General features: G+C 43.4%; 1 pseudogene; it reads left to right on the top strand.

Moving 5' to 3' along the window:
* The first annotated feature begins 44,473 nt into the window (after positions 1–44,473).
* LOC123428895 lies at positions 44,474–59,072 on the top strand (annotated as a pseudogene).
* The last annotated feature ends 13,017 nt before the right edge of the window (positions 59,073–72,089 follow it).

The raw sequence follows: 72,089 nt of genomic DNA, 5'->3' as shown, positions 1-72,089 counted from the left end.
TCCACTGCTGTCTGTTTCATCATCATTTGTTTCTTCCTGTTCAAATTATTCTAATGTAAGCCCTCTTCCCTCATTTGCTTTTGGCCTATACTCCCCCATGAAGTAAGGATCATGTTCAATATCTATTGGACCCTCTGAATCAAATGAAGATGTATCAGTACTATCTTCTTCCACTACTTGTTTAAGCTTCAGCTTTCCCTTCTGCTCTCTCTCCTCATTTCTGCTCTCTTGTCTTCCAATCACAATTTGGCTCTCTTGTGTCACAAGCACATCTTCAAAGACAGGTGCACTCCCCTATACACAGACAAATTCAGCAACTTGGCATCCTTGTGCTGCCTCTTTAGTTGTTGCAACTTAGCATTGCTATCTATTTTATCCAAACCATCAACTCCTATGCCTTTATCAAAATACACTGAGTCAGTGCTTCCATAGCCTTGTGTCTCCATCAGTGCTATCACACTAGGAAGGACAACATCATCACTGCACAGTTTCAACTCTAAACTATCCAGATCTTGAAAATGAATGGCAACATCCCAAATTTCTGGATATAAACTGCAATTTCAGAAAAAATGTCAATTGTCAGTGATAAATTCACATCACATGACAATGTAACACTAAATTTCACAAACAAGAGAACTGGAACTAATTAAATCTAACACCCTAATCCCCATTATTATAAATTTCAAAAATATGGCACTTGTCAGTGATGATGTTGCGAGTGAATATGGTTAATATACAGTGCCTTATTGTGCTATCAGGTAATAATTTTTACTGAGCAGCAGGAGACAGCAGCAGGACACAACAAGAGGAGATTTTGGGCATATTCAGAAACTGGACTAGGAACCTAATCCTAAATCTCCATTTCATTCAATCCCCAATACTATAAATTGATGAAGAAAACTTACTCAACGCCGCCGATCCCAGACGTCCAATGATGGCTTGTGCTTGGATTCACCACCCAAATCTGTGCTAGCCTCAACATCCCCGCCTTGGACACAACAGGCTCGGAGAAATTGCAGGAGCTCTCGTCATCGGACGAATAAGAGTCGCTGTCGTCGTCGCCATCAACGTAGCCGTCGCCGCCAGCACGAACTATGCTTCCAGGGGCCGCCGCCGCCATGGCTGGGATAGAGGAGAGGGAGTAGGGTTGGGAACAGATGCTAGAGGAAGGAGAGATGGATAGAGCCAGTTTTCTCCGGAGCCGATCCGATACGAGAGGAAGCAGAGAGCCGGTTTTCCCCCCAGCCGCAGCGGTCCGGGCGTTTTTTTTTCTTTAAGAGGCTGATAGGTGGGCCATGTATGTCAGAAAGAGCATCTATACGTATAAATACGCGATCTGCAAAATACGGCATGTATCTTGGTACGTATTTGCAAAAAATTTGAAAGATGGCACCAACTTGTGAATACGGCCCGAATTGTGGCACTCTTTTGCAATTAACTCTCCTTTTCGTGACACCGTCATAATATCGTATCTCGACTGTCCGAGCACCGACACACGCCGCCGTCTCCCCTACATACCTGTGTTCTTTCTTGACATATGTTACATCATGTATCTACCCACATACCACGCTAATGCTATTGGTCTTAGTAGTAGCGCTTTTCTTGGGCCGTGCTACTACTAAGTGGGGCTACTTCTATTATGCTTAACCGTTGCTCTGATTCCCGTGAAGCGCTACTGCTATTCTACTTAGCAGTAGTGTTTTTTACAAGGGCGCGCTAGTACTGCTGCTACCGTCGGTGGGCTCGTCGGGTCCCGTTTAGCAGTAGCGCGTTTTACAATTCCAGCGCTGCTGTTAAGTCTTTAGCAGTAGCGCGTGACTGAGCCAACACTACTGCTAAGTAGCAACATCGTGGCTGAGCCAGCACTACTGCTAAGTAACAGCAGCGCGTGTTATAATCCATCGCTACTAATAGGGTCCTACCTATAAGGTTTCTCCTACTAGAAAAAGTTTGATGACTGAAAACATAGTTTGCTAGTTTCCAAGAAACTTCATTGTCTACATTTTAACATGTGATTAGCTTGTTACTTGATCACGAGAAGTTCTATGAAAAAAGAGTTGTTGTTTTATGATGCTAGAAAAAGTGATTGGAAGTAACACTGGTCAAACTTAAATACTATACTAGCATTCACACTTCATAAATTATTTCTTTTATCATTTACCTATCGAGGATGAGCAGGAATTAAGCTTGGGGATGCTGATACGTTTTCAATGTATCGATAATTTATGAAGTATTCATACCAATATTCTACAACTTTCATATACTTTTGTCAACATTTTATATTATTTTCTAGGACTAACTTACTTATCCAGTGTCAAGTGCTAGTTCCTGTTTTTTTTTCGCGGAAAATCAATATCAAACGGACTCCAAAGACGATAAAATTTTACCAAGATTGTTTTTTAGAATATATGTGGTGTTTGGGAAGAAGAATCAATGCCACACGATGCTCGGGGCTCTCACAAGCCAACATGGCACGACCAGGGGGTGGCCGCGCCCTGATGGTTTGTGGCCACCCCTTAAGTTGGATGTGTTGGAATTATGCCCTAGAGGCAATAATAAATGTATAGTTATTATTATAATTCCTGTATCAAGATAATAGTTTATTATCCATGCTATAATTGTATTGAATGAAGACTCATTTACATGTGTGGATACATAGACAAAACACCGTCCCTAGCATGCCTCTAGTTGGCTAGCCAGTTGATCGATGATAGTCAGTGTCTTCTGATTATGAACAAGGTGTTGTTGCTTGATAACTGGATCACGTCATTAGGAGAATCACGTGATGGACTAGACCCAAACTAATAGACGTAGCATGTTGATCGTGTCATTTTGTTGCTACTGTTTTCTGCGTGTCAAGTATTTATTCCTATAACCATGAGATCATATAACTCACTGACACCGGAGGAATGCTTTGTGTGTATCAAACGTCGCAACGTAACTGGGTGACTATAAAGATGCTCTACAGGTATCTCCGAAGGTGTTAGTTGAGTTAGTATGTATCAAGACTGGGATTTGTCACTCCGTGTGACGGAGAGGTATCTCGGGGGCCCACTCGGTAATACAACATCACACACAAGCCTTGCAAGCAATGTGACTTAGTGTAAGTTGCGGGATCTTGTATTACGGAACGAGTAAAGAGACTTGCCGGTAAACGAGATTGAAATATGTATGCGGATACTGACGATCGAATCTCGGGCAAGTAACATACCGAAGGACAAAGGGAATGACATACGGGATCATACGAATCCTTGGCACTGAGGTTCAAATGATAAGATCTTCGTAGAATATGTAGGATCCAATATGGGCATCCAGGTCCCGCTATTGGATATTGACCGAGGAGTCTCTCGGGTCATGTCTACATAGTTCTCGAACCCGCAGGGTTTGCACACTTAAGGTTCGACGTTGTTTTATGCGTATTTGAGTTATATGGTTGGTTACCGAATGTTGTTCGGAGTCCCGAATGAGATCACGGACGTCACGAGGGTTTCCGGAATGGTCCGGAAACGAAGATTGATATATAGAATGACCTCATTTGATTACCGGAAGGTTTTCGGAGTTACCGGGAATGTACCGGGAATGACGAATGGGTTCCGGGAGTTCACCGGAGGGGGGCAACCCACTCCGGGGAAGCCCATAGGCATTTGGGGGGGTCACACCAGCCCTTAGTGGGCTGGTGGGACAGCCCACCAATCCCCTATGCGCCAAGAGAGAAAAGTCAAAGGAAAGAAAAAAAAAGGGGAAGAAGTGGGAAGGGGGAAGGACTCCCTCCCACCAAACCAAGTAGGACTCGGTTTGGGGGGGGGGGGGAGAGTCCTCCCCCCTGGCTCGGCCGACCCCTTGGGGATCCCTTGGACCCCAAGGCAAGGTCCCCCTCCCTCCTCCTATATATATGGGGCTTTTAGGGCAGATTTGAGACGACTTTCTCACGGCTGCCCGACCACATACCTCCATAGTTTTTCCTCTAGATCGTGTTTCTGCGGAGCTCGGGCGGAGCCCTGCTGAGACAAGATCATCACCAACCTCCGGAGCGCCGTCACGCTGCCGGAGAACTCTTCTACCTCTCCGTCTCTCTTGCTGGATCAAGAAGGCCGAGATCATCGTCGAGCTGTACGTGTGCTGAACGCGGAGGTGCCGTCAGTTCGGTACTAGATCGTGGGACTGCTCGCGGGATTGTTCGCGGGGCGGATCGAGGGACGTGAGGACGTTCCACTACATCAACCGCGTTCTCTAACGCTTCTGCTGTACGATCTACAAGGGTACGTAGATCACTCATCCCCTCTCGTAGATGGACATCACCATGATAGGTCTTCGTGCGCGTAGGAAAATTTTTGTTTCCCATGCGACGTTCCCCAACAGTGGCATCATGAGCTAGGTTCATGCGTAGATGTCTTCTCGAGTAGAACATAAAAGGTTTTGTGGGCGGTGATGTGCGTTTTTCTGCCCTCCTTAGTCTTTTCTTGATTCCGCGGTATTGTTGGATTGAAGCGGCTTGGACCGACATTACTCGTACGCTTACGAGAGACTGGTTTCATCGTTACGAGTAACCCCCTTTGCTCAAAGATGACTGGCAAGTGACGGTTTCTCCAACTTTAGTTGAATCGGATTTGACCGAGGAGGTCCTTGGATGAGGTTAAATAGCAACTCATATATCTCCGTTGTGGTGTTTGCGTAAGTAAGATGCGATCCTACTAGATACCCTTGGTCACCACGTAAAACTTGCAACAACAAAATTAGAGGACGTCTAACTTGTTTTTGCAGGGTATGATTGTGATATGATATGGCCAATGATGTGATGTGATATATCGGATGTATGAGATGATCATGTTGTAATAGAAATATCGACTTGCACGTCGATGGTACGGCAACCGGCAGGAGCCATAGGGTTGTCATTACACTAACATATTTGTGCTTGCAGATGCGTTTACTATTTTGCTAGGATGTAGTTTTAGTAGTAATAGCATAAGTAGCACGACAACCCCGATGGCAACACGTTGATGGATGATCATGGTGTGGCGCCGGTGACAAGAAGATCGTGCCGGTGCTTTGGTGATGGAGATCAAGAAGCACGTGATGATGGCCATATCATGTCACTTATGAATTGCATGTGATGTTAATCCTTTTATGCACCTTGTTTTGCTTAGAACGACGGTAGCATTATGAGGTGATCTCTCACTAAAATTTCAAGACGAAATTGTGTTCTCCCCGACTGTGCACCGTTGCTACAGTTCGTCGTTTCGAGACACCACGTGATGATCGGGTGTGATAGACTCAACGTTCACATACAACGGGTGCAAAACAGTTGCGCACGCGGAACACTCGGGTTAAGCTTGACGAGCCTAGCATGTGCAGACATGGCCTCGGAACACATGAGACCGAAAGGTCGATCATGAATCATATAGTTGATATGATTAGCATAGGGATGCTTACCACTGAAACTACTCTCGACTCACGTGATGATCGGACTTGGGATAGTGTAAGTGGATCATGAACCACTCAAATGACTAGAGAGATGTACTTTTTGAGTGGGAGTTTAGCATATAATTTGATTAAGTTGAACTCTAATTATCTTGAACATAGTCTAAGTCCACTTTGAATATATTTGTGTTGTAGATCATGGCTCACGCAAGTGTCATCCTGAATTTTAATACGTTCCTAGAGAAAGCTAAGTTGAAAGATGATGGAAGCAACTTTGTAGACTGGGCTCGTAATCTTAAGCTGATCTTACAAGCTGGAAAGAAGGATTATGTCCTTAATGCTGCGCTAGGAGATGAACCACCCGCTACGGCTGATCAGGATGTTAAGAACGCTTGGTTAGCACGTAAGGAGGACTACTCAATAGTTCAATGTGCAGTCTTGTATGGCTTAGAGCCGGGACTTCAACGTCGCTTTGAGCGTCATGGAGCATTTGAGATGTTCCAGGAGTTGAAGTTTATCTTTCAGAAGAACGCCCGGATCGAGAGGTATGAGACCTCCGATAAATTCTATGCTTGCAAGATGGAGGAAAACTCATCTGTTAGTGAACATGTGCTCAAAATGTCTGGGTACTCAAACCGTCTAGCTGAACTGGGGATTGAACTCCCGCAAGAAGCTATCACTGACAGAATCCTCCAATCACTGCCGCCAAGCTATAAAGGCTTTGTGTTGAACTACAACATGCAAGGGATGAACAAGTCTCCCGGCGAGTTGTTTGCGATGCTGAAAGTCGCAGAGTCTGAACTCCGTAAAGAGCATCAAGTGTTGATGGTGAGCAAGACCACTAGTTTCAAGAGAAACGGCAAAGGCAAGAAGGGAAATTCGAAGAAGAGCGGCAAGCCTGTTGCCAATCCGCCGAAGAAACCCAAGGCTGGACCTAAGCCTGAAACAGAGTGCTTCTATTGCAAGGGTATGGGTCACTGGAAGCGCAATTGCCCCAAGTATCTGGCAGATAAGAAGGCGGGCAAAGAAAAATCAGGTATATTTGATATACATGTTATTGATGTGTACTTAACCGGCTCTCGTAGTAGTGCCTGGGTATTCGATACCGGTTCTGTTGCTCACATTTGCAACTCGAAGCAGGAACTGCGGAATAGACGAAGGCTGGCGAAAGACGAAGTGACGATGCGCGTAGGAAACGGTTCCAAGGTTGATGCAATAGCCGTCGGCACCGTGTCACTTCAACTACCGTCGGGATTAGTGATGAACTTAAATCATTGTTATTTAGTGCCTGCGTTGAGCATGAACATTATATCTGGATCTTGTTTATTGCGAGACAGTTACTCTTTTAAGTCTGAGAATAATGGTTGTTCTATTTCTATGAGTAACATCTTTTATGGTCATGCACCGAATGTGAGAGGATTGTTCATATTGAATCTCGATAGCGATACGCATATACATAACATTGAGACCAAAAGAGTTAGAGTAAACAATGATAGCGCCATATTTTTGTGGCACTGCCGCTTGGGTCATATTGGTGTAAAGCGCATGAAGAAACTCCATGCTGATGGACTTTTGGAGTCACTTGACTTTGATTCACTTGACACGTGCGAACGATGCCTCATGGGCAAGATGACTAAAACTCCGTTCTCCGGAACAATGGAGCGTGCAAGTGACTTATTGGAAATCATACATACCGATGTGTGTGGTCCGATGAGCGTAGAGGCACGTGGCGGATATCGTTATTTTCTCACCTTCACTGACGATTTAAGTAGATATGGTTATGTCTACTTGATGAAGCACAAGTCTGAAACATTTGAAAAGTTCAAACAATTTCAGAGTGAAGTAGAAAATCATCGTAACAAGAAGATCAAATTCCTACGGTCTGATCGTGGGGGTGAATATCTGAGTTTCGAGTTTGGTACTCACTTAAGACAATGTGGAATTGTTTCACAGTTAACACCGCCTGGAACACCACAGCGTAATGGTGTGTCCGAACGTCTTAATCGTACTTTGTTAGAAATGGTGCGATCTATGATGTCTCTTACTGATTTGCCGTTATCATTTTGGGGTTGTGCATTAGAAACAACTGCATTCACTTTAAATAGGGCACCATCAAAATCCGTTGAGACGACACCATACGAACTGTGGTATGGCAAAAGACCAAAGTTGTCGTTTCTTAAAGTTTGGGGATGTGATGCTTATGTCAAAAAGCTTCAGCCTGAAAAGCTGGAACCCAAAGCGGAAAAATGCGTCTTCATAGGTTACCCAAAAGAGACAGTTGGGTACACCTTCTATCTCAAATCCGAGGGCAAAGTGTTTGTTGCTAAAAACGGAACTTTTCTCGAGAAGGAGTTTCTCTCGAGAGAATTGAGTGGGAGGAAGATAGAACTTGACGAGGTTGTCGAACCTCTCATCCCTCTGGATGGTGGCGCAGGGCAAGGGGAAACCTCTGTCGTTGCGACGCCGGTTGAGGATGAAGTTAATGATGATGATCATGAAACTCCAGTTCAAGTTTCTGTTGAACCACGCAGGTCGACGAGATCACGCGCTGCTCCAGAGTGGTACGGTAATCCCGTCTTATCAATCATGTTGTTGGACAACAATGAACCTGCGAATTATGAGGAAGCAATGGTGGGCCCAGATTCCAACAAATGGCTAGAAGCCATGAAATCCGAGATAGGATCCATGTATGAGAACAAAGTGTGGACTTTGGAGATACTGCCTGAGGGCCGCATGGCTATTCAGAACAAATGGATCTTTAAGAAGAAGACGGACGCTGACGGTAATGTGACCGTTTATAAAGCTCGACTTGTGGCAAAGGGTTTTTCACAAGTTCCAGGAGTTGACTACGATGAGACTTTCTCACCCGTAGCGATGCTTAAGTCCGTCAGAATCATGTTAGCAATAGCTGCATTTTTCGATTATGAAATCTGGCAGATGGATGTCAAAACGGCGTTCCTTAACGGTTTCCTTAAGGAAGAGTTGTATATGATGCAACCCGAAGGTTTTGTCGATCCTAAAAATGCTAACAAGGTGTGCAAGCTCCAGCGATCCATTTATGGACTGGTGCAAGCATCTCGGAGTTGGAACAAACGCTTTGATGAGGTGATCAAAGCATTTGGGTTTCTACAAGTGGTTGGAGAATCTTGTATTTACAAGAAAGTGAGTGGGAGCTCTGTGGCGTTTCTAATATTATATGTGGATGACATATTACTGATTGGAAACAACGTGGAGCTTTTGGAGAGCATAAAAGGTTACTTGAATAAAAGTTTCTCTATGAAGGACCTAGGAGAAGCTGCTTACATTCTAGGCATTAAGATCTATAGGGATAAATCAAAACGCCTGATAGGACTTTCACAAAGCACATACCTTGATAAAGTTTTGAAGAGGTTCAAAATGGAACAGTCCAAGAAAGGGTTCTTGCCAGTGTTACAAGGTACGAGATTGAGTAAGACTCAGTGCCCAGCAACTGATGAAGATAGAGAGCATATGCGCTCCGTCCCCTATGCTTCAGCCGTAGGCTCTATCATGTATGCAATGCTGTGCACTAGACCGGATGTTAGCCTGGCCATAAGTATGGCAGGCAGGTTCCAGAGTAATCCAGGAGTGGATCACTGGACGGCGGTCAAGAATATCCTGAAGTACCTGAAAAGGACTAAGGAGATGTTTCTCGTGTATGGAGGTGACGAAGAGCTCGCCGTAAAAGGTTACGTTGATGCAAGCTTTGACACAGATCCGGACGACTCTAAGTCGCAAACCGGGTACGTATTTATTCTTAATGGGGGTGCAGTAAGCTGGTGTAGTTCCAAGCAAAGCGTCGTAGCAGATTCTACATGTGAAGCGGAGTACATGGCTGCCTCGGAGGCGGCTAAGGAGGGTGTCTGGATGAAGCAGTTCATGACGGATCTTGGAGTGGTGCCAAGTGCACTGGATCCAATAACCTTGTTCTGTGACAACACTGGTGCCATTGCCTTAGCAAAGGAACCAAGGTTTCACAAGAAGACCAGACACATCAAACGACGCTTTAACCTCATCCGCGACTACGTCGAGGAGGAGGACGTAAATATATGCAAAGTGCACACGGATCTGAATGTTGCAGACCCGCTGACTAAACCTCTTCCACGGCCAAAACATGATCGACACCAGAACTGTATGGGTGTTAGATTTATTACAATGTAATTCACATGATGATGTGAGGGCTAGATTATTGACTCTAGTGCAAGTGGGAGACTGTTGGAATTATGCCCTAGAGGCAATAATAAATGTATAGTTATTATTATAATTCCTGTATCAAGATAATAGTTTATTATCCATGCTATAATTGTATTGAATGAAGACTCATTTACATGTGTGGATACATAGACAAAACACCGTCCCTAGCATGCCTCTAGTTGGCTAGCCAGTTGATCGATGATAGTCAGTGTCTTCTGATTATGAACAAGGTGTTGTTGCTTGATAACTGGATCACGTCATTAGGAGAATCACGTGATGGACTAGACCCAAACTAATAGACGTAGCATGTTGATCGTGTCATTTTGTTGCTACTGTTTTTTGCGTGTCAAGTATTTATTCCTATAACCATGAGATCATATAACTCACTGACACCGGAGGAATGCTTTGTGTGTATCAAACGTCGCAACGTAACTGGGTGACTATAAAGATGCTCTACAGGTATCTCCGAAGGTGTTAGTTGAGTTAGTATGTATCAAGACTGGGATTTGTCACTCCGTGTGACGGAGAGGTATCTTGGGGGCCCACTCGGTAATACAACATCACACACAAGCCTTGCAAGCAATGTGACTTAGTGTAAGTTGCGGGATATTGTATTATGGAACGAGTAAAGAGACTTGCCGGTAAACGAGATTGAAATAGGTATGCGGATACTGACGATCGAATCTCGGGCAAGTAACATACCGAAGGACAAAGGGAATGACATACGGGATCATACGAATCCTTGGCACTGAGGTTCAAACGATAAGATCTTCGTAGAATATGTAGGATCCAATATGGGCATCCAGGTCCCGCTATTGGATATTGACCGAGGAGTCTCTCGGGTCATGTCTACATAGTTCTCGAACCCGCAGGGTCTGCACACTTAAGGTTCGACGTTGTTTTATGCGTATTTGAGTTATATGGTTGGTTACCGAATGTTGTTCGGAGTCCCGGATGAGATCACGGACGTCACGAGGGTTTCCGGAATGGTCCGGAAACGAAGATTGATATATAGGATGACCTCATTTGATTACCGGAAGGTTTTTGGAGTTACCGGGAATGTACCGGGAATGACGAATGGGTTCCGGGAGTTCACCGGAGGGGGGCAACCCACTCCGGGGAAGCCCATAGGCATTTGGGGGGGTCACACCAGCCCTTAGTGGGCTGGTGGGACAGCCCACCAATCCCCTATGCGCCAAGAGAGAAAAATCAAAGGAAAGAAAAAAAAGGGGAAGAAGTGGGAAGGGGGAAGGACTCCCTCCCACCAAACCAAGTAGGACTCGGTTTGGGGGGGGGGAGTCCTCCCCCCTGGCTCGGCCGACCCCTTGGGGATCCCTTGGACCCCAAGGCAAGGTCCCCCTCCCTCCTCCTATATATATGGGGCTTTTAGGGCAGATTTGAGACGACTTTCTCACGGCTGCCCGACCACATACCTCCATAGTTTTTCCTCTAGATCGTGTTTCTGCGGAGCTCGGGCGGAGCCCTGCTGAGAAAAGATCATCACCAACCTCCGGAGCGCCGTCACGCTGCCGGAGAACTCTTCTACCTCTCCGTCTCTCTTGCTGGATCAAGAAGGCCGAGATCATCGTCGAGCTGTACGTGTGCTGAACGCGGAGGTGCCGTCCGTTCGGTACTAGATCGTGGGACTGCTCGCGGGATTGTTCGCGGGGCGGATCGAGGGACGTGAGGACGTTCCACTACATCAACCGCGTTCTCTAATGGTTTTGCTGTATGATCTACAAGGGTACGTAGATCACTCATCCCCTCTCGTAGATGGACATCACCATGATAGGTCTTCGTGCGCGTAGGAAAATTTTTGTTTCCCATGCGACGTTCCCCAACAGGATGATCCCTTATTTCACCAAAAGAAAGATATTTTCCTGATAAAAATCCATTTAAAATAACAGCCCGATCGGAGTTACGGATCTCCGGATATTTAAGAAACGGTTAAGGGTCAGAAAACAGCACCAAAAGCAGGAGAGAAACACAGAAATAGATCCAATCTCGGAGGGTCTCTTGCCCTCCGGGAGCCATGGCGACCAAGGACCAGAGGGAGAACCTCTCCATAGATGGGAAGATGCCATGAAGTAATAATACTAAGGGGGGAGACTCTCTCCCCATATCTTCCGGTGGCGTCGGAGTGCCGCCGAGGGAGCCATCGTCGCGGTGATCGTCTTCATCAACATCACCGTCTTCAACACCTTATTCATTTGTTTTCAACGTTCACTCTCCCGCACCCCCGCTGTAATCCCCAACTTGAACATGATGTTTCATGTCACATATTATTAATCAATGATGTATTGCCATCCTATGATGTCTGAGTAGATCTACGTTGTCCTTTGGGTTGATTGATGACCTTGATTGGTTTGAGTGTATGTTTTATTTTGGTGATGTCCTAAGGTGCCTTACATGAGGCGCACACGTGAAGGATTCATGTTGGAGGGTGTTGCAATATGTTCATGATTCGCTTATAGTGGGTGGCTAGACTGACAGAAGCTTACACCCGAGTAAGGGGGTTGTTTACGTATGGGAGTAAAGGGGACTTGATGTTTAATGCTATGGTTGGGTTTACCTTAATGATTTCTAGTAGTTGCGGATGCTTGCTAGAGGTCCAACCATAAGTTCATATGATCCAAGTACGGAAAGTATGTTAGCTCATGCCTCTCCTGATATGAAATTGTAAGAATGATTACCGATCATGTTATCACATTAGTAGAAAACATGGCTTTGGTTTGAAGCATTAGTCCCGGTTTGCTTTTGAACCGGGACTAATGCTTCCACTAGTCCTTGTTCGTGAGGCTAGGCTTTAGTCCTGGTTTATTAGGAACCTCTAGTCCCAGTTGGTGTTACCAACCGGGACTAAAGAGGTGGTGGCACGGTTTTGTCATGCCAAGGCCCCTACGAGGGCCATTAGTGTCGGTTGGTAATGCAAACCGGGACTAGAGGTAGATCTTTAGTCCCGTTTGTATCACCAACCGAGACTATAAGTATCATTATAAATAGTGCTTCGTTCAGCCCGAGCCCAAGCTCTCTGTTTTCTCCTTTCCCTCCTCTGTTCTTTTCCCTTGCTCGAGTTCATCCTCAATTTCTTTCTAGATTTGTCAAGATTTGAGGCATCCCATCCATCCAAGTGGTCACAAAGGTTAGCAACTTTGTTCTTTCATCTCTCATTGCTAGATTAGCTTGTGCAATGCTCTATAATTATAGTGATTTATGGGTTTTAGTTTGGGAGTAATTATTTGGGAGTTTATTTAATTTATATGCAATTTTTGCTCAAATTAACTTCTTGGTTTGCATATGTGTAGGTGTGGTTTACTTAGTCTCTTCCCGTCCCCGTCCTAACCACCGTCGATCGTCCGCACCGTCCCCTCGCCGGCACCACCTTGGTGATCATCTTGTTCTTATCTTTTTTATTCCACAAAAATCTTATTTGTATAATTTAGATAGTTTTCTTACGTGTATGATTGTTTTTTATACATAGTGTCATCGTCTTGATATCCGTCTTCGTCGGCCCTCGTCCGGTTTATGTTCAGAATATCTTTCCATCCTCAAAGTTCAGAAATTTATTTTTTTATGCACGTCACATTTAGATATATTTTATCCTAAACTTTTAAAAACATATACATTTCATCCTTATATATTTGCATATTTTGTTTTATTTCTTTTTAAAGTTGAAAATTTTAAATTTTAAATTTAAAAAAATAAAAGGTTTCATAAAGCTCGGTCACCAAAACAATCGGACACAGGTACATGGCATCTCGTGTTGATTTCCAACAAACTTCACGCTGAAGCGTGGTCGTAATAGTAATTGTCAAACTGGACAAGAAAGTAGTACTCCACGGTTATTTACGGGGTAGAGAGGGAGCAGTAAGATTCAGCGTGGATCAGAGGCGTTAGAAAAGCAGAAGCATGTATTCTTGGACGGAGCAAGGGAAGACTCACCGGTAGACTGTCATTTTATTCTTGGACGGAGCAGGGACGGATCCAGCATGCATGCATAAGAGGGGTAAGTTTCTTCATGAAGCGGGCAAAGTTAATATGAAGTGAAATTTTTTGGTTACAACAACCACTATCATATTAGTAAAATTAATTTGTTAGGGGGTCAAGCCCCCTTCATCCCCCCTAGATTCGTTCCCGGGACAGAGCAAGGGAAGGCTAACGAGTTAATTGCATGAAACCATCACATTAAATACTTCGTTTGTGAAAAACGATGTGGTCCCTAATAATTTGCAAAAAGCATCGTGGATTCGATAAACTTTTTGCAAGTAGCACTGACCGATTGATCGATTCACAGCGTTTGAGTGCATTTCCCATAGGTGAGGCCCAAAATAGATGATGTGTCCTAACGACCGAGTGGACGACGTCGTTTGCTCAAAACGACTCGGTCGGCTTGCGTCGGACAACCCGACCGTGTCAACCACTCTTTCTCTCTCTCTCTCTCTTCTCTCTGGCGCTCGCAAGCTCCCTCTTGATCCTGACCTCTCCGCTCACTGTCGACCACCATGATGTCGTGGAGCGACAACGAGAGGAGTGAGTCATTCGCCGTGCAGTACATCTTGTCCTCCAACTTTCCTATCAAAGTTGGTGTGTTGGACTCCTGCTCGATTTAGGGTTACCATTTGGGAATTTGGGATTTAGAGTTTGTGTGGTTTTGGCTCGATTTGAACACATTTATTTGAGTTTCCCAGATCCCAGCTACAATGGATGACCCATACTTCGTTCGTGTCGCCGAATATTTGACGGTGATTGCTACGTCTCAAACAACAGCGCGAGAAATTGACACGTTGATGGAGATTTGACTTGCGTTGGGTTTTCCCTTGAAGAGGAAAGGATGATGCAGCACAGGAGCAGTAAGTATTTCCCTCAGTTTGAGAACCAAGGTATCAATCCAGTAGGAGAATCTTGTCAAGTCCAGAGTACCTGCGCAAACACAAAAGAGCTTGCACCCAACGCTATAAAAGGGTTGTCAATCCCTTCAAGATTGATTGCAAAGTGAAATCTGAAGGCGGAAAATGCAACGAAGTAAAAGAGTAAGGCTGAAAATATGTTGTGAAGTAGACCCGTGGGCCATAGTGTTCACTAGAGGCTTCTCTCAAAGTAGAAAATATTACGGTGGGTGAACAAATTACTGTCGAGCAATTGATAGAACCGCGCAAAGTCATGACGATATCTAAGGCAATGATCATACATATAGGCATCATGTCCGAGACAAGTAGACCGATACTTTCTGCATCTACTACTATTACTCCACACATCGACCGCTATCCAGCATGCATCTAGTGTATTGAGTTCATGACAAACAGAGTAACGCCTTAAGCAAGATGACATGATGTAGAGGGATAAACTCAAACCAATGATGAAAACCTCATCTTTCCACCCTTGATGGCAACAACATGAGACGTGCCTCGCTACTCCTTCTGTCACTGGGTGAGGTCACCGCACGGTATGAATCCAAAACCAAGCACTTTTCCCATTGCAAGAATCATAGATCAAGTTGGTCAAACAAAACCCACAACTCGAAGAGAATTACAAGGATATGAAATCATGCATAAGAGAGACTAGAAGAAACTCAAATAAGATTCATAGATACTCTGATCATAAATCCATAATTCATCGGATCTCGAGAAACACACCGCAAAAGAAGATTACATCGGATAGATCTCCATGAAGATCATGGAGAATTTTGTATTGAAGATCCAAGAGAGAGAAGAAGCCATCTAGCTACTAGCTATGGACCCGTAGGTCTATGGTGAACTACTCACGCATCATCGGAGAGGTCATGGTGTTGATAAAGGAGCCCTCTGTATCCGAATCTCCCATTCGGCAGGGCACCAGAACGTGCCCTAGATGGGATCTTGCGGAGACAGAAGCTTGCGGCGGCGAAAAAGTATTTTCGTTGATCTCCTGATATTTTCTGGGATTTTAGGGAATTTATAGGCGAAGGAGCTTGGGCGGGGGAGGCCCAGGGAGCCCACAAGCCTGGGATGCGCGGGCCCCCTGGCCGCGCCTAGGGGGCTTGTGGGGTCCCCTGCTGGCCCCTACCCTGGTTCTCAAGTTTGACGCGTATCTTCTGTTCCAGAAAAAATCTTTTCGGAAGTTTTATTCCGTTTGGACTCCGTTTAAAATCCTCCTCTGAAAGGGGTCAAAAACATGGAAAAAACAGGAACTGGCACTTGGCATTGAGCTAATAAGTTAGTCCCAAAAATGATATAAAAGGCATACAAAACATCCAAAGTTTGATAATATAATAGCATGAAACCATCAAAAATTATATTGTCAAACTTTGGATGTTTTGTATGCCTTTTATATCTTTTTTGGGACTAACTTATTAACTCAGTGCCAAGTGCCAGTTCCTATTTTTCCATGTTTTTGACCCCTTTCAGAGGAGGATTTTAAACGGAGTCCAAACGGAACGAAACTGCCAAAAAGATTTTTTCCGAAACAGGAAAAGATCGGGAAGCCTGAGAATCAGGGCAGGAGGTCTCCAGGGACCCCACAAGCCCCCTAGCCGTGACCAGGGGGGCCCGCGACTCCTAGGCTTGTGGGCTCCCTAGGCCTCCTCTGCCCTAGGTCTTTCGCGTGTAAATTTCCTAAAATCCCACAGAAAATCAGGAGATCATCTAAAGTACTTTTCCGCCGCCGCAAGCTTCTGTCTCCGCAAGATCCCATCTGGGGCACGTTCTGGTGCCCTGCCGGAGGGGGGATTTGAATACGGAGGGCTTCTTCGTCAACACCATGACCTCTCCGATGATGCGTGAGTAGTTCACCATAGACCTACTGTTGGGTAACGTAGCATAAATTCAAAATTTTCCTACGCATGTTCAGATCTTCCTATGGAGAGACCAGCAACGAGAGAGGGGTAAGAGCATCTTCATACCTTTGAAGATCGCTAAGCGGAAGCGTTTGCTAGAACGCGGTTGATGGAGTCGTACTCGCAGCGATTCCGATCTAGTGCCGAACAACGGCACCTCCGCGTTCAACACACGTGCAGCCCGGTGACGTCTCCCGCACCTTGATCCAGCAAGGAGGAGGGAGAGGTTGGGGAAGAAGACCAGCAACACGACGGCGTGGTGTTGGTGGAGAGACGAGGTCTCCCGGCAGGGCTTCGCCAAGCGCCGGCAGAGAGGAGGAGGAAGAAGTGCAGGGCTGCGCCGAGGGAGAGGGAAAACTGTGTCCTCCAAAGGCCAAAAGTGCCCACTATATATAGGGGAAGGGGAGAGGGGGTGCCACCCCTAGGGTTCCCACCCTAGGGGGTGCGGCAGCCCTCCCAGATGAGGGGTGTGGCGGCCAGATGGGGAGGAGGGGGTGGCGCACCCCTCTGGTGGGCCTAAGGCCCACCTAAGTTAGGGTTCCCCCCCTCTTTTTCATTCCCCTGCGCCATGGGCTGAGTGGGGAGGCGCACCAGCCCAACTAGGGGCTGGTTCCCACCCCCACTTAGCCCATCTTACCTCTTGGGGTCGCAGCCCCCCTTCGGTGGTCCCCCGGGACCACCTCCGGTGGTCCCGGTGGTCCCGGTACGTTACCGGTGATGCCCGAAACACTTCCGGTGTCCGAAACCATCTGTCCTATATATCAATCTTTACCTCCGGACCATTCCGGAGCTCCTCGTGACGTCCGGGATCTCATCCGGGACTCCGAACAACTTTCGGTAATCTCGTATAACACTTCCCTATAACCCTAGCGTCATCGAACCTTAAGTGTGTAGACCCTACGGGTTCGGGAGACATGCAGACATGACCGAGACACCTCTCTGGCCAATAACCATCAGCGGGGTCTGGATACCCATGGTGGCTCCCACTAGCTCCACGATGATCTCATCGGATGAACCACGATGTCAAGGATTCAATCAATCCCGTATACGATTCCCTTTGTCTGTCGGTATAGAACTTGCCCGAGATTCGATCGTCGGTATACCTATACCTTGTTCAATCTCGTTACCGGTAAGTCTCTTTACTCGTTCCGTAGCACGTCATCGTGTGACTAACTCCTTAGTCACATTGAGCTCATGATGATGTTCTACCGAGTGGGCCCAGAGATACCTCTCCGTCACACGGAGTGACAAATCCCGATCTCGATTCGTGCCAACCCAACAGACACTTTCGGAGGTACCCGTAGTGCACCTTTATAGTCACCCAATTACGTTGTGACGTTTGATACACCCAAAGCACTCCTACGGTATCCAGGAGTTGCACAATCTCACGGTCGAAGGAAAAGATACTTGACATTAGAAAAGCATTAGCATACGAACAATACGATCTAGTGCTAGGCTTAGGATTGGGTCTTGTCCACCACATCATTCTCCCAATGATGTGATCCCGTTATCAATGACATCCAATGTCCATGATCAGGAAACCATGATCATCTATTGACTAACGAGCTAGCTAACTAGAGGCTTGCTAGGGACACATTGTGATCTATTCATTCACACATGTATTACTGTTTCCTGTTAATACAATTATAGCATGAACGATAGACGATTATCATGAACAAGGAAATATGATAATAACCATTTTATTATTGCCTCTAGGGCATATTTCCAACAGTCTCCCACTTGCACTAGAGTCAATAATCTAGTCACATTGTGATGTATCAAACACCCATAGCATCATGGTGTTGATCATGTTTTGCTCGTGGAAGAGGTTTAGTCAACGGGTCTGCAATATTCAGATCCGTGTGTACTTTACAAATATCTATCACTCCAGTTTGGACATGGTCCTGGATGGAGTTGTAGCGGCGCTTGATGTGCTTCGTCTTCCGGTGAAACCTGGGCTCCTTGGCTATGGCAATGGCTCCAGTGTTGTCACAGAAGAGTGTCATAGGACCCGACGCGCTTGGAACCACTCCAAGGTCGGTGATGAGATCCTTCATCCAAATTCCTTCATGAGCCGCTTCTGAAGCAGCTATGTACTCCGCTTCACATGTAGATGCTGCCACGACTTCTTGCTTGCTGCTGCACCAGCTCACTGCCCCACCATTCAACACATATACGTATCCGGTTTGTGACTTAGAGTCATCCGGATCTGTGTCGAAGCTAGCGTCGACGTAACCCTTTACGACGAGCTCTTCGTCACCTCCATAAACGAGAAACATTTCCTTAGTCCTTTTCAGGTACTTAAGGATATTCTTGACCGCTGTCCAGTGTTCCGCACCGGGATTGCTTTGGTACCTCCCTACCAAGCTTATGGCAAGGTTTATATCGGGTCTGGTACACAGCATGGCATACATTAGAGAGCCCACGGCTGAAGCGTAGGGGACAGAACTCATCTTCTCTCTATCTGTTGCCGTGGTCGGCGACTGAGTCTTACTCAATCTCATACCTTGCAAAACTGGCAAGAACCCTTTCTTTGAGTTTTCCATATTGAACTTCTTCAGTATCTTGTCAAGGTATGTACTTTGCGAAAGACCTATGAGGCGTCTCGATCTATCTCTATAGATCTTGATGCCTAATATGTATGCAGCTTCTCCAAGGTCCTTCATTGAAAAACTCTTGTTCAAATAGGCCTTTATGCTCTCCAACATCTCTATATCATTCCCCATCAATAATATGTCATCCACATATAGTACGAGGAAAGCTACAGAGCTCCCACTCACTTTCTTGTACAGACAGGCTTCTCCGTAAACCTGTATGAACCCAAACGCTTTAATCACCTCATTAAAGCGAATGTTCCAACTCCGAGATGCTTGCACCAGCCCATAGATGGAGCGCTGGAGCTTGCATACTTTGTTAGCACCTTTAGGATCGACAAAACCTTCTGGTTGCATCATATACAACTCTTCCTTAAGATTCCCGTTAAGGAACGCTGTTTTGACGTCCATTTGCCAAATTTCATAATCATAAAAGGCGGCAATTGCTAACATGATTCGGACTGATTTTAGCTTCGCTACGGGAGAGAAAGTCTCTTCGTAGTCAACTCCTTGAATTTGTCGAAAACCCTTTGCGACAAGTCGAGCTTTGTAAACGGTTACATTACCGTTTGCATCAGTCTTCTTCTTGAAGATCCATTTATTTTCTATGGCTCGCCGTTCATCGGGCAAGTCCACCAAAGTCCATACTTTGTTCTCATACATGGATCCTATCTCGGATTTCATGGCCTCAAGCCATTTGTTGGAATCCGGGCCCGCCATCGCTTCTTCATAGTTCGAAGGTTCACCGTTGTCTAACAACATGATTTCCATCACTGTGTTGCCGTACCACTCTGGTGCGGAGCGTACCCTTGTGGACCTTCGTGGTTCAGTAGTAACTTGATCCGAAGCTTCATGATCATCATCATTAACTTCCTCTTCAGTCGGTGTAGGCACCACAGGAACAACTTCTTGCGCTGCGCTACTTTCCTGTTCGAGAGGGGGTGTAATTACCTCATCAAGTTCTACCTTCCTCCCACTTACTTCTTTCGAGAGAAACTCTTTCTCTAGAAAGGATCCGTTCTTGGCAACAAAGGTTTTACCTTCGGATCTAAGATAGAAGGTATACCCAATAGTTTCCTTAGGGTATCCTATGAATACGCATTTCTCCGCTTTGGGTTCGAGCTTTTCTGGTTGAAGTTTCTTCACATAAGCATCGCAGCCCCAAACTTTAAGAAACGACAACTTAGGTTTCTTGCCAAACCACAGTTCATACGGTGTCGTCTCAACGGATTTAGACGGTGCCCTATTTAAAGTGAATGCTGCAGTTTCTAATGCGTAACCCCAAAATGATAGCTGTAAGTCGGTGAGAGACATCATAGATCGTACCATATCTAATAAAGTACGATTACGACGTTCAGACACTCCGTTGCACTGCGGTGTGCCAGGCGGCGTCAGTTCTGAAACGATTCCACACTTCCTTAGGTGTGTGCCAAATTCGTGACTCAAATATTCTCCTCCACGATCAGATCGTAGACATTTAATTTTTCTGTCACGTTGATTCTCAACCTCACTCTGAAATTCCTTGAACTTTTCAAACGTCTCAGATTTGTGCTTCATCAAGTAGATATACCCATACCTACTCAAATCATCGGTGAGAGTGAGAACATAACGATAACCACCGCGAGCTTCAACGTTCATTGGACCACACACATCAGTATGTATTATTTCCAATAAGTCGGTGGCTCTCTCCATTATTCCTGAGAATGGAGTCTTAGTCATCTTGCCCATGAGGCACGGTTCGCATGTGTCAAATGATTCAAAGTCAAGAGACTCTAGCAGTCCATCAGTATGGAGCTTCTTCATGCGCTTAACGCCGATATGACCAAGGCGGCAGTGCCACAAGTATGTGGGACTATCATTATCAACTTTGCATCTTTTGGTACTCACACTATGAATATGTGTAACATCACGATCGAGATTCATCAAGAATAAACCATTCACCAGCGGAGCATGACCATAAAACATATCACTCATATAAATAGAACAACCATTATTCTCTGACTTAAATGAGTAGCCGTCTCGCATTAAGCAAGACCCTGATACAATGTTCATGCTTAAAGCTGGTACTAAATAACAATTATTGAGGTTCAAAACTAATCCCGACGGTAGATGTAGAGGTAGCGTGCCGACGGCGATCACATCGACCTTTGAACCATTCCCGACGCGCATCGTCACCTCGTCCTTGGCCAGTCTCCGCTTATTCCGCAGTTCCTTCTTTGAGTTGCAAATGTGAGCAACAGCACCGGTATCAAATACCCAGGAGCTACTACGAGCGCTGGTAAGGTACACATCAATAACATGTATATCACATATACCTTTAACGTTGCCGGCCTTCTTGTCCGCTAAGTATTTGGGGCAGTTCCGCTTCCAGTGACCTTTTCCCTTGCAGTAGAAGCACTCAGTCTTAGGCTTGGGTCCGTTCTTTTTCTTCTTCCCGGCATCTGGCTTACCGGGCGCGGCAACAACTTTGCCGTCTTTCTTGAAGTTCTTCTTACCCTTGCCTTTCTTGAAACTAGTGGTCTTGTTGACCATCAACACTTGATGCTCCTTCTTGATTTCTACTTCTGCAGACTTGAGCATCGAGTACAACTCGGGAATGGTTTTCTCCATCCCTTGCATGTTGTAGTTAAGCACAAAGCCTTTGTAGCTTGGTGGGAGAGACTGGAGGATTCTGTCAATGATAGCATCATCCGGAAGTTCGACTCCAAGTGAAGTCAGACGACCGTGTAACCCAGACATTTTGAGTATGTGCTCACTGACAGAACTGTTCTCCTCCATCTTACAGCTGAAGAACTTGTCGGAGACTTCATACCTCTCGACACGGGCATGAGCTTGAAAAACTAGCTTCAGCTCTTGGAACATCTCATATGCCCCGTGTTGCTCAAAACGTCTTTGGAGCCCCGTTTCTAGACTGTATAACATGCCACACCTGACCAGAGAGTAGTCATCACTTCACGCTTGCCAGACGTTTAGAACGTCCTGGGCTGCTGCGGGAGCGGGAGGGTCACCTAGCGGCGCATTAAGGACATAAGCCTTTTTAGCTGCTTCAAGGATGAGCTTCAGGTTGCGAACCCAGTCCGCATAGTTGCTACCATCATATTTCAGCTTGTTTTTCTCTAGGAATGCGTTGAAGTTGAGGTTGACGTTGGACATCTACAATATTTATAAAGACAACTTTTAGACTAAGTTCATGACAATTAAGTTCATTTAATCAAATTAAGTATGAACTCCCACTTAAATCGACATCCCTCTAGTCATCTAAGTGATACATGATCCATGTTGACTAACTCGTGTCCGATCATCACGTGAGACGGACTAGTCACCATGGTGAGCAACTTCATGCTGATCGTATTCAACCATACGACTCATGTTCGACCTTTCGGTCTCTTGTATTCGAGGTCATGTCTGTACATGCTAAGCTCGTCGAGTCAACCTAAGTGTTTCGCGTGTGTAAATCTGGCTTACACCCGTTGTATGCGAACGTTAGAATCTATCACACCCGATCATCACGTGGTGCTTCGAGACAACGAACCTTCGCAACGGTGCACACTTAGGGGAATACCTTCTCGAAATTTTAAGAGGGATCATCTTATTATGCTACCGTCGTTCTAAGCAATAAGATGTAAAACATGATAAACATCACAATGCAATCATATAGTGACATGATATGGCCATTATCATCTTTGCTCATTCGATCTTCATCTTCAGGCATCGCATGATCATCATCGTCACCGGCGTGACACCATGATCTTCATCATCATGATCTCCATCATCGTGTCTCCGTGAAGTCGTCACGCCAACTACTACTATCACTACTACTATGGCTAACCGTTAGCAATGAAGTAAAAGTAGCAAGCACATGGCGTTGCATCTCATACAATAAATTAAGACAACTCCTATGGCTCCTGCCGGTTGTCATACTCATCGACATGCAAGTCGTGAAACCTATTACAATAACATGATCATCTCATACATCATACATGCAACATCACAACTTTGGCCATATCATATCACATGTCAAACCCTGCAAAAACAAGTTAGACGTCCTCTTATTGTTGTTGCAAGTTTTACGTGGCTGATTTGGGTTTCTAGCAAGAACGCCTTCTTACCTACGTGACAGCCACAACGATGATATGCCAAAGCTATTTACCCTTCATAAGGACCCTTTTCATCAAATCCAATCCGACTAGAGTAGGAGAGACAGACACCCGCTAGCCACCTTTATGCACGATGTGCATGTCTGTCGGTGGAACCAGTCTCACGTAAGCGTACGTGTAAGGTCGGTCCGGGCCGCTTCATCCCATTTACCAAACGATGATATGCCAAAGCGTCAGTTCTGAAACGATTCCACACCATATTTACCCACCGTGATATTTTCAGCCACGAGATTGTTTACCCACCGTGATATTTTCTATTTTGAGAGAAGCCTCTAGTGAACACTATGGCCCCCGGGTCTACTCCACACCATATTTTCAGCCTTACTCTTTTACTTCGTTGCACTTTCCGCCTTCAGATCTCACTTTGCAAACAATCTTCAAGGGATTGACAACCCCTTTATAGTGTTGGGTGCAAGCTCTTTGTGTTTGTGCAGGTACTCTGGACTTGACAAGATTCTCCTACTGGATTGATACCTTGGTTCTCAAACTGAGGGACATACTTACTGCTCCTGTGCTGCATCACCCTTTCCTCTTCAAGGGAAAAACCAACGCAAGCTCAAGAGACGATAGAAGATCTCTGTCGCCGTAGCAGATGGATTTCTGGCGTCGTTGCCGGGGATAGCAGAAGAATTTCTGGCGCCGTTGTCGGGGAGGATCAATTCAAGAACTCATACAAGTAAGTGTTCCAAACTCATCTCTTTCATTTACTTTGTTTGCCAGTTGCCTCTCGTTTTCCTCTCCCCCACTTCACCAATTTGCCATTTTCGTTCGCCTTTTCGTTCGCCCTTTTTCTCGCTTGCTTTCTATCCGCTTGTCTGCCTGCTAAACATGGCCCAACCAAGGGATTTTGATGCTCACTATGCAAGGTTGGAAGATATTGAAACTAGTGTTAAAGGCTTCATGTCTAAATAATTTGAATACAAAGTTTACTTTCGTAGAGAACTGAAGGAGCAAAATTCTTTTCTGGCTTTTATGAGTAGAGAAGTTGATGATATGGCCAAAGAATTCCTTGCGCTAGATTATCAGTTTGCTTGTCTTGAAAAGTTGGTAGGCCAGATCTCTGATAAACAGGCTACCTTAGTCAATAAAATGGCTGCTAAACCTGAAACTCGTGATGAGAATCACGAAGATCTTAAAGTGCTTGGTGTGACTCCCATTGAATCTTTGTTTTCTTGTGTCAAACATAATGATGATGGGGCTGGATATGAATCCACCTTGGTTGAAAAATGCCCCAATGATTTGGAGTCCATCTATCTTGATGCTAAAAGCATTAAAAGTGGAGTAGAGGATATTAAAACTTTGAGTAGTAATGAAATTACTACTTTGGATTTCAAGGAATTCAATTATGATAATTGCTCCTTGATTGAATGCATTTCCTTGATGCAATCCATGCTAAACTCTCCACAAGCTTATAGCCAAAACAAGGCCTTTACCGATCATATCGTCGAAGCTATGATAAAATCTCTTGAAGAGAAACTTGAATTGGAAGTCTCTATCCCTAGAAAGCTTCATGATGAGTGGGAACCAACTATTAAAATCAAAATCAAAAACTATGAATGCAATGCTTTGTGTGATTTGGGTGCTAGTGTTTCCGCGATTCCAAAGTCTTTATGTGATGTTCTGGGTCTTAATGAGATTGAAGAGTGTTCTCTTAATTTTCATCTTGCAGATTCTACTGTCAAGAAACCCATGGGAAGGATTAATGATGTTCTTATTCTTGCAAATACGAACTATGTACCCGTGGATTTCATTGTGCTTGACATTGATTGCAATCCTACATGCCCTATTATTCTTGGTAGACCTTTCCTAAGGACTATCGGTGCCATCATCGATATGAAGGAAGGAAATATTAGATTTCAATTTCCTTTAAAGAAGGGCATGTAGCACTTTCCTAGAAAGAAAATAAGATTTCCTTATGAATCCATGATGAGGACCACTTATAGTTTGAGCACCAAAGACGACGATACGTGATTTTATCGCCTTATGCCTAGCTAGGGGCGTTAAACAATAGCGCTTGTTGGAAGGCAACCCAATAAATTTATTTATTTTTCTTTCTGTTTTGTTGTGTCCACACTATCATAATCTTTTTATGATTGTGTCTTTTGTGTTTGTTTTTGTGTTTGAGCCAAGCAAAACCTTTATGACTAGTCTTGGTAATGGTTGTTTGATCCTGCTGGAAAAAGACAGAAACTTTTCGCTCACGAGATGTTTTTTCATTTTTATTCAGAAATATCTTTTGAGTTGATTATTTTTGCTTCTGGTTGATATGCATTTTTCCCAGGCCTTTGTAATGTTTCACAATTTTTGAGGTACCAGAAGTATACGAAGTATACAGATTGCTACAGACTTGTCTGTTTTTGACAGATTCTGTTTTTGTTGTGTTGGTTGCTTGTTTTGATGAAACTATGGTTAGTATCGGGGGGTACTAGCCATGGAAAAGTGAGAATACAGTAGCCCAACACCAATATAAATAGAAATCAAGATTGCTACAGTACCTAAAGAGGTGGTAGTTTGTTTTTTTGTGCTAATGATATCACAATTTTCTGTTTAAGTTTTGTGTTGTGAAGTTTTCAAGTTTTGGGTGATGTTCTCACGGACAAAGAGATAAGGAGTGGAAAGAGCTCAAGCTTGGGGATGCCCAAGGCATCCCAAGCCAAATTCAAGGACACCAAAAAGCCTAAGCTTGGGGATGCCCCGGGAAGGCATCCCCTCTGTCGTCTTCAATCCATCGGTAACATTACTTGGAGCTACATTTTTATTCACCACATGTTATGTGTTTTGCTTGGAGCGTCTTGTATCGTAGGAGTCTTTTCTTTTTGTTGTGTCACAATCATCCTTGCTGCACACCTTTAGAGAGAGACATTCACTCATCATGATTTTGCTAGAATGCTATTGTGCTTCACTTATATCTTTTGAGCTAGATAATTTTGCTCTATGTGCTTCACTTAGATCTTTTAGAGCACAGCGGTGCGTGAATTGGTAGTTGGCTTATGCTATGAAAGTAGTCCCAAAGGTGATAGGTACCCAAAGAGGATACAAAAACCTCCAATCTTCATGTGCATTGAGTAGAAAGAGAAGTTTTGATTCCTCTCAATTAGTTTTGAGACGTGGATTTGGTAATACTAAGAGTTATGTTAGTAGGGTGTTGTGAATCTAGAAATACTCATGTTGAAGTTAGTGATTCCTGTAGCATGCACGTATGGTGAACAACTATGTTAGGAAGTCGGAGCATAATTGATCTATTGATTGTCATCCTTTGTGTTGAGGTCGGGATCGCGCGATGCTTAACACCTACCAACCCTTCCCCTAGGAGTATGCGTTTAGCACTTTGTTTCGATTACTAATAAAAACTTTCGCAACAAGTATGTGAGTTCTTCATGACTAATGTGAGTCCATGGTATAGATGCACTTTCACCTTGCACCATTTCTAGCCTCTCTAGTGCCGCGCAATTCTCGCCGGTACACAAACCCACCAAATGCCTCCCTCAAAACAGCCACCATATCTACCTACTATGGCATTTTCATAGCCATTCCGAGATATATTGCCATGCAATTCCCACCGTTCCATCTCATGACTTGAGCCGTCACTCTCATATTGGCATTGCATGATCGTAAGATAGCTAGCGAGATGTTTCAACGTCATACGCCAAGCTAGATCGTTGCACATCCCGGTACACTGCCGGAGGCATTTCCTATAGAGTCATTTCTAAGCTTTGAGCTGTGAGTAAATAAAAGTGTGATGATCATCATTATTAGAGCATTGTACCATGTGAGGAAAAAAGAGAGGCCAAAGATCCCAAATAAAAAAAGGAGAGAAAAAAGAGGCCTAAGAGCCCAAATAAAAAAAAGAGAGAGAAAAAAGAGAGAAGGGACAATGCTACTATCTTTTTCCACACTTGTGCTTCATAATAGCACCATGTTCTTCATGATTGAGAGCCTCTCGTTTCGTCACCACCATATGCTAGTGGGAATCTTTATTATATAACTTGGCTTGTATATTCCAATGATGGGCTTCCTCAAAATTGCCTTAAGTCTTCGTGAGCAAGCAAGTTGGATGCACACCCACTAGTTTACCTTTTGAGCTTCCACATACTTATAGCTCTAGTGCATCCTTTGTATGGCGATCCCTACACATTCACATTGATATCTATTAATGGGCATATCCATAGCCTTTTGATATGCCGAGTCAATGTGACCATCTCCTCTTTTTTGTCTCACAACCACCACCACACTCTATTCCACATACAGTGCTATATACATGGCTCACGCTCATGTATTGCATGATAGTTATAAAAAGTTTGAGAAAGTAAGAGTGCAAAAACAATTACTTGGCCAATACCGGGGTTGTGCATGATTTACATTAGTTGTGTGAGGATGATGGAGCATAGCCAGACTATATGATTTTGTAGGGATAACTTTCTTTGGCCTTGTTATTTTGAAAGTTCATGATTACCTTGCTAGTTTGCTTGAAGTATTATTGTTTTCATGTCAATAGCAAACTATTGTTTTGAATCTTACGGATCTGAATATTCATGTCACATGAAAGAAGTTGCAAAGGACAACTATGCTAGGTAGCATTCCACATCAAAAATTCATTCTTTATCACTTCCCTACTCGAGGACGAGCAGGAGTTAAGCTTGGGGATGCTTGATACGTCTCCAACGTATCTATAATTTTTGATGGTTTCATGCTATTATCTTGTCAAACTTTGGATGTTTTGTATGCCTTTTATATATTTTCTGGGACTAACTTATTAACTCAATGCCAAGTGCCAGTTCCTGTTTTTTCCATGTTTTTGACCCCTTTCAGAGGAGGATTTTAAACGGAGTCCAAACGGAATGAAACTGCCAAAAAGATTTCTTCCGAAACAGAAAAGATCGGGAAGCGTGAGAATCATGGCCGTGGCCAGGGGGGCCCGCACCTCCCAGGCTTGTGGGCTCCATGGGCCTCCTCTGCCCTAGGTCTTTCGCCTATAAATTCCCTAAAATCCCAGAAAAAAATCAGGAGATCATCAAAAGTACTTTTCCGCCGCCGCAAGCTTCTGTCTCCGCAAGATCCCATCTGGGGCACGTTCTGGTGCCCTGCCGGAGGGGGGATTTGAATACGGAGGGCTTCTTCATCAACACCATGACCTCTCCGATGATGCGTGAGTAGTTCACCATAGACCTACGGGTCCATAGCTAGTAGCTAGATGGCTTCTTCTCTCTCTTGGATCTTCAATACAAAGTTCTCCATGATCTTCATGGAGATCTATCCGATGTAATCTTCTTTTGCGGTGTGTTTGTCGAGATCCGATGAATTGTGGATTTATGATCAGATTATCTATGAATCTTATTTGAGTTTCTTCTGATCTCTCTTATGCATGATTTCATATCCTTGTAATTCTCTTCGAGTTGTGGGTTTTGTTTGGCCAACTAGATCTATGATTCTTGCAATGGGAGAAGTGCTTGGTTTTGGGTTCATACCGTGCGGTGACCTCACCAAGTGACAGAAGGGGTAGTGAGGCACGCATCATGTTGTTGCCATCAAGGGTAAAAAGATGGGGTTTTCATCATTGGTTTGAGATTATCCCTCTACATCATGTCATCTTGCTTAAAGCGTTACTCTGTTCGTCATGAACTCAATACACTAGATGCATGCTGGATAGCAGTCAATGTGTGGAGTAATAGTAGTAGATGCAGAAAGTATCGGTCTACTTGTCTCGGACGTGATGCATATATGTATGATCATTGCCTTAGACATCGTCATGACTTTGCGCGGTTCTATCAATTGCTCGACAGTAATTTGTTTACCCACCGTGATATTTCTATTTTGAGAGAAGCCTCTAGTGAACACTATGGCCCCGGGGTCTACTCCACACCATATTTTCAGCCTTACTCTTTTACTTCGTTGCACTTTCCGCCTTCAGATCTCACTTTGCAAACAATCTTGAAGGGATTGACAACCCCTTTATAGCGCTGGGTGCAAGCTCTTTGTGTTTGTGCAGGTACTCTGGACTTGACAAGATTCTCCTACTGGATTGATACCTTGGTTCTCAAACTGAGGGAAATACTTACTGCTCATGTGCTGCATCGCCCTTTCCTCTTCAAGGGAAAAACCAACGCAAGCTCAAGAGACGACAGAAGATATCTGTCACCGTAGCAGAAGGATTTCTGGCGCCGTTGCCGGGGATAGCGGAGACGTATCAAGCATCCCCAAGCTTAATTCCTGCTCGTCCTCGAGTAGGGAAGTGATAAAGACGGAATTTTTGATGTGGGATGCTACCTAGCATAGTTGTCCTTTGTAACTTCTTCCATGTGACATGAATGTTCAGATCCGTAAGATTCAAAACAATAGTTTGCTATTGACATGAAAACAATAATACTTCAAGCAAACTAGCAAGGTAATCATGAACTTTCGAAATAACAAGGCCAAATAAAGTTATCCCTACAAAATCATATAGTCTGGCTATGCTCCATCATCCTTACACAACTAATGTAAATCATGCACAACCCCGGTATTGGCCAAGTAATTGTTTTAGCACTCTTACTTTCTCAAACCTTTTTCAACTATCACGCAATACATGAGCGTGAGCCATGGATATAGCACTATAGGTGGAATAGAGTGTGGTGGTGGTTGTGAGACAAAAAAGGAGGAGATGGTCACATTGACTCGGCGTATTAAAGAGCTATGGATATGCCCATTAATAGATATCAACGTGAATGAGTAGGGATTGCTATACAAAGGATGCACTAGAGCTATAAGTATGTGAAAAGCTCAAAAGGAGAACTAGTGGGTGTGCATCCAACTTGCTTGCTCACGAAGACCTAGGGTAATTAGAGGAAGCCCATCATTGGAATATACAAGCCAAGTTATATAATAAAGATTCCCACTAGTATATGGTGGTGACAAAGCAAGGAGCTCTCAATCATGAAGAACATGGTGCTATTATGAAGCACAAGTGTGGAAAAAGATAGTAGCATTGTCCATTCTCTCTTTTTCCCTTTTTTTATTTGGGCTCTTTGGCCTTTTTTTTTATTTGGGCTCTTTGGCCTCTTTTTTTATTTCCTCACATGGGACAATTCTCTAATAATGATGATCATCACACTTTTATTTACTCACAGCTCAAATCTTAGAACGATGATGACTCTATAGGAAATGCCTCCGGCAGTGTACCGGGATGTGCAACGATCTAGCTTGGCGTATGACGTTGAAACATCTCATTAGCTATCTTACGATCATGCAATGGCAATATGAGAGTGACGACACAAGTCATGATACGGAATGGTGGGAGTTGCATGGCAATATATCTCGGAATGGCTATGAAAATGCCATAGTAGGTAGGTATGGTGGCTGTTTTCAGGAAGGCATATGGTGGGCTTGTGCACCGGCGAAAATTGCGCGGTACTAGAGAGGCTAGCAATGCTGGAAGGTGAAAATGCATCTATACCATGGACTCACATTAGTCATGAAGAACTCACATACTTGTTGCGAAAGTTTTTATTAGTAATCGAAACAAAGTGCTAAACGCATACTCCTAGGGGAAGGGTTGCTAGGTGTTAACCATCGCGCGATCTCGACCTCAACACAAAGGATGACAATCAATAGATCAATTATTCTCCGACTTCCTAACATAGCGGTTCACCATACGTGCATGTTATGGGAATCACTAACTTCAACACAAGTATTTCTAGATTCACAACACCCTACTAACATAACTCTTAATATTACCAAACCCACGTCTCACACTAATTGAGAGGAATCAACCTTCTGTTTCTACTCAATGCACATGAAGGTGGAAGTTTTTGTATCCTCTTTGGGTACCTATTGATACATCCATTTTGCATCATGCTTTCATGTTGATATTTATCGCTTCTTGGGTTGTTATTTCACTTCACGGTACAATAGTTATGCCTTTTCTCTCTTATTTTGCAAGGTTTACATGAAGAGGGAGAATGCCGACAGCTGGAATTCTGGCCTGAAAAAGGAGCAAAGTTGAGATACCTTATGCGCAACTCCAAACGCCGTAAAAATCAACGAGGATTTTTTTCCGGATTTATAAAAAATACTGGGCCGAAGAAGCGCCTGAGGGGCGCCAGCAGGTGGCCACAAGCCTGCTTGGCGCGGCCACCCCTGGCCTCGCCTAGGAGCTTGTGGGCAGCCTGCTGGCCCACTAGCCCCCCTCTTCTACTATATGAAGGGTTTCGTCCAGAAAAAAAATCAAGGAGGATCTTTTTCGTCGATTCGCCACCGCCACGAGGCGGAACTTGAGCAGAACAAATCTAGAGCTCCGACAGGACGATCCTGCCGGGGAAACTTCCCTCCCGGAGGGGGAAATCGTCTCCATCGTCATCACCAACACTCCTCTCATCGGAGGGGACTCGTCACCATCAACATCTTCATAAGCACCACCTCATCTCCAAACCCTAGTTCATCTCTTGTAACCAATCTCCGTCTCGTGACTCCGATTGGTACTTGTAAGGTTGCTAGTAGTGTTAATTACTCTTTGTAGTTGATGCTAATTGGATTACTTGGTGGAAGAGTTTATGTTCAGATCCTTGATGCTACTCATTACCTCTCTGATCATGAATATGATTATGCTTTGTGAGTAGTTACTTTTGTTCCTGAGGACATGGGATAAGTCATGCTAATAGTAGTCATGTGAATTTGGTATTCGTTCGATATTTTGATGTGTTGTATGTTGTTTTTCCTCTAGTGGTGTTATGTGAAGATCGACGACATAACACTTCACCTTTATTTGGGCCTAGAGGAAGGCATTGGGAAGTAGTAAGTAGATGATGGGTTGCTAGAGTGACAGAAGCTTAAACCCTAGTTTATGCGTTGCTTCGTAAGGGGCTGATTTGGATCCACTAGTTTAATGCTATGGTTAGACTTTGTCTTAATTCTTCTTTCGTAGTTGCGGATGCTTGCGAGAGGGGTTAATCATAAGTGGGATGCTTGTCGAAGTAAGGGCAGTACCCAAGCGCCGTTCCACCCACATATCAAACTATCAAAGTAACGAACGCAAATCATATGAACATGATGAAACTAGCATGACAGAAATTCCCATGTGTCCTCGGGAGCGTTTTTCCTCCTATAAGACTTTGTCCAGGCTTGTCCCTTGCTACAAAAGGGATTGGGCCACTTTTCTGCACCGTTGCTACTTTTGTTACTTGTTGCTTGCTACGAATCATCTCACCACACAATCACTTGTTACCAATAATTTCAGTGCGTGCAGATTTTACCTTGCTGAAAACCACTTGTCAGATCCTTCGGCTCCTCATTGGGTTCGACACTCTTACTTATCGAAAGGACTAAGATTGATCCCCTATACTTGTGGGTCATCAAGACTCTTTTCTGGCGCCGTTGCCGGGGAGTGAAGCGCCTTTGGTAAGTGGAACTTGGTAAGGAAACATTCATATAGTGTGCTGAAATTTATTGTCACTTGTCACTATGGATACTAATCCTTTGAGGGGCTTGTTCAGGGTATCTTCACCTCGAACGGAAGCACAAATAGTTGCTCCTCAACCCGTTGCACCTACTAAAAATATTTGCTTTGAATTTCCTTCGGGTATGCTTGAGAAACTGTTGGCTAATCCTTTTACAGGAGATGGAACATCACATCCAGACTTGCATCTAATCTATGTAGATGAAGTTTGTGGTTTATTTAAGCTTGCAGGTTTGCCCGAGGATGAGGTCAAGAAGAAGGTCTTTCCTTTATCTTTGAAGGATAAGGCGTTGACATGGTATAGGCTATGTGATGATACTGGATCATGGGACTACAATCGGTTGAAATTGGAATTTCATCAAAAGTTTTATCCTATGCATTTAGTACATCATGATCGGAATTATATTTATAATTTTTGGCCTCGTGACAAAGAAAGCATCGCTCAATCTTGGGGGAGGCTTAAATCAATGTTATATTCATGCCCCAACCATGAGCTCTCGAGAGAAATTATCGTTCAGAACTTCTATGCTCGGCTTTCTCATGATGATCGCACCATGCTTGACACTTTTTGTGCCGGTTCTTTTATGAAGAGAGATATTGACTTCAGATGGAATTTATTGGAGAGGATTAAACGCAACTCTAAAGATTGGGAGCTTGAAGAAGGTAAGGAGTCAGGTATGAATTTCAAGTTTGATTGCGTTAAATCCTTTGTTGAAACAAATACCTTTAGTGATTTTAGCACTAAGTATGGACTTGACTCTGAGATAGTAGCTTCATTGTGTGAATCTTTTGCTACTCATATTGATCTCCCCAAAGAGAAGTGGTTTAAATATCATCCTCCTTTAGAAGTCAATGTAGTTAAACCCAATCCAGTTGAAGAGAAAGTCATTGCCTATAATGATCCTATTGTTCCCAGTGCTTACATTGAGAAACCACCTTTCCCTGTTAGGATAAAGGATCATTCTAAAGCTTCAACTGTGATACGTAGAGGCTACATTAGAACACCTACACCCCCTGAGCAAATTAGAGTTGAACCTAGCATTGCTATTATCAAAGATCTTCTGTCCGACGATGTTGAGGGACATGATATTCACTTCTGTGAAGATGCTGCTAGAATTGCTAAACCTCACGCTAGAGACAAACATAGGCCTATTGTTGGCACGCGTGTTGTTTCTGTTAAGATAGGAGATCATTGTTATCATGGTTTATGTGACGTGGGTGCCAGTGTTTGTGCAATACCTCAATCCTTATATGATGAAATCAAAGATGAGATTGCACCTGTTGAGATAGAGCCCATTGATGTCACTATTCAGCTTGCCAATAGAGATACTCTCTGCCGTGTGGGAATTGTTAGGGATGTTGAAGTATTATGTGGTAAAACAAAGTATCTTGCTGATTTCCTCATTCTTGCTACCGCACAAGATAGCTTTCGTCCCATCATATTTGGTAGACCTTTTCTCAATACTGTCAATGCTCATATTGATTGTGAGAAGCAAACCGTCACTGTTGGCTTTGAAGGTGTGTCACATGAGTTCATTTTCTCTAAGTTTGGTAGACAACCTCATGAAAAGGAGTTGCCTAGTAGGGATGAAACTATTGCCTTAGCCTCTATTGCCGTACCTCCTACTGATCCCGTAGAGCAATACTTGCTTGAGCACGAAAATGATATGCATATGGATGAAAGGGATGAGATAGATAGAGTTGTCTTAGAACAATATCCTATCCTTAAGAATAACTTGCATGTTGAACTGCTTGGGGGTCCACCCCCACCAAAGGGTGATCCTGTGTTCGAGCTTAAACAGTTGCCTGATACTCTTAAGTATGCTTATCTTGATGAAAAAGAGATATATCCTATTATAATTAGTGCTAGCCTCTCAGAGCATGAAGAAAAGAAGTTACTAAAAACTCTGAGGAAGCACCGTGCTGCTATTGGATATACTCTTGATGATCTTAAGGGCATTAGTCCTGCTCTATGCCAGCACAAGATTAAAACTGATCCTGATTTCAAACCAGTTGTTGATCATCAAAGGAGATTAAATCCTAAGATGAGAGAAGTAGTAAGAAAAGAAATACTAAAGCTCCTGGAAGCAGGTATCATCTATCCTTTTGCTCATAGTGATTGGGTGAGTCCGGTGCATTGCGTCCCTAATAAGGGAGGCATTACCGTTGTCCCTAATGATAAGGATGAATTGATCCCACAGAGGATTATTACTGGCTATAGGATGGTGATCGATTTTAGGAAATTTAATAAAGACACTAGGAAAGATCATTACCCTTTGCCTTTTATCGACCAAATTCTAGAAAGACTGTCTAAACACACACACTTCTGCTTTCTAGACAGTTATTCTGGTTTCTCCCAAATACCAATTGCACAATCTGATCAGGAGAAAACCACTTTCACCTGCCCTTTCGGTACCTTTGCTTATAGACGTATGCCTTTTGGCTTATGTAATGCACCTGCCACCTTTCAAAGATGTATGATGGCTATATTCTCTGTGAAAAGATTGTTGAGGTTTTCATGGATGACTTCTCCGTTTACGGGTCTTCCTTTGATGATTGCCTCAGCAACCTTGATCGAGTCTTGTAGAGATGTAAAGACACCAATCTTGTCTTGAATTGGGAGAAGTGCCACTTTATGGTTAATGAAGGCATCGTATTAGGACATAAAATTTCTGAAAGAGGTATTGAAGTCGATAAGGCTAAGGTTGATGCAATCGAGAAAATGCCATACCCCACAGATATCAAAGGTATAAGAAGTTTCCTTGGTCATGCTGGTTTCTATAGAAGGTTCATTAAAGACTTCTCTAAGATTTCTAGGCCTCTTACCAATCTCTTGCAAAAGGATATTCCTTTTGTCTTTGACGATGATTGTGAGGAAGCCTTCGAAATACTTAAGAGGGCTTTGATAACTGCACCTATTGTTCAACCACCTGATTGGAACTTGCCGTTTGAAATCATGTGTGATGCTAGTGATTATGATGTTGGTGCTGTTCTAGGGCAAAGAGTTGACAAGAAGTTGAACGTTATTCACTATGCTAGTAAAACTCTAGACAGTGCCCAAAGAAACTATGCCACCTCGGAAAAGGAATTTTTAGCAGTCGTGTTTACATGTGAAAAGTTCAAGTCTTACATAGTTGATTCCAAAGTCACTATTCAGACTGATCACGCTGCTATTAAGTACCTCATGGAGAAGAAGGATGCTAAACCTAGACTTATCAAATGGGTTCTCTTGCTACAGGAATTTGATTTGCACGTTGTCGACAGAAAGGGTGCTGATAACCCCATAGCAGATAACTTGTCTAGGTTGGAGAACGTTCTTGATGACCCACAACCTATTGATGATAGCTTTCCCGGTGTGCAACTGAATGTCGTCAATGCTTCACGTAGTGCACCGTGGTATGCTAATTATGCAAACTATATCGTTGCCAAATATATACCACCTAGTTTCACATACCAGCAAAAGAAGAAATTCTTCTTTGACTTGAGACATTACTTTTGGGATGATCGCCACCTTTATAAGGAAGGAGTAGGTGGTGTTATTATACGTTGTGTACCTGAACATGAACAGGGACAGATCCTACAGAAGTGTCACTCGGAGGCCTACGGAGGACACCATGCGGGAGATAGAACTGCACACAAGGTATTGCAATCAGGTTTCTATTGTCCCACTCTCTTCAAGGATGCCCGTAAGTTTGTCTTGTCTTGTGACGAATGTCAAAGAGTAGGTAATATTAGTAAACGTCAGGAAATGCCTATGAACTATTCACTTGTCATTGAACCATTTGATGTTTGGGGCTTTGATTATATGGGACCTTTTCCAAAATCCAACGGGTATACTCACATCTTAGTTGCTGTTGATTACGTCACTAAGTGGGTAGAGGCTATCCCCACTAGTAGTGCTGATCACAACACATCTATTAGGATGCTTAAAGAAGTTATTTTCCCTAGATTTGGAGTCCCTAGATATCTAATGACCAACGGTGGTTCACATTTCATTCATGGTGCTTTCCGTAAAACGCTTGCTACGTACGATGTCAACCATAGAATTGCGTCTCCCTATCACCCCCAGTCCAGTGGTCAAGTAGAGCTAAGCAATAGAGAGATTAAACTAATTCTACAAAAGACTGTCAACAGGTCTAGAAAGAATTGGTCTAAGAAGCTCGATGATGCACTCTGGGCTTATAGAACTGCCTATAAGAATCCCATGGGCATGTCTCCATACAAAATGGTGTACGGTAAAGGATTGCATTTACCTCTTGAGCTAGAACATAAAGCTTATTGGGCAATCAAAGAGCTCAACTTTGATTTCAAACTTGCCGGTGAGAAGAGGTTATTTGACATTAGCTCGCTTGATGAATGGAGAACTCACGCATATGAGAATGCCAAGTTGTTCAAAGAGAAGGTTAAGAGGTGGCATGATAAGAGGATACAAAAGCCTGAGTTCAATGTAGGTGATTATGTCTTGCTATATAACTCTCATTTAAGATTCTTTGCAAGCAAGCTTCTCTCTAAATGGGAAGGTTCCTATGTTGTTGAGGAAGTATATCGTTCCGGTGCTATCAAGATCAACAACAGGGAAGGTAATTGTCCGAGAGTTGTAAATGGGCAGAGAATCAAGCATTATATCTCAGGTACTCCCATAAATGTTGAAAGCAATATCATGAATACTATAACATCGGAAGAATACCTAAGGGACATTTATCAACCTGTTTCAGACTCCGAAAACGAAGAGGTATGTGATTCGGTAAGAAAACATAGTCCAAAACTTTTCCAGTAGGAAATTTTCTCCGTTTTGGAATATTTGAAAAATAGAAAAATTGGAAGTAGTCCGGAAAGTGCGTGAGGAGGCGACAAGCCTGCCCGGCGCGGGCCCACCCCCTGGCCGCGCCGGGAGGGCTTGCGGCCACCTCGTGCGCCTCCCGGACTCTGTTTTCGTGAGGGGTACTCCTTCTAGTCTAAAAAAATCAATATATATTCTTCCGTTTGGTCTGACCCCTGTATCACGCAGATTTCCTCTATTTTTCGTTTCGAGCCTGTTTCTGTTGCAGATCTAGATCGCTATGACTTCCCCAAAAGCTCCGAAGGACAAGATCTTCGAGAAGGTCATCAATCCCTACCTCACTGGAGTGCTGCAACACCCTCAATCTATCGAGATGCGTGAGGGGATGTTGCAGATCCGTGATGTTGAGGGACCCAAGAAGACCGGAAGCATGGAGACGAGGCTCGAAGCAATGGAGCAACAAGTCTTCAAGTGCCAAGGGATGGTGGAGCATGGACTCAACGCCAACCACATGATGATCACGGAGTTCACCAACAAGCACATGATTGATGCCAATGACATTGGGAAGCACCTCTCCAGGCTCTATGACAGGATTGATCAACTCTAGGCCCAGACCTATGACTTGCAGAACCAAAACTGTGAGTGTGAGTAAAGATTTAAATCAATATGGTTGGCTGCAGATTTGAGGATTCCGGAGACTCATTCATCTTTCCATGATGGAGCACCTATGCCTTGGAAGACGGAGGATCAAGCCTGTGTTGCAACAACCCCTCCACCATCACCACCAAAGGAAGACAACTAAACATGGGTATGTGCAATCCCCTTGGCTTTTGCCAAGCTTGGGGGAGTTGCCCCGGTATCGTATCACCATCACATCTTTTGCCTTTACCTTTGCTTTAGGTTTCCTTTTCAGTTTTCTTTTTCTCTAGTAGATTAAAAGTCTTAGTGTTTTAGTCTTGAGTTTTGCTTTGTGTCACCCCCGATGTATTCGAGCTCGTGAGCCATATAATAAAGAGTGTCTTAGTTGAAGGGCTTTGCCTCTTGCCATGATCAAAAGAGTGAGAAAAGAACAAAATCATGAAAGATCATGTAATGATCTTATGGGAAGTGATGGCTTCACATATAAAAGGGATGATGATTGAAACTTGTTGAGGGTAGACAAACTTAGACCTAGGTCATTGTTGCAATTAATAGGAAGTGATAAAGAAGGAGAGGTTCACATATAAATATATCATCTGTGGCACCATCTATGATTGTGAACACTCACTAAACTATTGCATGCCTAGAAGTAGATGTTGGACAAGGAAGACAACATAATGAATTGTGTTTGCTTGGTTCCGAACAATGTTATATGACTAGAGATCCCTTAGCATGTGACGATTGCTTCCACCTCACATTAGCCAAACCTCCCGCACTAAGTAGAGATACTACTTGTGCATCCATAAACCATCAACCCAGTTTTGCCATGTGAGTCCACCATACCAACCTATGGATTGAATAAGATCCCTCAAGTAAGTTGTCATCGGTGCAAGCAATAAAAATTGCTCTCTAATATGCATGATCTATTAGTGTGTGGAAAATAAGCTTTGTACGAACCTATGACGAGGAAGACATAAAAGCGACGGACTGCATAATATAGTTCTTTATCAGAGGAGGCAATATAAAGTGACGTTCCTCCACACTAAGAGGACACGCATCCAAACCTCAAAAATACATGAAAACCTCTGCTTCCCTCTACGAAGGGCCTATCTTGTACCTTTACTTTTTGCCCTTGAAAGAGTCATGGTGATCTTCACCAATTCCTTATTTCGCCTTTATCTTGGCTAACGTCATATGCTTGGGAAAGATCTATACTCATATGTCAACTCGGAAGTAAGTATTCATGAATTATTATTGTTGACATTACCCTTGAGGTAAGCAGCTGGGAGGCAAAACTGTAAGCCCCTATCTTTCTCTGTGTCCAGCTGAAACTTTGATCTCATGAGTACCACATGAGTTGTAGCAATTATAGAGAACGAAAGAATGATCAAGCATGTGGATTTGCTTTACAAGCTCTTATTTGACTCTTTATGATGTTGTGATAAATTGCAATTTCTTCAATGACTAAAGGCTATCGGTTGTTACTTCTCGGCAAGGATCTTTATCCATGCTTTACTTTGTGAAGGAATTATCACTTTAGCATGAGAGAATATATGTTGGTATTGCTGTTCTGATCATGATCATGATGCATGCATGTTCGTATTCTGTTTTGTCAACACATCTCTCCCTAAACATGTGGACATATTTATTGAGCTAGGCTTTCGCTTGAGGACAAGCGAGGTCTAAGCTTGGGGGAGTTGATACGTCCATTTTGCATCATGCTTTCATGTTAATATTTATCGCTTCTTGGGCTGTTATTTCACTTCACGGTACAATACTTATGCCTTTTCTCTCTTATTTTGCAAGGTTTACATGAAGAGGGAGAATGCCGGCAGCTGGAATTCTGGCGTGAAAAAGGAGCAAAGTTGAGATACCTATTCTACGAAACTCCAAACGCCGTAAAAATCAACGAGGATTTTTTTCCGGATTTATAAAAAATACTGGGCCGAAGAAGCGCCAGAGGGGCGCCGACAGGTGGCCACAAGCCTGCTTGGCGCGTCCACCCCCTGGCCGCGCCAAGGGGGCTTGTGGGCAGCCTGCTGGCCCACTGGCCCCCCTCTTCTGCTATATGAAGGGTTTCGTCCAAAAAAAATCAAGGAGGAGCTTTTTCGTGGATTTGCCGCCGCCACGAGGCGGAACTTGAGCAGAACAAATCTAGAGCTTCGGCAGGACGATCTTGCCGGGGAAACTTCCCTCCCAGAGGGGGAACTCGTCGCCATCGTCATCACCAACACTCCTTTCATCGGAGGGGACTCCTCACCATCAACATCTTCATCAACACCATCTCATCTCCAAACCCTAGTTCATCTCTTGTAACCAATCTCCGTCTCGCGACTCCGATGGGTACTTGTAAGGTTGCTAGTAGTGTTAATTACTCTTTGTAGTTGATGCTAGTTGGATTACTTGGTGGAAGAGTTTAATGTTCAGATCCTTGATGCTGCTCATTACCTCTCTGGTCATGAATATGATTATGCTTTGTGAGTAGTTACTTTTGTTCCTGAGGACATGGGATAAGTCATGCTAATAGTAGTCATGTGAATTTGGTATTCTTTCGATATTTTGATGTGTTGTATGTTGTTTTTCCTCTAGTGGTGTTATGTGAACGTCGACTACATAACACTTCACCATTATTTGGGCCTAGAGGAAGGATGGGGAAGTAGTAAGTATATGATGGGTTGCTAGAGTGATAGAAGCTTAAACCCTTGTTTATGCGTTGCTTCGTAAGGGGCTGATTTGGATCCACTAGATTAATGCTATGGTTAGACTTTGTCTTAATTCTTCTTTCGTAGTTGCGGATGCTTGCGAGAGGGGTTAATAATAAGTGGGATGCTTGTGCAAGTAAGGGCAGTACCCAAGCGTTGGTCCACCCACATATCAAACTATCAAAGTAACGAACGCAAATCATATGAACATGATGAAACTAGCATGACAGAAATTCCTGTGTGTCCTCGGGAGCGTTTTTCCTCCTATAAGACTTTGTCCAGGCTTGTCCCTTGCTACAAAAGGGATTGGGCCACTTTGCTGCACCGTTGCTACTTTTGTTACTTGTTGCTTGCTAGGAATCATCTCACCACATAATCACTTGTTACCGATAATTTCAGTGCCTGCAGATTTTACCTTGCTGAAAACCACTCGTCAGATCCTTCTGCTCCTCGTTGGGTTCGACACTCTTACTTTATGAAAGGACTACGATTGATCCCCTATACTTGTGGGTCATCACCTATCACCTTTGGGACTACTTTCATAGCACAAACCAACTACCAAGTCACGCACCGCCGTGCTCTAAAAGATCTAAGTGAAGCACATAGAGCAAAATGATCTAGGCTCAAAAGGTATAAGTGAAGCACAATGAGCATTCTAGCAAAATCACGATGAGTGCATGTCTCTCTCAAAAGGTGTGCACCAAGGATGATTGTGACACAACAAAAAGAAAAGACTCCTACGATACAAGACGCTCCAAAAAAAACACATATCATGTGGTGAATAAAAATATAGCTCCAAGTAATGTTACCAATGGATTGAAGACGAAAGAGGGGATGCCTTCCTGGGGCATCCCAAAGATTAGGCTTTTAGGTGTCCTTGAATTTGGCTTGGGATGCCTTGGGCATCCCCAAGCTTGATCTATTTCCACTCTTTATCCCTTTGTCCATGAGAACAGCACCCAAAACTTGAAAACTTCACAACACGAAACTTAAACAGAAACTCGTGATATCATTAGCACAAGAAAACAAACTACCACCCCTTTAGGTACTGTAGCAATCTTGATTTCTATTTATATTGGTGTTAGATTACTGTATTATCACTTTTCCATGGCTAGTACCCCCCGATACTATCCATAGTTTCATCAAAACAAGCAACCAACTCAACAAAAAACAGAATCTGTCAAAAACACACCAGTCTGTAGCAATCTGTATACTTCGTATACTTCTGTTACTTCAAAAATTCCGAAAAATTACGACTGCCTGGGAAAAAGGCATATCAACCAGCAACAAAAAGAATCAACTCAAAATCTCTTTCTTAATAAAAATAAAAAATCATCTCGTGAGTGAAAAGTTTCTGTCTTTTTCCAGCAGGATCAAACAACCATCACCGACACTAGTCATAAAGGTTTTGCTTTGCTCAAACACAAAAACAAACACAAAAGACACAATCATAACAGAATTATGATGGTGTGGACGCAACAAAACAAAAAGAAAAAGATAAATTCATTGGGTTGCCTCCCAACAAGCGCTATTGTTTAACGCCCTTAGCTAGGCATTGATAAATCAATGATGCTCATACAAAAGACAAGAATTGAAGAACAACGAGAGCATCATAAAGCATGTGAAAATCACATCTAAGTCTAACATACTTCCTATGCATAGGCATTTTATAGGAAAACATATTGGCAAGACAACCAATAGTTACCATATGCAAGGAAGAAGAAAGAGACAATATCAATCTCAACAAAGCGAGAGGTAATTTAGTGATATGAAAGTTTCTACCACAATATTTTCCTCTCTCATAATAATTACATGTGGGACCATATTCAAATTCAACAATATAGCTATCACAAAGGATATCCTTTTCATGATCCACATGCATGCAAAGTTGACGCTCTTCAAAAATAGTGGGATTATCATCAACTAAAGTCATGACTTCTCCAAACCCACTTTCAATATTATTGCAAATATCATAATCATCATGAGGCTTAAACAAATTTTCAAGATCATAAGAAAAATCATTACCCCAATCATGATCATTGCAACAAGTAGTGGACATAGCAAAACTAGCATCCCCAAGCTTAGGGTTTTGCATATTTTAGCATGATTGACATTAATAGAATTTATAATGAAATCATTGCAATCATGATTTTCATTCAAGGAGCCCCCGTGAATCATTTCATAAATTTCTTCATCATGATTTTCAGATTCATGCATCTCAAGCAAAACTCCATAAATATTGTCAAGTGCACTCAACTCAGTAGCAATTGGATCAACATAATTGGATCTCTTAAAGAGATTAGCAAGTGGATGGGGATCCATATCAATAGATTTTCAGCAAGCAAAGATGCAAGCATATTGAAGGCACATGGAGACACAAGCAAACGGAAAGCAAGAAATAGAAAGGGCGAACGAAAAAGGCAAAAACAATTTGTAAATTTTTGTTTTTCAGAAGTGGGGGAGAGGAAAACGAGAGGCTAAAAAGTAAATGCAAGAGATGAGTTTGCGACACTTACTTGGATGAGTTCTTGACTTGATCTTCCCCGGCAACGGCGCCAGAAATCCTTCTGCTACTTCTCAAACAACAACGCCAAAAATTGACACGTTGACGGAGACTTAGCTTGCGTTGATTTTTCCCTTGAAGAGGAAAGGGTGATGCAGCACAGGAGCAGTAAGTATTTCCCTCAGTTTGAGAACCAAGATTTCAATCCAGTAGGAGAATCTCGTCAAGTCCAGAGTACCTGCACAAACACAAAAGAGCTTGCACCCAACGCTATAAAGGGGTTGTCAATCTCTTCAAGATTGATTGCAAAGTGAGATTTGAAGGCGGAAAGTGCAACGAAGTAAAAGAGTAAGGCTGAAAATATGGTGTGAAGTAGACCCGGGGGCCATAGTGTTCACTAGAGGCTTCTCTCAAAATAGCAAATATTACGGTGGATGAAAAAATTACCGTCGAGCAACTGATAGAACCGCGCAAAGTCATGGCGATATCTAATGCAATGATCATACATATAGGCATCACGTTCGAGACAAGTAGACCGATACTTTTTGCATCTACTACTATTACTCCACACATCGACCGCTATCCAGCGCGCATCTAGTGTATTGAGTTCATGACGAACCACTACAAGGATACCCCCTGTAAAGCAACACAAATTTTACAACATTTTGACTATATGTTGCAGAATTTGCCATAGATACGGATATAAGCGTTGTAGCATATTGCAGGTTGATCTTGCCCCTATTGTAGTATACATATGAAAAAAGTAAACAAACGGAATGAGAGAGAGGGAGACACATGAAAAAGGAAGCCCGTGATTCCCCTCTTCTCTCCAAGATCATGACCACCTCTTCCTCCTCCTCGCCACCTCGCCATCGGATCTACCCCTCCCCTCCTCCCACCTCGCCACCGGATCTCCCCCTCCTCTCCACCCACCTCATAGCTCTGGCAGCTGCCGGATCCACCGCATCCCCCACCCTCGAGGTCCCCATCAAACCACGATGCCCTCCCATCCGACTCAATCAGGTGCTTGCGGCCACCCAAGACCACCCACGACCCTCCCCCTAGGGTTTCGGGTGCCGCCTCCGATGTCGATGGCCATGGCATCCTCCTCTCATTCGGTGAGTGCATCCCTTCCCCTGGCTACGTCCTCTCGCCCCCCTTCCTCTAACCACTATTATCCTCTTCTCATGTACATGTGCAGGGAGAAATCAGCTGCGTGTGAACTCCACCATGACGCTGCTGATGGTGATGTCAATGGATGGGATATGCCGCGGCATCGACAAGGATGGGCTAAGGAGGGAAGTTGAAAGGGAATACATGACCATGGAACTCGATGGCACAGTGCTGGGGGTGGAGGACATGGCCAACACGGCGTTGTATGTGGAGTCAGACGAGGCTAGGTATGTGACCATGACTTGGACTTCAAATTACCCCATGAGTTAAGGCTAAACCTCCTACGTACCCGTGTGTTGCGTAACCACTACTAAACATGTGAATATATCCTATGCTACCTCACCCAAAAAGCATGAAGATAATTGACCAACCTAGAACTATGGATTTAGTAGCCTCTTTGTTCTGTAGAGTTTTTTTGATTATCTATGTCTTGCGTGCTAATTAGATTGAATGGTATGATAGGGAAGGATGCATAAACGGACAACCCCTACATGCACAACACCAGTCACTGCCTTGAACACACGTCCAGAACTAATGCCAAAGATCGATAAATTTGAGTCTTGAATCATATGTTCTGAAACAACAGCCAATTATGTTGCAGGGATATGTCATAGAAGTGTTGTATCAGTGCAGGATACTGCACTAGGATGGTGATATGCCGGGATACACGCGAGATACGCATATCCATCGTAGCACATTTTATCAAATTAAAATAAAGACAAAAAAACAGAATACGGCTAGGACACGCAGGTATATATCAAGGATATGTAAGGACATGTTAACACTCGATCTCCAGCCCATCAGAAGGCCTACTCGATGGATAGATAAACCTAATCGCTAGAATCCTTCCTCTCGCTGTAATCTTGAAGTTGACAAATCACAAGACTAGTTTCAGCGCATCTCCAGACTCCCTTACGCCGCCGCCGCTGACACCTCACAACGCAGTTCATCTCCATTCTCTAAGTCTTCTTCATCGAGAATTTGTACTGTACGCAAGTAAGCTTCGATCCATTGCTTCAACTTATCTATTTTTAAGCATGTTACGGATTAGGATTTAAGGGATAATGAAGTACATATATTTATCTTAATGTTAGGGAATGTCGTGTAGGTCGAACAACTAATCCTATGTTCCCCGATCTGGGAGTGGGTATGGTAGTAATGTCGTCCATGATTCCGAGGACAACCAGTATACCAGTCCCGTACCATGATTCCACTACTAGGGAAAAGCCTAGTAGTAGCGCGGGTAATCGCGCTACTAGTAAGGCGCTACAACTATTACACCTATTTAACCTAGAACCCTAGAACATAACCTACCTAACATTTGCTAATTTGTTAATTGTACTAAGCTATCTATAGAGATGAGGGGAGGGGAGAGGTACTTACGGTGGTGAGCTCAACGACGGCGAGTGGAGGAGGAAGGATGTCGGCGAGGCAGGGGTGTCCGCGTCGGCGAGGCAGGGGCGATGACAAGGTAGGGGCGTCGGTGAGGTAGAGGCGGGGCGGCGGCGCAGAGTGGGGAGAGAGGGAGTGCGGGGCGGCGGCGGCATAGAGTTGCGAGGGAGGGAGTGTGGGGCGGCGGCGGTGACGGAGTGTGGAGAGGGAGAGAGGGAGAGAGTGAGAGAGAGGGGCCTAGGGAGGCGACGAAATGAAAAGTGCCCCACTTAGTAGTAGTGCGGTTGTAAAAACACACTGCTACTATTCTTTTAGTAGTAGCGTCGGCATTGGGGGCACACACTACTAAATCTAGCCCCGTCTCGAACGGTGGGGCAATATTAATAGTAGCGTGTTTCCTAAAGCCGCACTACTGATAAGTAGTTAGCAGTAGCGCCTGTACTGGAAGTGCGCTACTGATATGTAGCAGTAGCGCCGCCTTTTATCCAGCGCTACTGCTATTTTTCAGTGTATAAGGTTTTTTCTAGTAGTGTTCTCAGGAACACAAGGACTGCATCAAGGAGTTGGCACATGAAAATTGAAAATGCAGCAACTTTTTTATATCCATGATCAGGTTACTTTATAAACGTCAATTTTCTAACCCTCTAAATTAATGATTTTTATGCTGATTTTTTATGTATTTGTACATATACTCGTCGTATCCCCATTAGGCTATTTCAAGAAAATGTCGTTTTCCCGTAATGGTATCCCTGTACCATGTAACATAATTGACAAGCCATGTAAATTGGATTCAGCCGTATTTGAATATGTTTTATCCTTTTTATAAGTGTATTTTTATGGTATCAATTATTTTGTACTGTAGGGAGCTCTCAAACTGCACATAGTCAAGATTAATGCTATGGTACCATCGATGATTCCAGCGGAAGATATTTGTAACCTCAAGTGTTGTACAAGGTTACTATTTGCCAATGTGTCATCATGTGTTTCCATTATTTTTTCAAACCTCTAGTATATCATCAGATTCCTTTTCTTCTATGGTAGAATTGGTTTGGCAAAACTGTATGCAACTACGACCATGAAATTGTATTGAGAATTATGCAAAGAGTGAAGTCATCATTTCTCGAGGAGTTGGACTTGTAGTGATGTGCATGCCCCACAATTACCGTTTGATGTCCTTGATATTATTATAACTTTAATATGATCCAAACACACGCAACCTCATTTACCAACTATTTATATATATACTTCTATGCCCGATAGAAAACATAATATGAATTTTCTTTTGGCAATGTTTATGAAACGTGAATGAAGTAAGATGTCAGAAACCAAGTGAAGAAATTGATAGATATTTTATTGGCCTAGCTCTTAAAAACTATATGTAAAAAATATCTTTCTACAATTTCAGTATTAGCAAACTAATTATGATGACAGTAGTAGACTGAAGTTTGATTTACATCTTTATAACTTCGTTTCATTAATAAAAAGGTTTGATTATTTAAACATTGCAATTACGTGGCTTTATCCTTATTTTTCATGGTATCATGTCTCCACTTACATTTAACAAGTACGTAACTCTTTTTCTAGTTGTAAGATCTGATCCTAAATTTAACCTTGATGGTCCTGAAACTGCGAATGAATTCTGGGCACTTCATGTTCATATGACACTTGTGAAAACTGAAGATTTGATACGGAGTCGCAAAACCTATAATATTCTTGATAATGCAGAAAAAACAAAGATTGCATTCTGTTTAACATTTGTATGTGAAACATCATGCCTCTATCACTACTTGTGTAATCTCAATGCATCGTGTATTAACAGTTCATTTTGTTATTTTCTTTGTAGATTCAGAAGATATATGGATGAGGCAATTATACTTCAATGATGGTGATGGTATTCTGGTTCATGATGACGATGACAGATACTTTTAGTTTTAGTTAAGTTAGTAGGTATGTTGTTCCTCTTGGATCATGTTGCTCGATTAAGTTTTTGTTAAGTTGTAGGGATGTTGATGGATGGTTTCAATTTAAGTTTTGTTGTCAAGAGCATATTTGAATTATGCATCACATTTGGATGATGTTCCTCCTGTAATATCCACTATTGTAATCCAAAAGTTTATCCAATATATGATTTCTCCCTTTCTCCTTTCGTACATATATTCTCTTCTCTTTTGCTCATTTACTATAGATAAATGAGAAGCATTATGTGGACCATTAATTTAATTGATGGAAAGAATAAGCGTTGCATATTCTCAGTTGCCAGGCAATTAGATTTGGACTCATGTACATTAAGTACAACATATAAAAGTGTTGTAAAATTCTGTTTTATGTGTTGCACTCTTGCAACGATCCATTTTACCGACGGAAGTATAAGCGTTGCATTATGCGCTAGCAACACTGGATAAGGCAATGCATCCCAAACCATTGGTAAAGACACTAACTACGCATATGGACTTTTAGATACATAAAAAAGCGTTGCTATAGGGGGGGTCCTGTTGTAGTGAACAGAGTAACACCTTAAGCAAGATGAAATGATGTAGAGGGATAAACTCAAACCAACGATGAAAACCCCATCTTTCTACCCTTGATGGCAATAACACGATACGTGCCTCGCTACCCCTTCTATCACTGGGTGAGGTCACCGCACGGTATGAACCCAAAACCAAGCACTTCTCCCATTGCAAGAATCATACATCAAGTTGGCCAAACAAAACCCACAACTCGAAGAGAATTACAAGGATATGAAATCATGCATAAGAGAGATCAGAAGAAACTCAAATAAGATTCATAGATAATCTGATCATAAATCCACAATTCATCGGATCTCGACAAACACACCGCAAAAGAAGATTACATCGGATAGATCTCCATGAAGATCATGGAGAACTTTGTATTGAAGATCCAAGAGAGAGAAGAAGCCATCTAGCTACTAGCTATGGACCCGTAGGTCTATGGTGAACTACTCACGCATGATTGGAGAAGTCATGGTGTTGATGAAGAAGGCCTCCGTATCTGAATCTCCCCTCCGGGAGGGCACCAGATCGTGCCCCAGATGGGATCTTGCGGAGACAGAAGCTTGCGGCGGTGGAAAAGTATTTTCGTCGATCTCTTGATTTTTTCTGGGATTTTAGAGAATTTATAGGCGAAGGAGCTAGGACAGGCGTGTTGGGGAACGTCGCATGGGAAACAAAATTTTTCCTATGCACACGAAGACCTATCATGGTGATGTCCATCTACGAGAGGGGATTTCCGATCTACGTACCCTTGTAGATCGCACAACAGAAGTGTTAGTGAACGCGGTTGATGTAGTGGAACGTCGTCACGTCCCTCGATCCGCCCCGCGAACCGTCCCACGAACCGTCCCGCGATCCGTCTCATGATCTAGTGCCGAACGGACGGCCCCTCCGCGTTCAGCACACGTACAGCTCGACGATGATCTCGGCCTTCTTGATCCAGCAAGAGAGACGGAGAGGTAGATGAGTTCTCCGGAAGCGTGACGGCACTCTGGAGGTTGGTGGTGATCTGATCTCAGCACGGCTCCGTCCGAGCTCCGCAGAAACGCGATCTAGAGGAAAAACCGTGGAGGTATGTGGTCGGGCTGCCGTGGCAAAGTTGTCTCAAATCAGCCCTAAAACCCCACTATATATAGGAGGGAGGGGGGGCCTTGCCTTGAGGCTCAAGGAGCCCCAAGGGGATCGGCCGAACCAAGGGGGGGAAGTCCTCCCCTTCCAAACCGAATCCAACTAGGTTTGGAAGGTGGAGTCCTTCTCTCCTTTCCCACCTCCCCTTTTTTTTCTTTCTCTTTGATTTCTTATCCTTTGGCGCATAGGGCCTTCTTGGGCTGTCCCACCAGCCCACCAAGGGCTGGTGCGCCACCCCCAAGGCCTATGGGCTTCCCCGGGGTGGGTTGCCCCCCGGTGAACACCCGAACCCATTCGTCATTCCCAGCACATTCCCGGTAACTCCAAAAACCTTCCGGCAATCAAAAAAGGTCATCCTATATATCAATCTTCGTTTCCGGACCATTCCGGAAACCCTCGAGACGTCCGTGATCTCATCTGGGACTCCGAACAACATTCGGTAACCAACCATATAACTCAAATATGCATAAAACAACGTCGAACCTTAAGTGTGCAGACCCTGCGGGTTCGAGAACTATGTAGACATGACCCGAGTGACTCCTCGGTCAATACCCAATAGCGGGACCTGGATGCCCATATTGGATCCCACATATTCTACGAAGATTTTATCGTTTGAACCTCAGTGCCAAGGATTCATATAATCTCGTATGTCATTCCCTTTGTCCTTCGGTATGTTACTTGCCCGAGATTCGATCGTCGGTATCCGCATACCTATTTCAATCTTGTTTACCGGCAAGTCTCTTTACTCGTTCCGTAATACAAGATACCGTGACTTACACTAAGTCACATTGCTTGCAAGGCTTGTGTGTGATGTTGTATTACCGAGTGGGCCCCGAGATACCTCTCCGTCACACGGAGTGACAAATCCCAGTCTCGATCCATACTAACTCAACGAACACCTTCAGAAATACCTGTAGAGCATCTTTATAGGCACCCAGTTACGTTGCGACATTTGATACAGTTATATGATCTCATGGTCATAGGAACAAATACTTGACACGCAGAAAACAGTAGCAACAAAATGACACGATCAACATGCTACGTCTATTAGTTTGGGTCTAGTCCATCACATGATTCTCCTAATGATGTGATCCCGTTATCAAGTAACAACACTTGCCTATGGCCAGGAAACCTTGACCATCTTTGATCAACGAGCTAGTCAACTAGAGGCTTACTAGGGATAGTGTTTTGTCTATGTATCCACACATGCACTGTGTTTCCAATCAATACAATTATAGCATGGATAATAAATGATTATCATGAACAAAGAAATATAATAATAACTAATTTATTATTGCCTCTAGGGCATATTTCAAACAGTCTCCCACTTGCACTAGAGTCAATAATCTAGTTCACATCACCATGTGATTCCAACGAATCCAACACCCATATAGTTATGGGGTCTGATCACGTCTTGCTCGTGAGAGAGGTTTTAGTCAATGGTTCTGAAACTTTCAGATCCGTGTGTTCTTTACAAATCTTTATGTCATCTTATAGATGCTGCTACTATGTGCTATTCGGAAATACTCCAAATATCTACTCTACTATACGAATCCGTTTCACTACTCATAGTTATTCGGATTAGTGTCAAAGCTTGCATCGACGTAACCCTTTACGACGAACACTTTAACCACCTCCATAATCGAGAAAAATTCCTTAGTCCATCAGTTACTAAGGATAAATTTTGACCGCTGCTAGTGATTCAATCATGGATCACTTTCTGTACCTCTCAACAGACTTTGAGTCAAGGCACACATCAGGTGCGGTACCCAGCATGGCATACTTCAGATTCTACGGCCAAGGCATATAAGACGACCTTCGTCTATCCTCTTTATTCTGCCGGGGTCGGGTTTTTGAGTCTTACTCAAATTCACACCTTACAACGCAACCAAGAACTCCTTCTTTGCTGATCTATTTTGAACTCCTTCAAAAACTTTTCAAGGCATGCATCTTGTTGAAACTTCCATTAAGCGCTTTCGATCTATCTCCATAGATCTTTGATGCTCAACGTTCAAGTAGCGCAATCCAGGTACTCCTTTGAAAACTCCTTTCAAATAACCTTGTATGCTTTATAGAAATTCTACATTACTTCTGATCCACAATATGTCAACCACATATACTTATTAGAAATTCTATAGTGCTCCCACTCACTTCTTTGGAAATACAAGTTTCTCATAAACCTTGTACAAACCCAAAATGTTTGATCATCTCATCAAAGTGTATATTCCAACTCCGAGATGCTTGCACCAGTCCATTGAAGGATCACTGGAGCTTGCATACTTGCTAGTATCTTTAGGATCGACAAAACCTCTTGGTTGTATCACATACAATGTTCGCTCAAGGAAACTGTCGAGGAAACAATGTTTTGACATCCTATGTGCAACATTTCATAAATAATGCAGCAACTACTAACATAATTCTAACAGACTTTTAGCATCACTACGAGTGAGAAAGTCTCATCATAGTCAACTGTTTGATCTTGTCGGAAACATCTTTGCGACAAGTCGAGCTTTTCTTAATAGTGACTTATCACCATCATCGTCTGTCTTCCTTTTAAAGATCCATCTTTACTCAATAGTCCTATGACCATCAAGTAGTTCTTCCAAAGTCTACACTTTGTTTTCATACATGGATCCTCTCTCGGATTTCATGGCCTCGAGCCATTTGTCGGAATCCGGGCCCACCATTGCTTTCTTCATAACTCGTAGGTTCACTGTTGCTCAACAACATTACCTTCAAGACAGGGTTACCGTACCACTCTGCAGTAGTACGCGACCTTGTCAACCTACGAGGTTTGTATTAACTTGATCCAATGCTCGATGATTACCATCATCAGCTTTCACTTCAATTGGTGTAGGCGCCACAGGAACAACTTCCTACGCCCTGCTACACACTGGTTGAAGTGATGGTTCAATAACCTCATCAAGTTCTACCACCCTCCCACTCAATTCTTTCGAGAGAAACCTTTCCTCGATAAAGGATCCGTTTCTAGAAACAAACACTTTGCTTTCGGATCTGAGATAGGAGATGTATCCAACTGTTTTGGATATCCTATGAAGATGCATTTATCCGCTTTGGGTTTGAGCTTAGTCGACTGAAACTTTTTCACACAACTGTCGAAGCCCCAAACTTTCAAGAAACGACAGTTTAGACTTCTCTAAGCCTCAGTCTATACTGTGTCATCTCAACAGAAATACGCGGTGCCCTATTTAAAGTGAATGCGGTTGTCTCTAATGCATAACTCATAAACGATAGTGCTAATTCGATAAGAGACATCATAGCATGCGCCATACCAAATAGTGCATGGCTATGACGTTCAAACACATCATCACACTATGATGTTCCAGGTGGCATGAACTGCGAAACAATATCCACATTGTCTTAACTGCGTACCAAAACTCGTAACTCAGATATTCATTTCTATGATCATATCATAGACAGTTTATCCTATCGTTACGACGAACTTCACTCCTGAAACAGAATTGAACTTTTCAATATTTCAGACTTGTGATTCATTAAGAAAGTACTCTTGTATCTACTCAAATTGTCATTGAAGTAAGAACATAATGATATCCACTGCGTGCCTCAGCACCCATTGGACTGCATACATCAAAATGTATCACTTCCAACAAGTTACTATCTTGTTTCATCTCAATGAAAACAAGGCCTTGCTCATGCGGTATGATTTGCATGTCACTAGTGATTCAAAATCAAGTGAGTATAAAGATCCATCAGCATGGAGCTTCTTCATGCAATTTATACCAACATGACTCAAGCGGCAGCGCCACAAGTAAGTGGTACTATCATCATTTCCTCGTATCTTTTGACACCAATATCATGAACATGTGTAACACTACGATCGAGATTCAATAAACCATTGAAGATGATTATTCAAGCAAATAGAGTAACCATTATTCTCTTTAAATGAATAATCGTATTGCAATAAACACAATCCAATCATGTTCATGCTTAACGCAAGCACCAAATAACAATTATTTCTGTTTAACATCAATCCCGATGGTAAAGGGAGCGTGCGACGTTTTGATCATATCAATCTTGGAAACACTTCCAACACGTATCGTCACCTTGCCTTTAGCTAGTCTCCGTTTACGCCGTAGCTATCATTTCGTGTTACTAATCACTTAGCAACCGAACCGGTATCCAATACCCTCATGCTACTAGGAGTACTAGTAAAGTACACATCAACATCATGTATATTAAATATACTTCTTTCGACTTTTGCCAGCGTTCTTATCTACCAAGTATCTTGAGTTGCTCCGCCTCAGTGACTGTTCCCCTCATTACAGAAGCACTTAGTCTCGGGTTTGGGTTTAATCTTGGGTCTCTTCATTAGTGCAGCAACTGTTTTGCCGTTTCACGAAGTATCCCTTCTAGCCCTTGCCTTTCTTGAAACTTAGTGGTTTTACTAACCATCAACTATTGATGCTCCTTCTTGATTTCTACTTTCGCAGTGTCGAACATCGCGAATCGCTCAAGGATCATGGTATCTATCCTTGATATGTTATAGTTCATCACGAAGCTCTCACAGCTTGGTGGCAGTGACTTTGGAGAACCATCACTATCTCATCTGGAAGATTAACTCCCACTTGATTCAAGCGATTGTCGTACTCAGACAATCTGAGCACATGCTCAACAATTGAGTTTTTCTCCTTTACTTTTTGGACAAAGAATCTTGTTGGAGGTCTCGAACCTCTTAACAAGGGCACAAGCATGAAATCACAATTTCATCTCTTTAGAACATCACTTATGTTCCGTGACGTTTCAAAAACGTCTTCGGCGCCTTGCTTCTAAGCCATTAAGTATTTTGCACTGAACTATTGTGTAGTCATCAGAAACGTGTATGTCGGATGTTCACAACATCTACACACGACGCTCGAGGTGCAAAACACCGAGTGGTGCATTAAGGACATAAGCCTTCTGCGCAGCAACGAGGACAATCCTCGGTTTTACAGACTCAGTCTGCAAAGTTTGCTACTATCAACTTTCAACTAAATTTTCTCTAGGAACATATAAAAACAGTAGAGCTATAGCGCAAGCTACATCGTAATTCGCAAAGACCATTAGACTATGTTCATGAAAATTAGTTCAATTAATCATATTACTTAAGAACTCCCACTCAAAAATACATCTCTCTAGTCATTTGAGTGGTACATGATCCAAATCCACTATCTCAAGTCCGATCATCACGTGAGTCGAGAATAGTTTCAGTGGTAAGCATCTCTATGCTAATCATATCAACTATACGATTCATGCTCGACCTTTCGGTCTCATGTGTTCCGAGGCCATGTCTGCACATGCTAGGCTCGTCAAGCTTAACCCGAGTGTTCCGCGTGTGCAACTGTTTTGCACCCGTTGTATGTGAACGTTGAGTCTATCACACCCGATCATCACGTGGTGTCTTGAAACGAAGAACTGTCGCAACGGTGCACAGTCAGGGAGAACACAATTTCGTCTTGAAATTTTAGTGAGAGATCACCTCATAATGCTACCGTCGTTCTAAGCAATATAAGGTGCATAAAAGGATTAACATCACATGCAATTCATAAGTGACATGATATGGCCATCATCATGTGCTTCTTGATCTGCATCAGCAAAGCACCGACACGATCTTCTTGTCACCAGCGTCACACCATGATCTCCATCAACGTGTATCCATCGGGGTTGTCGTTCTACTCATGCTATTACTACTAAAGCTACATCCTAGCAAAATAGTAAACGCATCTGCAAGCACAAACGTTAATTTAAAGACAACCCTATGGCTCCTGCCGGTTGCCGTACCATCGACGTGCAAGTCGATATTATCTATTACAACATGATCATCTCATACATCCAATATATCACATCACATCGTTGGCCATATCACATCACAAGCATACCCTGCAAAAACAAGTTAGACGTCCTCTAATTTTATTGTTGCATGTTTTACGTGGTGACCATGGGTATCTAGTAGGATCGCATCTTACTTACGCAAACACCACAACGGAGATATATGAATTGCTATTTAACCTTATACAAGGACCTCCTCGGTCAAATCCGATTCAACTAAAGTTGGAGAAACCGACACTTGCCAGTCATCTTTGAGCAACGGGGTTACTCGTAGCGATGAAACCAGTCTCTCGTAAGCGTACGAGTAATGTCGGTCCAAGCCACTTCAATCCAACAATACCGCGGAATCAAGAAAAGACTAAGGAGGGCAGCAAAACGCACATCACCGCCCACAAAAACTTTTGTGTTCTACTCGAGAAGACATCTACGCATGAACCTAGCTCTGATATCACTGTTGGGGAACGTCGCATGGGAAACAAAAATTTTCCTACGCGCACGAAGACCTATCATGGTGATGTCCATCTACGAGAGGGGATTTCCGATCTTACGTATCCTTGTAGATCGCACAACAGAAGCGTTAGTGAACGCGGTTGATGTAGTGGAACATCCTCACGTCCCTTGATCCGCCCCGCGAACCGTCCCACGAACCGTCCCGCGATCCGTCTCACAATCTAGTGCCGAACGGACGGCACCTCCGCGTTCAGCACACGTACAGCTCGACGATGATCTCGGCCTTCTTGATACATCAAGAGAGACGGAGAGGTAGATGAGTTCTCCGACAGCGTGACGGTGCTCCGGAGGTTGGTGGTGATCTGATCTCGGCAGGGCTCCGCCCGAGCTCCGCAGAAACGCGATCTAGAGGAAAAACCGTGGAGGTATGTGGTCGGGCTGTCGTGGCAAAGTTGTCTCAAATCAGCCCTAAAACCCCACTATATATAGGAGGGAGGGGGGCCTTGCCTTGAGGCTCAAGGAGCCCCAAGGGGGTCGGCCGAACCAAGGGGGGGAAGTCCTCCCCTTCCAAACCGAATCCAACTAGGTTTGGAAGGTGGAGTCCTTCTCTCCTTTCCCACCTCCCTTTTTTTTCTCTTTGATTTCTTATCCTTTGGCGCATAGGGCCTTCTTGGGCTGTCCCACCAGCCCACCAAGGGCTGGTGCGCCACCCCCAAGGCCTATGGGCTTCCCCGGGGTGGGTTGCCCCCCCCCCCCCCCCGGTGAACACCCGAAACCCATTCGTCATTCCCGGCACATTCCCGGTAACTCCGAAAACCTTCCGGCAATCAAATGAGGTCATCCTATATATCAATCTTCGTTTCCGGAAACCCTCGAGACGTCCTGATCTCATCCGGGACTCCAAACAACATTCGGTAACCAACCATATAGCTCAAATACGCATAAAACAACGTCGAACCTTAAGTGTGCAGACCCTGCGGGTTCGAGAACTATGTAGACATGACCCGAGTGACTCCTCGGTCAATACCCAATAGCAGGACCTGGATTCCCATATTGGATCCCACATATTCTACGAAGATCTTATCGTTTGAACCTCAGTGCCAAGGATTCATATAATCCCGTATGTCATTCCCTTTGTCCTTCGGTATGTTACTTGCCCGAGATTCGATTGTCGGTATCCGCATACCTATTTCACTCTCGTTTACCGGCAAGTCTCTTTACTCGTTCCGTAATACAAGATCCCGTGACTTACACTAAGTCACATTGCTTGCAAGGCTTGTGTGTGATGTTGTATTACCGAGTGGGCCCTCAGATACCTCTCCGTCACACGGAGTGACAAATCCCAGTCTCGATCCATACTAACTCAACGAACACCTTCGGAAATACCTGTAGAGCATCTTTATAGTCACCCAGTTACGTTGCGACGTTTGATACACACAAAGTATTCCTCCGGTGTCAGTGAGTTATATGATCTCATGGTCATAGGAACAAATACTTGACACGCGGAAAACAGTAGCAACAAAATGACACGATCAACATGCTACGTCTATTAGTTTGGGTCTAGTCCATCACATGATTCTCCTAATGATGTGATCCCGTTATCAAGTAACAACACTTGCCTATGGCCAGGAAACCTTGACCATCTTTGATCAATGAGCTAGTCAACTAGAGGCTTACTAGGGACAGTGTTTTGTCTATGTATCCACACATGCACTGTGTTTCCAATCAATACAATTATAGCATGGATAATAAACAATTATCATGAACAAAGAAATATAATAATAACTAATTTATTATTGTCTCTAGGGCATATTTCCAACAAGGCGAGGCCCAGGGATCCCACAATCCTGGGAGGTGCGGGCCCCCCTGGCCGCGCCTAGGGGGCTTGTGGGGTCCCCTGCTGGCCCCTGCCTTGGTTCTCAAGTTTGACGCGTATCTTTTGTTCCGGAAGTTTTATTCCGTTTGGACTCCGTTTAAAATCTTCCTCTGAAAAGGGTCAACAACACGGAAAAACAGGAACTGGCACTTGGCACTGAGTTAATAAGTTAGTCCCAAAAAAGATATAAAAGGCATACAAAATATCCAAAGTTTGACAAGATAATAGCATGAAACCATCAAAAATTATAGATACGTCGGAGATGTATCACTGATGTGCGAGCATGGAATCCAGGGAATAAATGTGTATGATTTAATGGAATATCTAACGCGAGGAGGTCCATTGCTTGTGCCACTAAAGTAAGTTTGCAAATTAGTTGGAATTTATCAGTTGTAGCTCACTTGTGCAGCATTGCAAAAATATTCTAGGGTTAACTGTTCATTGTTCATAATCACTATTCATTGTTCATGATTACTATTCATGTTTGATAAGATGAACATGCCAAAATAGTTGTTGTTTAGTTTTGGTCAATTTAGTTTTTTTTGTTTATCAATGTATATGGGCTTCAAACATAATCTTGTTTCTTTAGATTAACTTTTAACTAAATCTTTGGCTTCACTGCTAATAGTTAACTAAATATTTAATTGAATCTTTATTCTAACTAAATCTCTACCTTGACTGACTATGAAACTTAACTGACTCTATAAATTAATTGAATCTATTACTTAACTGAACCTGTAACTTAACTGTCTTTGTAACTTATGACTGAATCTTGGAACTGTAATTCGTATTACAGGGAGTTAATAACTGTGGAGTAGTGTAGTGGGTTGATGAGGAGTGGCCAGAGCATCTGCAAAATTCTCTCCACAAACTATGGCTCACGTATGAGGATAGAAAGCATGATAATAGGATGGCATGCTTGGAACATTCATCTACTATCCACAATCCCATAGAACAGAAAAAACAAGTTGCGGGAGACTTTTGAGAAGCTTGTGGAAGATGTCAACAACTTCTTTAATTCCCATGATAATCTTCCACAAGAAAACAACCAGTAGGATGTTGAGAACATTACAATCAATGTGGACAACAGCATGAAAAATATGAGTGAACAACTTGTTTCAAAGGATGCTGGGATCACTAAATTGAAGTATGTTGTTCACTACTTGAAGTTCATCCATCTAGCTCAAGGCGATGGCATTAGAAATTTGAAGTTCAATCATCTTAAAGAGAAGAAAAAGATGAGCTCTGATAAAAGGACTTTGAAGTTTTGCTTTGCTGACGTGAAGAAAGAGAAGGAGAAGTTGGATGGTTGCATTGCAGAGATGATGAAAGACAAGGAGAAGTTGAGCATTAAGAAGAGTACTCTGGAGTACTGCATTGCTGACCTAAAGAAAGCAGTGAAGTTAACAAGAGGAAGCTAAAGGAGATCAAGTGTATTTGTGATGAAGAATAAATTATGATGTGATCTGACCATGTGGGTCGTTATCTTTAGTTACAAGCTTTGGAATATGGCTTGCAATATGTTATATTTGAATCTCCTAAACAAGTTACTTTTGTAGCATTGAACCATGGCTCATACGTTGTTTGTTGAATCCTTTAGTTAAGGTGAATTGTTAGTGATGAAATTATGATGCATATGTGTGATGAATTTGTTGGGGAACGTCGCATGGGAAACAAAAAATTTCCTACGCGCACGAAGACCTATCATGGTGATGTCATCTACGAGAGGGAGATTGGATCTACGTACCCTTGTAGATCGCTAAGCGGAAGCGTAGATAACGCGGTTGATGTAGTGGAATGTTTCCGCGATTCAGATCGCCGTAGTCATACTGTCTCCTCACGATCCGTCCCGCGAACTTCATCACGATCCGTCCCGCGAACTTCATCACGATCCTTCCCGATCTAGTGCCGAACGGACGGCACCTCCGCGTTCAACACACGTACAGCTCCGATCTCCACCTTCTTGACCCAGAAAGAGGGGGCGGAGAGGTAGAAGAGTTCTCCGGCAGCGTGACGGCGCACCGGTGGTGGTGATGATCTACTCCGACAGGGCTTCGCCTAAGCTCCGCAGAAATACGATCTAGAGGAAAAACTGCGTGGTATAGGGTCGAGCAGCACGTGGCAAAGTTGTGTCTCAAAAACTCTCAATACCTCTAGTATATATAGGTGGGAGGGAGGGGAGGAGGCAGCCTCAAACCCTCAAGGTTTGGCCGAAATTGGAGGTGGAGGAGTCCTACTCCAATCCTACTTGGAGTAGGATTCCACCTTCCCACTTGGAAACTCTTTCCACCTTGTGTTTTTCCTTCTCAATCCTTATGGGCCTTAGTGGGAACTTATTCCAGCCCACTAGGGGCTGGTTTATCTCTTCCCATAGCCCATGAGACCCATTGGGGCGTGACACCCCTCCCGATGGTCCCCGGCACCCCTCCCGACACTCTCGGTACACTATCGATGAGCTCGAAACTTTTCTGGTGACCAAAACAGGACTTCCTATATATCAATCTTTACCTCCGAACCATTCCGGAGCTCCTCGTGACGTCCTGGATCTCATCCGGGACTCCGAACAACTTTCGGTTACCAACACCTATAACTCAACTATACCGAAACGTCACCGAACCTTAAGTGTGCAGACCCTGCGGGTTCGAGAACTATGCAGACATGACCCGAGACACTCCTTGGTCAATATCCAACAGCGGGATCTGGATGTCCATATTGGATCCTACATATTCTCCGAAGATCTTACCGGTTGAACCTTAGTGCCAAGGATTCATATAATACCGTATGTAATTCCCTTTGTCAATCGGTATGTTACTTGCCCGAGATTCGATCGTCGGCATCCGCATACCTATTTCAATCTTGTTACCGGCAAATCTCTTTAATCGTTCCGTAATACAAGATCCCGTGACTCACACTTGAGTCATATTGCTTGCAAGGCTTATATGTGATGTTGTATTACCGAGTGGGCCCCGAGATACCTCTCCGTCACACGGAGTGACAAATCCCAATTCTTGATCCATACTAACTCAACGGACACCTTCGGAGATACCTGTAGAACACCTTTATAGCCACCCAGTTACGTTGTGACGTTTGATGCACACAAGGTATTCCTCGGTGCCAATGAGTTATATGATCTCATGGTCATAGGAACAAATACTTGACACACAGAAAACAATAGCAATAAAACGACACGATCAATATGCTACGTTCATAGTTTGGGTCTTGTCCATCACATGATTCTTCTAATGATGTGATCCCATTATCAAGTGACAACACTTGCCTATGGCCAGGAAACCTTGACCATCTTTGATCAACGAACTAGTCAACTAGAGGCTCACTAGGGACAGTGTGTTGTCTATGTATCCACACATGTATTTGAGTTTCCAGTCAATACAATTCTAGCATGGTTAATAAACGATTATTATGAACAAGGAAATATAATAGTAACTAATTTATTATTGCCTCTAGGGCATATTTCCAACAGTCTCCCACTTGCACTAGAGTCAATAATCTAGTTCACATCACCATGTGATTTTAACGAATCCAACAACCATATAGTTCTGGGGTCTGATCACGTCTCGCTCGTGAGAGAGGTTTTAGTCAACGGTTCTAAAAGTTTCAAATCCGTGTGTGCTTTACAAATCTTTATGTCATCTTATAGATGTTGCTACTACGTGCTATTCGGAAATACTCCAAATATCTACTCTACTATACGAATCCGTTTTACTACTCATAGTTATTCGGATTAGTGTCAAAGCTTGCATCAATGTAACCCTTTACGACGAACTCTTTAACCACCTCCATAATCAAGAAAAATTCCTTAGCCTATTAGGTACTTAGGATAACTTTGACCGCTATTCAGTGATTCAATCCTGGATCACTCTTTGTACCTCTTAACAGACTTGTGAGAAGGCACACATCATGTGCGGTACACAGCATGACATACTACAGAGTCTACGGCTAAGGCATAGGGGATGACCTTCGTCCTTTCTCTTTCTTCCGCCGTGGTCGGGCTTTTGAGTCTTACTCATATTCACACCTTACAACACAACCAAGAACTCTTTCTATTTTGAACTCCTTCAAAAAGTTGTGAAGGCATGCATTTCATTTGAAAGTTCTATTTAGCATTTTGATCTATCTCCATAGATCTCGATACTCAATGTTCCAGGTCTTCCTTTGAAAAAACCCTTTCAAACAACCTTTATGCTCTACAGAAATTCTACATTACTTCCTGATCAACAATATGTCAACCACATATACTTTATCAGAAATACTATAGTGCTCCCACTCACTTCTTTGGAAATACAAGTTTCTCATAAACCTTGCACAAAACCAAAAAGCTTTGATCATCTCATGAAAGAATATATTCCAACTCCGAGATGCTTGCACCAGTCCATAAAAGGATCGTTGGAGCTTGCATACTTGTTAGTATCCTTAGGATCGACAAAACCTTCTGGTTGTATCATTGATCCTGCAATCTGTGGCGTTAGCTAGATGAATGCTTATGACAACAAACCTTCTCCTGCAACGACACCAGAAGAATGCTGAAAGCACTCCCCAGTAATGAGACTAGAAGAATGTTGTTGATGGCCCACCAGCGCGTGGGTTCGCAGCAGTTTTTGAGGGTAGAGTATTCGACCCAAATTTGTAGATCGCCTAAAGGAGGTGAGAGAATACTCTCGAGTATTAGCAGCTGAATTTGTCAGATTCAACCACACTTGAAAGATTAGTATCTGCAAGCAAAGTAGTAACAACAAAGTAACGAGTAGTGGCAGTGTAACGAGCAATAGCACTGGCAAGGAACAACAGTAGTGACAGCGGTAGCAAGTAGCAACAGTAGCAAGCGACAGTAGTAGTAGCAGCAGCAGAGCAAGACAAGTAACAATAGTAGCAACAGTAGTAGCAGCAGCAGCAGAGCAAAACAAGTAACATCAGCAGTAGGACAAACTCGTAGGCAATGGGTCGGTGATTTGATTGGATTATATTCATCCTGCAACAGCTATAACACGGAGAGATAAGTGGCTAGCTCCCGTTCGTCAATGTGATGTAGGCATGCATTCCGTGTGTCGTCATACGTGGTTAGGGAAAAGAGCTTGCATGACATCTATTGTCCATCCCTCCCGTGGCAGCGGGGTCCAAAAGGAAACTACGGGATAGTAAGGTTCTCCTTTTAATAAAGAACCGAACCAACGCATTAGCACTTGGTGAACACATGAACTCCTCAAAATATGGTCATCACCGGGAGTGGTTCCGGTTATTGTCACTCCGGGGTTGCCGGATCATAACACATAGTAGGTAACTACAACTTGCAAGATCAGATCTAAAACACACATATATTGGTGACAACATAATAATTTCAGATCTAAAATCATGGCACTCGGGCCCTAGTGACAAGCATTAAAAGCATGGCAAAGTAGTAGCAACATCAATCTCAGAACATATTGGATACTAGGGATCAATCCCCATCAAAACTAACTCGATTACATGATAGATCACATCCTACTCATCACCGCCCATCGAGCCTACGAATAGATTACTCACGAACGACGAAGAGCTTCATGGAATTGGAGAGGGAAGAAGGTTGATGATGACGATGGCGATGATTTCCCCTCTCCGGAGCCCAAGACGGACTCCAGGTCTGCCCTCCAGATGAAGAACAGGAGGTGGTGGCGCCTCCGTATCGAAAACGCGACGAAAACTTCTCTTTTTATTTTTTTCTGGGACGAAAGGCAACTTATAGAGCTGGAGTTGGGGGCGGCAGGTGCCTGTGGGACCCACAAGCGTGCCTACCGCCACCAGGGGGGTGGTGGCAGGGCAGGGGCTTGTGGCCCACTGGCCCACCCCGTGAGGTGGAACTTGGCGCAGATATTTTTTATATTTTCCAAAACTGCTCCCCGTAAATTTTCAGGACGTTTGGAGAACTTTGTTTTCTGCACAAAAATAACACCAAGGCAATTCTGCTGAAAAAGCGCCAGTCCAGGTTAGTTCCATTCAAATAATGCAAATTAGAGTCCAAAACAAGGGCAAAAGAGTTTGGAAAAGTAGATACGATGGAGACGTATCAACTCCCCCAAGCTTAAAACCTTGCTTGTTCTCAAGCACCTCAGTTGACAAACTGAGAGAGAAAGAAAAACTTTGACAAACTCTGTTTGATCTTGTTGTTGCAACTATGTCTAACTCATAACCAGAATTTCAGCAAGATCACAAGTTAACCACATAAGCAAATGACACAAAGGTCTCACGGTAAACTAATATCAATGGCATAATCAGCTAACGAGCAAATAATAATGAGTTTCAAATACCAACACTTCAATCAAAACAAGCATGAAGCAATATGAATAGGTGGTATCTCGCTAGCTCTTTCTGAGACCACAAAACATAAATGCATAGCACTTTCAAAGATCAAGGGCTGACTAAACATTGTAATTCATAGCAACGAAGATCCAGTCATGGTCATACTCAATATCAATCAAAAGCAAAGCATAAAAATGACAGAGGTGCTCTCTAATTGGTGCTTATATAAGAGGAGGATGACTCGATAGGAAAATAAATAGACAGGCCCTTCGCAGAGGGAAGCATTGATTTGCAGAGGTGCCAGAGCTCAAGCTTTGAAAACAGAGATAATAATTTTGGGTGGCATGCTTTCATTGTCAACGCAATGACCAAGAGTTCTCAATATCTTCCATGCTACTCATTCTATAGGCGGTTCCCAAAAAGAAAAGTAAAGTTTTAACTCCCCCACCACCAATCAATCACACTCCACGATAGCCGAATCCTCGGGTACCGTCCATACTAACATCAATCCACGGGGAGTTTTGTTTTACAGTTATGTTTTCGATTTAAGCGTAGAACTGGGCATCCCAAATACCGGCCCCTTTCTCGTGAATGACTGTGAATAAACACATGTCGAGGATAATACTCCTAGCATGGAAGATAACAATAGCCACCTGTCACCACATGAGCGGTTCGGGCATGCAAAACAGATTATTTCTTGAAGGTTTAGAAAGTGGCACATGCAAATTTACTTGGAACGGCAGGTAGATACCGCAAATAGGTAGGTATGGTGGACTCTCATGGAAAAACTTTTGGGTTCATGGAAGTGGATGCACAAGCAGTATTCCCACTTAGTACAAGTGAAGGGTAGCAAAAGACTGGGAAGCGACCAACTAGAGAGCGAAAACAGTCATCAAGATGCAATGAGTTTGACTAACATTGGATGCAAGCATGAACAGGATATAAATCACCATGAACACGAACATCATATATGCTATGTTGATTTTGTTTCAACTACATGCATGAACATGCGCCAAGTCAAGCCACTTGAAACATTCAAAAGAGAATACCAACCTATCATACTACATCATAGTCATCTCAAAATCTATGTTGGCATTCAAGACAAACCATTATAAGCTCTCAGCTAAATAAGCATGGCATCAGAAACTATGATCTCTAAGTTGTCATTGCAAACATGGTTCTCTCACAACAAAGCTAAATCTGGGTTGACAAGTTAGTCATATTTACAAAAACAAAATAGATAGAGTTCATACGAGCTTTTCAGTCTCAGTCACTTCATCATATATCATCATTGTTGCCTTTCATTTGCACGATCGAACGATGAAAACGATAATAAGCGCATTGGACTAAGCTGAATCTGCAGGCAAACACAAAGGAGAAGACAAAATAATATGGCTCTTTGAAAGCTAAACAGGTAATCATGTAAGAACCACTAAACATTGTAACCAATATCTTCTACCTTGACACAAAGAAAAAGAAAGTTATTTACACGGGAAAGCTCCCGACAAGCAAAAGAAGAAAGAAAAATCTTTTTGGGTTTTCTCAAAAGGACACAAAACAAGAAAACAAGAAAACGAAAAGAAACTAGCATGGATAATACAGTGGCAAAGTGTAAAAACCGGCTAACAAAGTGAAAGCATAAGCATGAATGTAAAGTCGGTGAGAACACGTACTCCCCCAAGCTTAGGCTTTTGGCCTAGCTTGGTCTACTCCCATGGATGATCCTGGCAAAACCCAAGTCATAATGGGTGTTATACGGGAGTGCTGCAGCCACTTCCTGAATAGCTCCCTCACGAAGTCGAGCAGCCGTCGCCTCCCTCTCATACTCCTCTGCCTCTCCTATGGTTATGTAGTATCTTCGTTTAACCTGAAAGTCAAAGAAAGCAGGAGCAGGAAGGGTAATATGGAAAACACGCTGCCGGTTAATATCAAGCGGTATAGAAGACATCCATGCTCTCTCTCAAGGATCTCGTAGCGTGTTAGAGCGACACGATCAAGGTAGGCTGTACGGAGAGGAGGGTCTTCTGGACGGATGGATACCCCAAGAAAATTTGCTAAGCGTGTAGCATAAACTCCACCAAAGAAATCCCCCTCACTGGCATTTTTATTCAGCCTCCTTGCTATAATAGCTCCCATATTGAATCTCCTGTCACCTATTACTGCGCTCTTAAGGATACTAAGGTCGGAAGCGCATAGGTGACAATGTGCACCCTTGCCGTTAATGCACCTACCTATGAAGAGGGCAAGGTAGTGCAAGGCAGGGAAATGGATGCTTCCTATGGTGGCTTGCGTGATATCTCTGGTTTCTCCCACAGTTATGCTGGAGATAAAGTCTCTGACTGAAGACTTAGGAGGATCATTAACACTACCCCAATTGGGTATCTTGCAGATCCTATTGAAATCCTCCAGATCCATGGTATAGAATTTATCGTACAGAACAAACGGTATGGATGATTCACGGCTAGCTAAAAATTTAAATCTACGCACGAAAGAGGCAGTGAGCATAGCATACTGTTCACATTTATCTAAGAGGAATTCTTCTAACCAGGCATTGCGGACGAGTGCATCAAACTCATCCTTGAAGCCTGCTTTGATCATGAACTCATCGGAAGGCCATTCACATGGTTGCACTGGTGCGTCCCTTAGTTGAAAAGGTTCGGGCTCCCGAAAGGAGAGACGAGGACCCTTCTTATTTGAGGAACCACCATGAAACTTCCTCCTGAACATAATTTCCTTTTGCTGAAATTTTTGAAGTTCAAGAGAAAAGTGAATAAAGACCCACCACACCTTGTAGCAACTACTCCTACTAGTGCCTAGAGACCGTATCACGCGCTAAAACTACTTGGGACCAGCTAAAATCAACATTTCTAGCTCAAGAACAGGGTCACCAAGGTAGCAAGAATACGCGAAGGATAAATCACTAGAGCAAAAACTAATTGGATCAATGGAGGAGTCACTTACCAAGGAGCAATTTCCCCAAAACAGTTCGGAGAATGGTGCTTTGAGCAAGGAGATCGAAAATCACAGCCAAATGAGCAAGAACACGGGTTTGAGCTGCGAAACAATTTTTTCTGGAGGTGGAAGAAGAGGCTGGGACTCGAATGAGTGGATGGGGTGCCTGTGGGCCCTACAAGCTTGCACCCCGCCACCAGGGGGGTAGGTGGCGGTGGGGGGGCTTGTGGCCCACTGGTCAGGGCCCCAGGCCAGCTCTCAGGCCCAGAAATTTTCAAAAATTCCAGAAGAAATGATACTAAATTTCCAAGACCATCACAGAACTTTTATTTTCGAGGTATTTTTCTCTGGGACGCTAAAACAGAAAACAGGAAAAATTAAACTAATTCCATCATTTTTCTTCTAAGCAACAGAAAAGTAAAACTCAAAACAGAGGTAGTTGACTCTCCGATTCATCCGTTCCATGGTCATCGAAAGAAATCCGTCAATGGGATTGATCAAGTCCTTATGACAAAACCTTCTCGAATCGCAAGAGAGAACAGAGAATTTCCGAATAGCCACTAAGTCACCTCAATGGGGATATGTATCTCCCCAACAAGCAAATCATACTTCATCTTGACACGAGGAATAGGGCATTCAAAGCTCCCAATGAGAATCGATGAAGTCTTTTCGATAGCATTGATGCAATGTACTGGATATCGTTTCTTCGGAAAGTGCACTGTGTGCTCATTACCGTTGACATGGAAAGTGACATTGCCTTTGTTGCAATCTATAACAGCCCCTGCAGTGTTTAAAAAGGGTCTTCCGAGGATGATAGCCATGGCATCGTCCTCAGGAATATCCAAGATAACAAAGTCTGTTAAGATAGTGGTATTAACAACCACAACAGGCACATCCTCGCAAATGCCGATAGGGAAAGCAGTTGACTTGTCGGCCATTTGCAGAGAAATTTCACTGGGTGTCAACTTATCCAACTCAAGTCTACGATAAAGAGAGAGTGGCATAACACTAACACCGGCTCCAAGGTCACATAAGGCAGTTCTTACGTAGTTTCCTTTAATGGATCAAGGTATATTGGGCACTCCGGGATCACCAAGTTTCTTAGGGGTTCCACCTTTGAAAGTATAATTGGCAAGCATGGTGGAGATCTCAAGATCTGGTATCTTCCGTTTATTAGTCACGATATCTTTCATGTACTTGGCATACGGAGACATCTTGAGCATATCAGTTAACCACATCTGCAGAAAGACAGGTCTTATCATCTCAACGAAGCGCTCAAAATCCTCATCATCCTTTTTCTTGGATGGCTTAGGAGGAAAGGGCATAGGTCTCTGAACCCATGGCTCTCTTTCTTTACCATGCTTCCTAGCAGAGAAGTCATTCTTGTCGTATCTCTTAGGTTGTGGATTATCAGGATTAACCGTAGGTTCAATCTCCACATCCTCATCATTGCTAGGTTGAGCATCATTACGAACATCACTGTCGATGTTGTCACCAGATTCATGTTCATCACCAGATTGTGTTTCTGCATCATACGTAGAAATATCATTAGGTTCTTCAGGTGTGACAGTATTTGGTGAACTAGCGTGCAAATTCTAACATCCTTCTTCTTCTCCTTAGGATGACTAGGTGTATCAGCATTTATTCCTTGAGAATCTTGATCAATTCTCTTAGGATGACCTTCAGGATACAAAGGTTCCTGAGTCATTTTGCCTCCTCTAGTAACGACTTTGACAGAGTTGTCATTTAATTCATTGAGCAGGTCATTCTGAGCTTTAAGTACTTGTTCTACCTGATTAGTAATCATAGAGGCATGTTTACTCAGAAGCTTTAGATCGTTGACATTTCTGTCTACGCAAGCACTTAAATGGCTAAGCATACGAGTACTTTGTTCCAAATGTCTGCTAACATAATCATTGAAACTCTGTTGTTTGGCAACAAAGTTGTCAAATTCATCAAAGCATACGCTAGCAGGTTTATCAAAAGGAATATCACTCTCATCAAACCTACGCAGAGAATTCACTTCCACTACCTGTATCGGGTTATCGAGACCATGGATCTCTTCGATAGGTGGTAGATTTTTGACATCTTCAGATCTAATGCCTTTCTCTTGCATAGATTTCTTGGCTTCTTGCATATCTGTGGGACTGAGGAATAGAATACCTCTTTTCTTAGGAGTTTGCTTAGGAGGTGGTTTGGGAATAGTCCAAGCATTATCGTTGATCAAGATGTGATTCAGTAGGGTCTCAGCTTGTTCTACAGTTCGTTCCCTAAAAACACAACCGGCACAACTATCTAGGTGGTCTCTAGAGGCATCAGTAAGTCCGTTATAGAGGATATCAAGTATCTCGTTCTTATTAAGAGGGTGATCAGGCAAAGCATTCTGTAGCTGGACGAGCCTCCCCCAAGCTTGTGGAAGACTCTCTTCTTGGAGTTGAGCAAAGTTGTATATTTCCTGCAAGGCAGCTTGCTTCTTATGGGCAGGGAAATATTTCTCACAGAAGTAATAGACCATCTCCTGGGGACTACGCACACATCCAGGAGAAAGAGAGGTGAACCAGGCTTTAGCATCATCCTTTAGAGAGAAAGGAAACAACTTAAGGATATAGTAATGACGGATCTTCTCCTCACTAGTGAAAAGGTTGGCTATTTCGGATAGTTTGGCAAGATGGGCTATGACCGTCTCAGACTCATAACCGTGAAAAGGATCAGATTCGACTAGAGAGATTATCTCAGGATTGACAGAGAATTCATAATCCTTATCGGTGACAAAGATAGGCGAAGTGGCAAACTTCGGGTCATTTTTCATCCTAGCTTCCCGAGATTTTTCCTTCCACTTGAGAAGTAATTTCTCAGCGTCATAGGCATCCTTACACGCAAGAAAATCCTCAGCTATCTCTCCCTCCATAATGTAACCCTCAGGTATAACAGGCAATTCATATCTAGGAGAGCTAGATCTAGCATGAGCAAAAGCAGGTTCTATCTCAATAGTATCGGCAGTTTCAGAAACATCACGAGCATTGGCAGTAACTCTAGCAATATGAGCATCAAGGAACACTCCTAGTGGAACATCAGGCAAAGTAGTATCTCTAGAAGTATCAAGCATAGCATCATCAGGAAAAATAGCATCTCTAGTATCATCAGGCAAAGCAGTATCAAGCATACCATCTCTAGCAGTATCAAGCATAGCATCTCTAGCAGTATCAGGCATAGCATCAGGCATAGTATCAAGCATAGTATCATCAGGCATAGTATCAAGCATAGCATCTCTAGTAGTAGCATCATAAACATCATCAAGCACAATATCAAGCATTGCATCTCTAGCAGTAGCATCATAAGCATCATCAAGCACAGGCGACATATCAATATTTCTAGCAGGAGGTGATGTCGCAAACTTACTCATAACTGAAGGTGAATCAAGTGCAGAGCTAGATGGCAATTCCTTACCTCCCCTCATAGTTGAGGGCAAGACTTTGGTTTTTGGATCCTTCAGATTCTTCATAGTGATCAGCAGATATAAATCCCAAGTGACTCAGAGAATATAGCAATACCTCCCCGGCAACGACGCCAGAAAAAATGCTGATCCTGCAATCTCTGGCGTTAGCTAGACGAATGCTTATGACAACGAACCTTCTCCTGCAACGGCACCAGAAGAATGCTGAAAGCACTCCCCAGTAATGAGACTAGAAGAATGTTGTTGATGGCCCACCAGCGCGTGGGTTCGCAGCAGTTTTTGAGGGTAGAGTATTCGACCCAAATTTGTAGATCGCCTAAAGGAGGTGAGAGAATACTCTCGAGTATTAGCAACTGAATTTGTCAGATTCAACCACACTTGAAAGATTAGTATCTGCAAGCAAAGTAGTAACAGCAAAGTAACGAGTAGCGGTAGTGTAACGAGCAATAGCAGTGGCAAGGAACATCAGTAGTGACAGCGGTAGCAAGTAGCAACAGTAGCAAGCGACAGTAGTAGCAACAGTAGTAGCAACAGCAGCAGAGCAAGACAAGTAACAACAGTAGCAACAATAGTAGCAGCAGCAGTAGAGCAAAACAAGTAACAGCAGCAGTAGGAGAAACTCGTAGGCAATGGGTCGGTGATTTGTTTGGATGATGTTCATCATGCAACAGCTATAACACGGAGAGATAAGTGGCTAGCTCCCGTTCGTCAATGTGATGTAGGCATGCATTCTGTGTGTCGTCATACGTGCTTAGGGAAAAGAACTTGCATGACATCTATTGTCCATCCCTCCCGTGGCAGCGGGTTCCAAAAGGAAACTACATGATATTAAGGTTCTCCTTTTAATAAAGAACCGGACCAACGCATTAGGACTTGGTGAACACATGAACTCCTCAAACTATGGTCATCACCGGGAGTGGTTCCGGTTATTGTCACTCCAGGGTTGCCGGATCATAACAAATAGTAGGTAACTACAACTTGCAATATCGGATCTAAAACACACATATATTGGTGACAACATAATAATTTCAGATCTGAAATCATGGCACTCGGGCCCTAGTGACAAGCATTAAGCATGGCAAAGTAGTAGCAACATCAATCTCAGAACATAGTGGATACTAGGGATCAATCCCCATCAAAACTAACTCGATTACATGATAGATCTCATCCTACTCATCACCGCCCAGCGCATTAAGCATGGCAAAGTAGTAGCAACATCAATCTCAGAACATAGTGGATACTAGGGATCAATCCCCATCAAAACTAACTCGATTACATGATAGATCTCATCCTACTCATCACCGCCCAGCGAGCCTATGAATAGATTACTCACGAACGACGGAGAGCTTCATGGAATTGGAGAGGGAAGAAGGTTGATGATGACGATGGCGACGATTTCCCCTCTCCGGAGCCCAAGACAGACTCCAGATCTACCCTCCATATGAAGAACAGGAGGTGGCGGCGCCTCCGTATCGAAAACGCGACGAAAACTTCTCTTTTTATTTTTTTCTAGGACGAAAGGCAACTTATAGAGCTGGAGTTGGGGGCGGCAGGTGCCTGTGGACCCCACAAGCGTGCCCACCGCCACCAGGGGGGTGGTGGCGGGGCAGGGGCTTGTGGCCCACTGGCCCACCCCCTGAGGTGGAACTTGGCGCAGATATTTTTGATATTTTCCAAAACTGCTCCCCGTAAATTTTCAGGACGCTTGGAGAACTTTGATTTCTGCACAAAAATAACACCAAGGCAATTCTGCTGAAAACAGCGTCAGTCCAG

This window comes from Hordeum vulgare, chromosome 2H, assembly GCF_904849725.1.
Source record: "Hordeum vulgare subsp. vulgare chromosome 2H, MorexV3_pseudomolecules_assembly, whole genome shotgun sequence".
Lineage (NCBI taxonomy): Eukaryota > Viridiplantae > Streptophyta > Magnoliopsida > Poales > Poaceae > Hordeum > Hordeum vulgare.
The sequence above is the reverse complement of the archived record's forward strand: the minus strand, read 5'-3'. Positions and strand labels throughout refer to the sequence as shown.